Source organism: Arachis stenosperma, chromosome 5 (assembly GCF_014773155.1).
Source record: "Arachis stenosperma cultivar V10309 chromosome 5, arast.V10309.gnm1.PFL2, whole genome shotgun sequence".
In the NCBI taxonomy this organism is placed as follows: Eukaryota; Viridiplantae; Streptophyta; class Magnoliopsida; order Fabales; family Fabaceae; genus Arachis; species Arachis stenosperma.
The window spans coordinates 22,604,827-22,676,915 of record NC_080381.1 but is presented as its reverse complement, the minus strand read 5'-3'; the positions used below and the strand labels follow the sequence as shown (position 1 = coordinate 22,676,915).

Below are 72,089 nucleotides of genomic sequence, written 5' to 3'. Positions count from 1 at the left end.
TTGGGTATAAATTGAAACTATGCCAGTTCAACTAGCCGTTGGCACCATCCAGCGTGGCAAAATGAGGCCACTTCAGCGTCTTGATAATGACTCATCACTGAAAAACTATCCAGGGACTATTATGGTGTCCGGAGCTGGAGGATTACAATGGTGCAATTGGGATCTCAGGGACCACATTGAGTAATGACCTGAATCTCAGGGACCATTATGGGTATTTACTCTAAATCCTCATGCTCGGAAGATAGAAACCACTCGAAATCGTTCTCACTCCTTACACTGTGAAACCACCTATCTCGCACCTCTCCTCGGTAAGCATTTTCTCAACTTCTCAATTCACAATTCAAATTCCTGATTCAAATTCAAATTCAAATTCAAATTCAAATTCTCGATTTCAAATTCTCAATTCAAATTTTCGATTTTACTCTCCACTTTGGTAAGCATTTTCTCTCTTCTTTAATTTTTTTATTCACAAAATTCTTCAATTTCTCAACCCTTGCTGATTTCGATCCAGATCTGAATTATCGCTGCTCATTGTTGCTACCTCTGCTTGCCGCGTTAGTTATCGTCATCATCACCGTCGTTGTGCAGGTAGACCATCCGTTGATCCTCAATGTGCTAATTTAAGTTATGAATTCATGACAGATTGCTGACTATTTTTCGTAATTCTTTGAGTTGTTAGGAACGAAAAAGCAATATATCTTCATCACATAAATGATAGTAGTGTATGTGTAATTTAATTTGATTCCTGCAGTTGTCTTTTTTTGCTCACTGAATGAATTTATATATATATATATTTTGATGATTTGGTTCTTAAACATATAGTGATTGTTGCTAGCATCATGCATTGCATTTTCTAAAATAATTTGGAGTAGCTACTTATAATTTAGATAACTATAGTCTTGTGGAAAGATGCATCCTCCTTTAACGTTACACAAGCACCCAATGTGCACTAAAGTGAGTTTATTTGCTAATCAATTGTTATTTTTGTTCATGTGTTTAAGATATTGTATTGTATGTATTACTGGTATGACTATTGCTATGATTTGATTTGTGTTAATTTTCTTATGACATGGATAATAGTTAATTAGTTGTAGGACTTTTGTTCCTAAACACAAGACTTCGGTTGCTTAATATGTAGTGTAAGTAAATTCTTACTTGCTAGGAGAGCAAGAGAAAGTTTATGTTTTGTGTGTTGACAGGAATCATATCTTAGGCTGTATTTTGATAATTAACTATTGCTAGAAATCACATTTTTGGGCAGATTATTGAGCTGTTCCAGAAGTGTCATGTGGAACACCTAGTTGTAAAATTCTTTGGTGAATGTACAGACTTGAAAATAAAGTTGGATCGCTGTTTTAGACAAGAAGTGAGCATTTCATATATATAAAGAAATTGACCCCCTTTTTTAATCTTGTTTTTCCATGGTTTCTGATGATTATGGATGTGTTCTAACAGAGCTCTAAAGTGAAAGGCCAACTTTGAAGAGAGCAAAAAGTTTAAGGAACAACTTCGAGCTTTTAGAAAAGAAAATGCTGTTAAGTGGCAGTCATCAGAGCACATAACTTGGCACCAAGTTGGTATGGTACATATTTTGTCCCTTTCAAAAGAAGAATATATGGTCATATGGTGTATCAAATATTGTTTACTTGCTGTATTGATGAATTAATTTGTATGTAGCTCAATTATTTTACCTTTGACCATGAGCATAACATCTTGTTTAGATTCTACTTGAGAGTTCATAAGTTCTATTAAGATCATGAATTGAGAATTTATAGTGCCTATTGTTGGCATGATATATTTGTTTCTTATGACGATTGAGGTTGATGATGTATTAGTTGCCTTAAGAGAATATCTAATAAAAAGAGACATTTATCAATTTTAAAATCTTGATGTATAGTCATATACTTTTGATTTGTATATATTTTTTATATAAGTGAAGACTTTTTGGCATCCAATACCATGACATAATCAAACATAGGATTTGTATAAATTTCTTAATGATTTAAAGTTTGAGTGAACAGAGTGTGAAGTTTTTCTAAGGCTTGCTAATTCAGAGGTACCTTGGTGCTTTCAGTACTTGTCATTACTTTTGTAGAATTATCATTTATATATTGTCTTAAACATAGTTGCTATAGTGTGCTGGAGTTTCGAGATGATTGCTACCCTATTAAACAGTGATGATTTCCTGATTTTGTTACAATTTGCATTAAGAATTTTTATTCTTAAGAACTGTGATATTTGGTTTTGTTACAAACTGCATTTAGAATTTCTAATCTTAAGAACTGTGATATTTGTGTGTGTGTGTGTGAGAGAGAGAGAGAGAGAGAGAGAGAGAGTATTTGTATTTTTACTTTTATCTATATATCTTAATAAGTGAATGTATGTGTTAGATTATATGTTGTACCTGATTTTTTGCATTATTATCAAGAATTCTTTGATCTCTTCTTCTAATTATTTGGTAAAAAGTTTGGGGAGGTATCTCTTGTGCATTCTCAAGTGTCTTTGAACATTGAAGGAAGCAAATACACGGTATGCATTGTTATAGTTGTCCATTTGATGAACATCCTCTGTAGTTTCCTTTTATTCCACCAGAGATTGTGGTCAATTTTGTAATTCCCATATTGTAAATAATTACTAAATTGACATGGTACGAGGAGGGTCTGGAAGTTATAGATTGCGAATGAATCAATCCAAAGTAGAAGCTGAGATACATACTTTACGTGATGGAGGTTTGCTAATGCAGGCAAGTATTGTTCTCTGACCTAAAGTGTATCTTTTTATTCATTCTACACACCATAAAATTCAATTTATTTTGATTGTCTTTTTTTAAAATTGGCAATTTTATATTCAGGAATTGTGAGGCTTTGATTATATTCATGTTATTTCTCTTACTTGCTTATAACTACAAACTTAGGGAGGTTGTGGCTGATCTTAAGGCAGCTGGTGCTTCATGGATTCAATTTAATGAACCTGCCCTCGTCTTAGATCTTGAGTCAAAAGAATTGCAAACATCTACTATAGCATACTCAGAATTTGCGTGTTTTTTATCTGGATTAAATGTGCTTATTGAGACTTACTTTTCTGATGTGCCCGCTGAGGCTGACAAGACCCTCACATCTCTAAGTGGTGTCACAGCATTTGGATTCGATTTAATCCGAGGAACTAAGACTCTTGATTTGATTAAGGATGGATTTCCTAGTGAAAAGCACCTCTTTAGTGGAGTGGTTGATGGAAGAAACATTTGAGCTAATGATATATTTGTTTCTTTGAATACATTAGAGTCTTGAAGGTATTGTAGATAGAGATATATCACAATTACACATTCTATGTAAAATTTTGGGAGGCCTCTGCAGTTAATATAGTCATATAAAATCTTTTTTTGGGAGATCTCTGTAATTATATGAAAAATTGATTTATTGGACTAATTTTAATATTTAAATATCTTGGGTTTAATTTATAAAGTGGGTGTAGAATATGTAATTGAAAGAAAAAAAATTAATTTAATATTTTGTGCAATTAAATGTTACTAAAGATTTATTGTAATATTTTTATTGTTAATAAAAAAGATCTTTTTCAATTTTTTTAATATTAATGAAAAAGATAAATTGTAACATTTGTTAGAGTATTGCTATAGAAGATCTATTGTAACATTTTTTAAGTGTTATAAAATATATCTATTGTAATATTTTTCTAAGTCTTACAAAAAATATCTATGGTAACATTTTTTTAAGTGTTACAAAATATATCTATTGTAACATTTCTTTAAGTGTTATCATGAATGGTCTATTGTAACATTTCTTATAATATTACTATAGAATATCTTTTGTAATATTTTTACTAAATGTTATTAAATCTTTAGAAAAATGTTAGTAAAATTCTTTAGTAACATAGGGTATATTTAACATTTGTTAAAATGTTACTAATATACATAAGTAACATTTTAATATGATTTGATAATATTTTTGAAATGTTAATAAAAGTCAAGTATGTAGTAGTGTAAGTCTATTGCACAAATAAAAATAATTAGTTTTTATGATTGTTATTTAAAAATAATATTTTTTCTCTCTATATATAAAAATATAATTAGATATTAGTATAAAAAAATTTATATTAATAGTTATAAAATTAACTCAAATTTATTTTTCTAAAATAATTAAATCTTGGTTCTAACTTTTAATCACAATATTAATATTTTCTCTAAATTATATATAATACATATTTGAAGAAGAAGTAAAAATATAACTTAGAAAAATAAACAATAAAAATTTAAAAGTAAATAAAAAATATGCTTATAATAATATTTTTTATTTAAATTATATTATGTTGTTAATTTTATTTTTTATAGTGTAGAAAGGTAGAGAAAAATAGTGAATGAAAGAAAAAAGAGAGATAAAGATAAATAAGAAGAATGAGAGAGGAGAGTTTGTTAATTTTGGAAGTTAAGAAAAAATTTTATTTTAATTATAATAAAAAAATATCTGGTGACACATTTTGATTTATCAAATTACTAATATAAAATATAAACTATAAATTATGTATAGAGTGGGAAGAATAGAGAGAAATAGAAAAAAAGAGAGAGGTAGATAAGAGAATGTAAGGAGGTTTACTAATTTTTGAAAAAAAAAATATTTTTTCTAAATTTTAATAAGAGAGTGTCATGTGATACATTTTAGTTATTAAATTAGTTAGTAATATATAAATATAATATATAATATATAGCTATATTTAAATTTTTAATATTTTAATTTAATTTAAATGTAATTAGAGAATATCGTGTTATATATTTTGATTATCAAATTTGTAATTAGTCATTGATAATGATATATAAGAGAGATAGAATAAGTGAAAGAATGAGAAAGATAGAAAAAGAGAGAAAGAGAGAGAAAAGAAGGGATAACTCTTTAATTTTAGAGAGAAAAATTTGATTTTAATTGCAACAAAAAAATGATATGTACCATATTTTTATTATAAAATTAGTAATATATAATAAATAATAGATCTAATATAATATAATGACCTAATTAAAAAAAATAAAGACTTAATTAAAAATTCAATAAAATTATAGAATCGAAAAAATAATTAAACCTATTTTATTCATATGTTACAAAAAAACATAAGAATAATTAATTTGTCTTTTGACTATGTTAGGTAACTAATAAAAATTCAGCCAATATCGGTCAATAATAATAAAAAAATGTACAATACCAATTCACAATTTTTTTTTTCTGAAATTATTCTTTTACCAATTTTCTTTTTTCTCCCTTCTAAAATGTTACACCACAAGCCACCTGCTTTTACCATCAGCCATTATCGTGGTTGCCAGCCATTACTTTCGGCGGCCACTGTTGCTATCGGACACTAATCACACCTTAAATTTTAAATCTCAAATTCTAAATTTTAAATTCTAACCCCTAAATATTAAATTATAATTTTTAAACGTTAAATTTAAATTATAAATATTAAATTCTAATTTTTTAATTAAATTTTAAATATTTTAAATTTTGGAACTTTTTAATTATAAATTGTTGATGATTTTATTGGCTAAAAATCGTTAATTATCAATACTTTTCAATTATAAATTTTGAATTTTAAATATAAATTGTTAATTATTTTTGTCTTCCCTTTAATTACATTAGCTAACAATTTGACTTCACTTAACTTGATTGAGGACAATATAAAATTTTAAAAATTAAATGAAACATAGAAATAGAAAATAAAAAATACAAATTAGTGATTTTAATTAAAATAAAGACTAAGTAGTGGTTTTAATGTTTAATAAATCAAATAAGTTTGGTTAAAAATGTAATGATTACTCTTTTGTCAAAGTTTTTATGCCAGTTAAAGTCATGTTGAAAAAAAGATACCATTATACCCTAAGCAAGGTATATATATACTAAGAGTAGGCACGGACTTAGTAACAACAATAGGGGCAATTTTCTTTTTTTAAATTATAGTTATATATAATGTGTTATGTATCTTACTTTAAATTTTAAATAATTTTACAGAAATAAACTAAAATTAATTGGCTAAAGTCTCAAGTTTACTTTTTTATCGTTTTATTATTTTGACTATTAGTTAATCTAATCAAATTTAGTTTTTGTACCGTTAATTATTTATTCTTGTAAATTCTCTTCTTAGCTTCATATTTTTAACTTTTTCTTTCTATTTCTTATCTAGTGGTTATCGTCTCTTTATCAAAAAATAAATTTTAAATTCTCCACGTTTTCTTTATATAGCTTTCTATGTATTTTCTAATTTTATTATTATTTTTTTAATATTTTTAATTATAAATTTTAATTCAAACCATTATAGTTTAGGTATTAATTTAATTTTTCATTCTCTTCATGGTTTTATATATTTTATTTTATTCTTAATTTATTCATATGTATCACTTGTTTTTTTATCTTTTATTCTATTATATGTGCTTGCATATTAATTTTTTTATAAATTGATTAATTTACAAATTTAGAATATATTCTTTTATTTTCAGAAATAATAATCGAAAAATATTTTAATTATAATATATAATTAAATAAATGCATAAAATCTGATACGTGCTCAAGAGGGCATTCTCGTCATTTTGAAGTTAAGGGGCAGAATGGTAATCTTGTCATATTCGAGGAACTGAGAAGAATTGTACCATGCCAATCTTGGACATCAAGAAGACCAAGAGTCCGTCTCAAAAACAGTGGTGCTGAAAGGGCGACAAGTCATAAGGCCCATTGGGTTAAGTCAGGACAGCAAGAAGCCTAATAATGCTTTTCAAATTCAATGGGAGGCATAATTTATTATTAATTTTCGATTTTTTAGGCATTTATGTTAGTTTGTTTTGTTGTTAGAGTTTGTTGGAAGATTTGAATTATTTCTGATTTGTTTAGTAGTATTTTTAGGGATTTTAAATTTAAATCAAATCTGATCTAATCTAATAAGATCAAATCTGATTTAAATTAGTTATCATATTTTTAGGATTTTAAAATTTAAATCAAATCTGATCTAATCCAATAAGATCAAATCTGATTTAAATTAGTTATTTTATCTTTTAGTTGGTTGTTAGGAGCCTATTTAAACACCTCTGGTGAAATCATTTGGAACAACTTTTGATGAATAAAATTTCTTAGTGCTTTATGCACGTTTTTTTTATTGTGTGATTAAGTGAGGTGAGTGATTTGCTTCGCTTGTTGTATAGAGAAGATTGAGTGATTCAATTTTCATCCCTCTGATCTAGGTTGTCAAGGACAGGTTCTTTGAAGGTCTAGTAGGGAATCCTTTTCGGTGACCTAGGTTGCTAAGAACAGGTTTCTTAGAGGTCTAGCAGGAAACCCCCCCATTTATCTATCATTTAATTTATTTTTTTTATTCCTTATCATCTGGTATCAGAGCAGGTCGTAGGTAAATTATTATTTATCTACACGTTCCATGGGTCTTGTTTAGTCTCTTTTTTATTTTTCTCTTTAATTTCTGTAAATTCACGTTATAGTAAAAAAAACGAAAAAAAATCTTTTTTTATTTTGTTTTTGCAATTATTCTATCTTTAAGTCAGTGTCTGGAAAAAAAATAAAAAAAATGTTTGAGTATTACGATAGTGATGATGAAGGAATCTCATATGCAAAAAAAGTTCTCAATTGCAAATCCCTACATTCAAAGGGAGGAATGATCCTAAAGCGTTTTTCAAATGGGAAAGAAAGGTAGAATCGATTTTTACAAATTGCATCCTTTCAGAGGAAAAGAAAGTTCAACTGGTACAAGCCAATTTTTTCGATGCTGCCCGTATATGGTGGACTGAATTAGGAAGATCTAGAAGACGGTACGGAAAGTTCCCAATTAGCAGCTGGGAGAAGATGAAGAAAATCATGAGGAGACAGTTTGTGCCATCATCATACCACAATACATTTTTTGGAAAATTTTTTACGTTACAACAAGGCTCACAATCAGTGATGGAGTACCACAAGGAGTTTCTATATTTGATGGACATGGCTAATATTAAAAGGAGTTCTGAGGTTCTCAAGGACCGATTTTTGTTTGGATTACGTGAAGAACTTGCAGATGAAGTCCAACGTTACCGTTTCACAACCATTGACAATTTGGTCAAATTCGCCATTGACTGGGAGCAGGTACAACAAATGATAGCTCGCCATAACAAGAGGAATTCTTCTATGCCTATCTTTCATTCTTCTTCAAAGACAGAGATGGAAGAATTTGTTGAGTATGCTGTAGAGGGTGATGTGTCCTTGGAAGATTCAACAGTGCAGAATTTCTCAACTGGGCCATTGGGATGTGAGCAATTTGAAGAATATGAAAGAAAAGAAATTGAGAAAGAGATTGAGTGTTTGAGTGAAAAGAATCCATGTTTGATTGCAAAGGAGAGTTTTGAGAGAAAAGATGAGAATAGTGAGCGAGAGGAGTCAATGAGCGAAAAAGAAACTGAGTTCAATAAACACACTTGTGAGAGAGATCTAGAAAGTTCTAGCTTAGACAAGAGTGCATTAGTCTCATTGAAATCCACAGAATCCTTAGTTTCTCATACATCTAACCATGAAATTCCTAGTGTTTTTATATCCACTTTTTCAGGCGTTGAAGATTCACTGGTCAATTATGGAGGCATTAATATGGATGAAAAGAAAGACAGACAACTTGCACACATGAAAGACATAGCCACCATTCAGTGGATAGAGAAAAGTCATCAAACCATGGTCTTTGAACCCGGAGATTTGATTTGGATTCCTTGGAGGAAAAAAGAGCTTCTCAATCAAGATTCGAGGACGAATCTTTTTGAAGAGGGGGAGAATGATACGTGCTCAAGAGGGCATTCTCGTCATTTTGAAGTTAAGGGGCAGAATGGTAATCTTGTCATATTCGAGGAACTGAGAAGAATTGTACCATGCCAGTCTTGGACATCAAGAAGACCAAGAGTCCGTCTCAAAAACAGTGGTGCTGAAAGGGCGACAAGTCATAAGGCCCATTGGGTTAAGTCAGGACAGCAAGAAGCCCAATAATGCTTTTCAAATTCAATGGGAGGCATAATTTATTATTAATTTTCGATTTTTTAGGCATTTATGTTAGTTTGTTTTGTTGTTAGAGTTTGTTGGAAGATTTGAATTATTTCTGATTTGTTTAGTAGTATTTTTAGGGATTTTAAATTTAAATCAAATCTGATCTAATCTAATAAGATCAAATCTGATTTAAATTAGTTATCATATTTTTAGGATTTTAAAATTTAAATCAAATCTGATCTAATCCAATAAGATCAAATCTGATTTAAATTAGTTATTTTATCTTTTAGTTGGTTGTTAGGAGCCTATTTAAACACCTCTGGTGAAATTATTTGGAACAACTTTTGATGAATAAAATTTCTTAGTGCTTTATGCACGTTTTTTTATTGTGTGATTAAGTGAGGTGAGTGATTTGCTTCGCTTGTTGCATGGAGAAGATTGAGTGATTCAATTTTCATCCCTCTGATCTAGGTTGTCAAGGACAGGTTCTTTGAAGGTCTAGTAGGGAATCTTTTCCGGTGACCTAGGTTGCTAAGAACAGGTTTCTTAGAGATCTAGCAGGAAATCCCCCCCCCCCCCCATTTATCTATCATTTAATTTATTTTTTTTTATTCCTTATCAAAATCTTTCATCCAACATTATATCAAAATTAAATTAAAAAATATATAACAAATTTAATTATTTTAAAAATAAAAAAAATTATAAATTAAGTTTCTATTATTTTACATAAACATACTTTTCATATACAGATTTAAATTTTTTAGTATTTATATATAATTCTAGTTTCAAATTATAAACACTAGTATATCATTAAGCGTTAACGTGTCAATTGATTTAATATTTATTATTAAGTATGTATAAAAATAAATAAAAATAAATTAGTTAGGATAACAAATTATCTATAATTTAATTAAAATATTTTAAGTCCAAATTTTAGAAATATTTTTTTTATAAATTATATATAATGAATAATATTTTAGGAATGAAAGTGTTCACTAAATCTTTTTAATTTTTATCTCTCTATATAATTAATAATATTCAACAAAATTTATTTTAGTATACATATTTTTATCTTTATTTTTAAAATTTTTTGAGTTCGTCACTAACTAAGAGAATATATAATTATCTGTATTATTATTTGAAAGAAGAAAAAAATTAAAATACCAATAAATATTCAATTATCATTTAAATGGAGAGCATGTTGATGCTAAAATTTAAATATAAATAAGACATAATTATATTGAGTTAGAAAAGAATTATTAGCACAGATTTACAATAACACAAGCTAATTTAGAGTAATATTTTAAATTAATTTCTAAAAAATTATAGTGAAACAGTTTAATAATTAACAAATTTTGGTTATTGAATTAGTCTCTAGTCTTTAATTTTGTTAGACATATTAATCATTATGTCAAATTTTGATAATAAAAAAATAGACAAATCACTCAACATAATCATTCTTAAAAAATTTTAAAATTCTCATGTCAGCTCCTCCATACATATATATATATACACACACGAACTCTTTAATATAGAGACTAATTTATTTAAGAAAATAAAATTTTGGGGATTAATTTAGTTTTTAAAATTTATCGAAAACTAAAACATTAGACTAAAATTTTCTTAGGAACTAATTTGAGAATTACTCGTTAATTTAACTACAATAAGACTATGTATTATGTGAGAAATTAAATTAACTATACTATAGAGTAAATGCCTTTTTTGCTCCCTAACTATTTATTCGATAAATTTTGCATCTCTAACAATTATAAAAATTCAAATCAGTCCCTATCTACCTTTATATTTATACAATCCTGTCCTTACAACTAATTGTCAGCAGGTCACTTGCTGATGTGTCAATAACGTGTCCACGTGGATTTCTCTCTTTTCTAATAGGGACAAATTATCCCCTGAACTTTTGACAAAACGTTGTTGTTCCATAAATAGGCTTATTCCATAAAACCCCTTCCTCTTCTTTGTCATTTATGTTTGGCCCTAACTCTGAAAACGTTTCTCCTTTCCTCCAAATGAGGGTTACATTGAAGACGTGAAAGCGTGTTGCATCATTCTATGAGAAGATATTGACAATATTTTAAAAATTTTTTTGAAAAGATAAAGAATGCTCTGTCCTCTTTTACTTGTTTTATCTATGACTATAGTCTAGTTGAATATTGTGTGAGTGTTATGAATAGAAGTGGTAAAATATGATTTGTTGGTAACTTAAGCACTGTCTTTATTTGATGAGTTAGGATTTTTACAAAGCTAAAATAATGGTTTTAACTTTAAAAGTTTCTATATTTGTCTTTACTGATGATTTTTTAAGAATTCTTAACTGATTAACATGTAGTTTTCATATTAATAAGTATACTTGGCATTATAGTTATTTGCTTTTGATTAGCTTTGAGTTTTACTTTAGTTATTGAATTGTCGTTAGGAATTTTGCAGATGTTTGTGTTTATTGTCCCTATTTTTCATCATGGTGAAAGATTCAAGAAAGATTCAAATGGAATATTACGATACGTAGATAAAAAAGTTGAGAAGTTTTCACCCACGAATGTTGATTTTATTAACAAGAAAGACTTGGAAGAACTCTTTAAGAGATTAGGATATCTAAAATGCAAAAAAAAATTATTGGCTTGATCCAGGGACAAGAAACATGGAGTTTGGACTTCATGCTCTTAATGGTGACTAGGATATTAATGACATGTGTGAAGTTACTCTGAGTTGTCTAGACAAAAATGAATTTTACGTCTACTTTGAGAATCCTGTAAGTCAACAAATGGAGGCTGAACCAGAACCACAAATAGAGCCAGAAGTAGAGGAAGAGCATGTGGTGGTCACAGATGATTCTTCTTCGGATGAAGGATATGAAAGTGCCAAGGATGAAGCCTACAAACTTCTTCCTCCCGATTATGAGACTGATAGTAGTGAGATAGAGTCTCCAAAAAAGCATGACAAGAAAGTAAATAGAAAAGGATTTGTGTTTCTATCAAGCAAGAAGAGAGTGTCACTTAAGAAAAATGGTAAAAAAATCTTCAAAGAGGTATGTCGAGAAGAGGAGGAAGAGTGTCATATCCCAATTTCTTCTAAAGATAAGAAGACAATCCAAGGCCTTGATTTTAATGAAAAAAATGAACATGAAAAGGTCTAGTTTAACCTTGGAATACAATTCTTGACTATGGAGAGCGAGATTTAAGATGGCATTAAAGGATATCTTTGTTTGGGATGGAAGAGATTGCATGTATATTAAGAATAAAAAAGAGAAGGTAAGGGTTAAATGTGCAAAGGAGAATTGTCCATAGTTGATATACGTGACAAGGAATTAAAAAATAATGGCATCTGAAATAAAGATGTTCTACAATGAGCATACATATGAAAGAAATTATGGAAATAACTCGATTGATAGAACATAGGTCACAGACAAACTGAAAAAATAATTGACAACATAGTTTAAGCTGACACCTAGAAAAGTAATAGAGTATATGAAGTAGGACTACAATGTCCAGCTCCATTCAAAAAAGATCTAGAGGGCTTTAAAAGCAGCTAAAAAAGTTGTTGTTAAAAATGAGAAGGCACAATATGAAAAATTGTGAGATTATTTACAAGAATTGCATAGTTAAAGACTATATCTACTGTTCTGGTTAATGTTGATGTTATGATTAAGTTCTAGTTTAAAGTCTACAAAATACTCATGATTTTTTTAGAGACACTGTCTATTTTTTTATATTTGTTTTACTTTGAAGTTGCAAAAACACCCATGATCTGGTTTGTGCAACACTAGATCTATTTATATTTTGGATTCAACGTTTAGAAAACATTTATGGCTTGGTTTGTGAATCACTAGATATGTTGGTATATTGGATTCAATTTTTGTGAAACACTCATAATTTGGAATGTAATTCCAAATGTATGCCAAATTTGAGTATTCAAATAGCTAACTTCATATCAATGTTTGACAATTATATAATACAACATGGTAATATCTCAATAGAGTATTCCAAATTCTAATAACACTATAGAAAATAAATGAAGTATTGATGAGAAGACTCTTGCATGGTCTAGAAATTTGCGGATAAATCCTCGTTGCAAGTATAGTTTCTAAACCATCAAAAGTCCTTTTATACAAACATTTTGGTTGTCACAAGTAACAAACCCCTTTGAAATTGATAACCGAGTATTTAAACTTCGGGTCGTCTTCTCAAGGAATTGTAGGGAGGTATGTTCTTATTATTGGTTATGAGTTTGTAAATTGGGGGTTTTGGAATCTGGGCAATGGGCACAGGTATATTTAAATAACAAGTAAAATAAATTAACAATAATAAAATCTCTTGGCAAGGTATGAAGAACTGGAAGTCCTATCCTAGTTATCTTTATCAATTGTGATGAGAATTGGATTTTTCTCCCACTTTGTTAACCTCTAACTATGAAGGTAAGTTAAGTGGACGAATTAATTCGAATCCTCAAGTCCCAGTCTTTCCTTGAGAAAAGTTAGAGTTATTGGATCTCGAATTAATTCTTGAAGAATTCCAATTTTCAATCAACAATGAGTTTGATAACTCAAGAGTCACCAATTAATCAACCAAAGCCAAAAGGGAAGAAAATCTACTCGAATGAAAATAATTTGGATAAGCACCAATAACATAAATTAAAGAAAGCAATCATAAATCTGAAATACCTTAAATTGTAATAAATAGAAAATCAATCCAAACATGGAATATTGAAAATAAATAAATACAAAGAACATTGAAAATAAATAGATACAAAGAACATTGAACCTGGGATTGAGAGTCACTCCTAAAACTAAGAGAAGTCCTAAATCCTAATCCTAAGAGAGAGGAGAGAACCTCTCTCTCCAAAAACTACATCTAAAACTGTGAAAAGTGAAATATGAGAGCTTGATGAGTCTCTACACGTTTCCTGACTTTAATCTATGTTCCTGGGCCAAATATTGGGTTGAAATGCGGCCCAGAATCTCTGCCAGCGACTTTTGTAATTCTGCAGATCGCGCATGTCACGCGTCCGCGTCGTCCACGCGATCGCGTCACTCAGCATTTTTCGTATCACGCGTGCGCGTCGTCCACGCATTCGCGTCGTTCGTGCAGCCTCCAATCCGCGCGGTCGCGTCAGGTACGCGATCACGTCACTCTGATTTCTTCCATTTCACGCGGTCGCGTGAGCCATGCGACCGCGTGACTTTTCGCTGGTCATCTCTTCAATTTCTTGTGTTTCTTCCATTTTTTCACGCTTTCTCTTTATTCTCTAAGCCATTCCTGCCCTATGAAGCCTGAAACACTTAACACATAGATCAAGGCATCGAATGGTAATAGGAGAGGATTAAGATTATCTAAATTAAGACCAAAGAAGCATGTTTTCAATCATAGAACTAAACTAGGAAGGAATTGTAAAATCATGCAAATCTTATGAATAAGTGGGTGAAAAGCTTGATAAAACCACTCAATTAAATACAATATAAACCATGAAATACTGGTTTATTAAGTATCACTACATTTAGTACCATAACATGAATTGTTGTCTTCATATAAGTTAAGAATCTCAACCATAATGCATTAAGCAGTTATCTTCTATTTACATAACTTTACATCCTGAACCAAATTCACCGAAAATTGATGAAATTAGAATTGTAAGTGCAACTTCAACTAAGAAGGTAGTCAGGGTTCTGCATTTAGTGTTGCCCACAAATATTTTTTGAATTCTCTGCTTGGCCATCATCGCTTCCAGTGACTCCAACCTTTCCTCCATCTTCTTTAAAGGATTAACCATTCCAGTCTGATTGACATCAGTTTTATGTGTATATGAACCAATATATTCATCAAACCAAGCAAGTATTTACAATGTGAAATTGTAGTCTACAACAAATAACACTTCACGGTAACGGCAACGAATTTTGAAAAACAACAAAAGTGAAGAACGTTTACCTTAAAATAAGAGTAACAAAAGAAAGCCTATTCGAATCTCCTATGGTGGTAGATTCAAACAATATTGCATATGTGCCATAATGACATGTGAGTGCTACGAATCTTTTTTTTTGTCTTGGTTTGTCCTTTTTTCTATGCTCCCAGTAGAACCCAATGTCAAACTCCAGCACAAATTGTTCCTAGGTCCACTACTTTTCTCAACGGTTCGTGACGAAGAATCCAACTTCTGTAGTCATAGCCTTCTTCAGGAGAAAATCGCATTTTCACTCTACACACGATAAAGACAATGAAAAATATAATGAAAAACAAAACGCTAAAGAACTTTCAACCACCACATGATAACCCTATTTATAGAACAACAACATTTTGCCAAAAGTTTAGAAGGGAATTTATCCCTATTAAAAAGGAGAGAAACCCATCTAGACATGTTTTTGACACATTAGCAAGTGACTTGCTGGCAACTAGTTGCAGGGACTAGATTGTACAAATACAAAAATAGATAAGGATCAATTTGAGTTTCTTTAATTGTTAGGGGGCATAAAGTTCATCGGACAAAAAGTTAAAGACCAAAAAGGACATTTATTCTATACTATATAATATAAATTTAAAATATGATATTTTTTAAAAATTAATTATACAACATGTAAATTAATATTAAACTTATAAAGCTCATATGTCAAAAATATTGTACAAAACATCGATTTGACAATTTGGATGCAATTTAATATAATTATTTAACAAAACAATGCACAAAAAAATTATACAACAACAATAACAAAATCATGTGAAATTAAAATCTTTTTTAAATATTGATTTGTGTATATTTTTTAGAGTCTTTATGTAATAATATAATCATCTAGTATACTCAATTTTAAGCAAATAAATTTATTTTTATTTGTTAATGTGAATGTTCTTTTAAGATGATATTCTATGATGTAATTTTAAATTTTAATTATAATTTTTTTAGTTTATGTTTGAAAATAATAAAAAAAAGAGTTAAAGGCAAAATGATTGAGAATAAAAATACAAAAAATATAATATAGAAGTATAAATGAATTTTATTAATCATAATATATATGTTGGAATGAATACCTAGTAATTATTCGTTGTTGTGTTAAAGTTAAACGTGTTTAGAGATATTTTAGACAATTTACTTAATTCAGAAGATATAAAATGGAGTAATAGTGATAAAAATGTTATTGAATATGTTTAAGTAAATTTAAGGTTAATTTGACCGAAAAATAGTGAATCAAATTTTGAATCTGTTAAAATTAATATTATTTTTTATAAAAAATGACTATAATATCTCTATTATATAAAATGACTAAAGTACTCTTATTATATATATTAATTTTGAGAATCTTAAATTCTAGTCCTTTTCTTTTCAATCGTTATAGGGTTAGAATTTAAAGTTTTCAAAATTAATATATATATATATGTAAAATAGAAATATTTTAGTTGTGTTTTATAGTAGAGATATTATAGTAATTTTTTATAAAAAAATATTAATTTATATCGATTCAAAAGTTAATTTATTTATTTTTTTGCTAAACTGATTTGTTCAGTCTAATTTTAATAAAAAAATACACTTTAATTGATTATATGTGTTAAATTTTAATTTTTAAAAAATATTTTTTAAAAAAAAGGTTTTTGACATCTTTATCTAAGTGACTCCCTTAATTTAAAGGATTTTGGAATGTTTCAAAAAGTTGGTAAAGGACAAAATTAATATGAGAATCTTTTGCTCATTGGAACAACCATGTTCCATGAAAGTACTTGGAACACCTCATAATTTTCCAAATAAGATAACTTTTGCTGTATATATGTCTGAATATGAAAGACCAACTTATGCAGGCGAAAATAAAGATGTTATTATCACATCATTTTTGTTTTGAAAATATCATTTCTCTCCACTTATAACTACTGCAACTAGTCTCCTAAAAAAGAAAAGAAGACAGCAATTCTAAATTAAAGAATCTCTTGGCTTCGCGTCCTCTAGCCATAAGAGTGGACATAATGAATGTTGGAACAATCTGGTGTTTCTTTACATTATTATCACAGTTTGAAGAAGTAAAGTAGTGAATGCCTCTGTAGTCTGTGGTAGTTCTATATAACTATATAAGTGGACTGCGAAGCAAGCAAAGATTAGTAATTTGTACCACACATATTATATATATATAATGGCTACACATCAACAACAACAACCTCTTCTTCTACATAACCATCATCAAAATAAAAAGTCACTGTTGTTGATCTTTGATGGTGTTGTCGCCTCAACAGCTTTCATTGCTTCATATCTCATCATCAGAACCACCTCCTTCTCCTCCTTCAGCCTCTCCTCCTCATCGTCATCACCTCATCACCATGATGATCTCTATCAACATGCCATTCACAGAGCAACATGCTTGGCCCATGTCTCAGAAATAGCACAACAAGACCCCATTTTGGCCACCACAAAAGACCACAACTTCAATCTTCTCCAATCCTTCCTTACGAAGTCCAACTTAGGATCCGCTTCAACGGTAGTCCAAAGGAGGAAGCAGCTTTACAAGTCTGTGCAGACCTCATGGACTTGTCCATTGATAGAGTTCTTCAATCAGTGGTGGCTCTCACTAAAAGGAACACTACTCATTCTCTGCAAGATGCACACACATGGCTGAGCAGTGTTCTCTCCAACCATGCCACTTGCTTGAATGGCTTAGAAGGCTTCTCTGCTCGTGCCGTTATGGAGCCTCAACTCCGGGACTTAATATCTAGGTCGAGGACCTCTCTGGCCGTGCTTGCTGCACTTCTGCCACTGTCAGAAAGCGATCATTAGCAACTCCTTGAGGAGCCACTAAACGAGATTTTCCGTCATCGGTGACACACAACGATATGAGGCTTTTGGAGTCTGTGGCTGCTGATATAAAGGCTAATGTTGTGGTGGCCAAGGATGGAAGCGACAAGTTCAAGATGGTGGCAGAGGCTGTGGCTTCTGCACCTGACAGCGGTAAAACAAGGTAGGTAATCTATGTGAAAAAGGGAACGTACAAAGAGAATGTTGAGATTATAACATCCTACCACACAGAGTATTACACTTAAATCATAAAATTGAGGTGGTGAGTTGTTACTATCTATATATATATATATATATATATATATATATAATAGTAATTGAAAAGAATTTATTCCGATGAGTCCTTGAAGAAAAGTTTAAAACAAAAGTTGTAATACGTAAATAGAAAACTTGCGTGCGAAGAAAATTAAGATTAGCAAAAATAAGATAATAGAAACTAGGAATAGAGAACCAAAAGGTACATAATAACAAGCTCCTAACTCAGCCTACAAAATTAAGGCTGGCCGGAGAATATTTACATACATAATATACAACTTTAAGCCCAAAGGAACATATTTAAAAGCCCTAGTTCTCCATAAAACCTCTAGGAGGTACAATAGCAAAATAGTAATATACACATGAGGAGAGTCTAATATATATATATATATATATATATATATATATATATATATATATATATATATATATATTCACGAGGTGTCTCTCGACCTGCATCTGAAAACAACAACACAGTATGCGATGAGAACCGAAGGTTCTCAACATGGTAAAGGTGCCACGCATAAAAGATATAAGGTCTTGAGAATTTCAGAGGTAATCCTAGAACACCGACACTCAGATTATAAAACTTAAAGGATTTAAAGACGAAAGCCACAATTAGGGTGGTCTAGTAAGTTTTTTCATTCTAACTCAACTCTAACTAAAATTCTCAACTATTTCACTTCCTTTACCATCTTCCAAAACACTAGAAGATCCACACAGACAAACAAAGCAAACAAACAAAACACAAGTAGAATACAAATACAGCAACCAGAACATATAGCAGTTAAGCATGAAATAATAAGTAGACAATCCCAAGAAACCAAACCAAAGCAAACAGATAAATGCATATGATGCATATTTTTCTACTGACCGTGAGCTCACGTGTCGGTTACTTTGCCAGAACTCAACACATTTGGTAACCAACCCAGACATTGGTCTCTTGGTTGTGCATCTCTAGGAGGATCATAAATAAAGGAGAGTGCTTTTCACATCGAAGGAGTGTGCCTTTCCACCTTCTCCTAGAGGATATACGAAAGAGAGTGCCTTTCCACATTGAAGAGTGTGCCTTTTCACCTTGCAACCAGAGAAGAATGTGGGAGAAATAATATGAAGGAGAGTGTCTTTCCACGTTCCCCACATCCATGTCACGACAAGAGAGGGGGGGTCCTCTGTTCTCAACTTGCCACACAAATAAGTTTTTCAATTAGCTCACAAGCGGGATCACACCCAGACCCTGCATTCTCGGCCATTCTGGCCATACCCAGTCATTGTCATTCTCAACATTCACCCCTCAATTCTAATTCAGTTACGTCTTCGCACTTTTCATTCTTAATTCGTCATTTTCTAGGCTTACTTCACCCCCAAGTTATCATCCCTCCCTAGCTTCACTTTATCACTAGGCATACCACTAAGTTCTAGGGCCTAAAGGAGCAAAAATAGAGGTTTATAAGTTTGAAATCAGGTTTTAAACACATAAAATCAAGTTTGCTAAAAACAGGGATCACGTGTACGCGTGGCCATGCGTACCGTGGGAGTGCATTACGGAATGGTCACGCGTACGCGTGGGCCATGCGTACGCATGGGTGTACTTTTCCCTTCCTCGCATACGCAAGCACCGTGATCATGTACGCGAGATTTTCAACCCGAAAAGGTTGGTCGCGTCGCGTGTAGATGGTCGTGTACGCAAGCTTATGCAGAAAAGCAAAAATGGTGAATGCTGCAGAATCTTCAGTTTGCACTCCAAACTTTCAACGCGCATAACTTTTTCGTTTTAAATTATTTTTCTTCTGTTCTTTGAACGGCGTAAACTTCACGAATCCAATTTTTATTTGAAAGAAATTTGAAACAGTTTGGGGGTCTGAAAACCAAGTTATGACTCGCCGAAGTTTAACCAAAAATCATATTTTCACAAAAATTTATAAACTTCTATTTTCATCAAAACAAACTAAATTCCTACATTCCACTTATATAAATAGCACCACAACATACCATTTATAGCATTATAATTCCCAGATCCTACTAGAATCAACCATACCTCAACTTTACATAATCTCATACACAATTCCTCAGTTAACCAACAAAATCATCATCAGTCATCATATAGCATTCTAGCTTTATTACTCACATCAATCATCATCAAACCATCATACTCATATCAAATTACACACACTACACATACAAGCTCCCATCTCAACCTCCACTAATCACTAATCACATACATAATAATCATTCTCAACCAACACAACATCACAATTCATTTCCTATCTTAGGGTCACTAGCCTAAATTTTTACAAAATATTATATATTAAATACGCGAAACCTAAACCATACCTTGGCCGATTTCTCCCCAAGCTCAAACTCCTCAATTCAAACCTCCAAGGTTCCAAATCAAGTGCTACAAGGTCCAGCCACCAAAGCTTGATTTCAAGCATTCCAATTCACTGATTAATAACTAGGGTTCACATAATTGGATAACCACAAGGGTTTAGAGTTTTCTTACCTTACCCATGGATTATTTAGACAAAACCCATCACTTTCCTCAAGTTAATTCAATCCTAATATATCAAAACATCAAAATCCTCAATGCCCATTAACCCAAAAATGAAATATGAATAGAAGGAAAGGCTGGGCACGAAAAAAAGTTTCTTACCAAATTATTCGGTGAGTTTTGTAGAGAATTTCGATATAAACGCATGATCGCTGACAGCTTGTCAATCGGAGTTCCGGATTGAAAATTACGAGAGATTGAAGGTTGAGGGTGAAAAGGGTTAGGGTTCCATGTTTTTCCCCTTCCCCTGCAGCATGTGTGTGTTTAATGTGGAGGAGAGAAGCTGAGTTTGGTTTTATATAATGGGCCTTGGGCCCAGTTTAGACTCGGTCCAATTGGTTTGGTCTGTTTGGCTTAATCTTGAGCCAAATCCATTAAAATTGGTGTCAAAATTCTTATTTTAATTAGTTCTATCTCACTAAAATATAAAATTCTATTTTTTAATTTATTTGATTAATAAGTAATTTATTAACTAATTATTCACTAATTACTCAAGATTTACATATCGGTAAAAAAAGAACATCATGCTTGTTGGTGACAGTATGGATAAAACAATAATCACAGGGGCTTGAATTATGTGGATAGAACTCCCACCTTCCAAATTGCCACCATTGGTAAAAGTTCCTTTTCTAGTCTCATTTGTTTGATCAATTCTCACCACTAAGTGTTCATATAATGTTATGTCTTGGATTAACTAAATTTAAATTGATTTCTCCTTAGTGTAATAATAAAATTGACTAAAATATATTTTGAAAGTAATAATATATGAAGTGGATCCTAACAAAATTTTATGATAGATTTATAGTTCAATATTAAATTTACAGATTTTGATAGAAATTTTGTAAGATTACGGTTATAAATTTTTAGAAATTTACGTGGTATCATTTTTTCGTCAAATATCTATAAATTAGTACCAAACTTTTTTTAAAAAAATTATTTAGTAAGTTATTTTTTGTAAGAAACTTTAAGTCCATCACTAAAATTCAGGAAGACTACTTGTTTTATTACTCTTAATTTTTTTCTAAGAAACAGGAGCACAACCGCACAATTGCACAAAACACATTTTACTAAAGTCACAGTTGTTTTTTAGCAGCGGCTGTTGGTGATGGATTTATAGGGCAGGACATTTGGCTCCAAATTAAAACACGGCAGGCCCAGAGAAATACCAGACCGTGGTACTTCGTGTGGGCGCCGACACCTCCGTGATTAATCGGTGCTGCATCAATGTGTACCAGGACACTCTCTACGCTCACAGGAACAGACAGTTTTACCGTGACTCTTTCATCACCGGCACCATCGACTTCATCTTTGAAAATGCGGCTATTGTGTTACAAAAGTGCAAGCTAGTGACCCGAAAGCCCCTTATCAAGCAGAAGAACATCGTTACGGCCCAAGGAAGAATGGACCCTAACCAGAATACAGACACTTCAATTCAGCAATGTAAGGTGACACCAAGCTCCGATCTGAAGCCTGTGGTCAAGACTTATCTGGGTCGTCCATGGAAGAAGTATTCAAGAACAGTGGTGATGGAATCTTTTCTAGACACTCACATCGATCCAGCTGGATGGGTTGAACGGAACGCAAAGAGTAAGGACTTTCTAGAAACACTGTATTACGGAGAGTATATAAACAATGTGCCGGGTGCTGGTACCATCAAGAGGGTCCATTGGGCCGGTTACCATGTGTTCTAGCAAGGATACTCTTCTCCGATGTATAGCTCGGTTATGCTCTTTCCATCACTACAACATCTCGGCTCGGAAGCATGGCACCCTTGCAAACTTGAACCCAAGCATGGTACCTGCAAAAAGGACTCTGACATGTCAGTGAAGAATTACTTAAAAATGAGTATATAGTGAGTGAGTTGATGTTGTATGATCTGCCCTATATCGTCGGCCCTCAACTTGATCTATAGTTCGTGTGAGATTGAATTATTCTTCAGTTGGTACCGAGATCTTTGTGGTCGATGCCAATGTGAGATATTTGGGGGAGAGGTTTAGTGGGATAGAGTTTTGTTACGTTGAATAATTTGATTTTGATACGACCGAGGTATAAGCCAGTTTTTTCCATTGTATAAGAGATACGATATAGAGCCCCAAGCTTGACTTGCCGATCTTACGTTTTATCAAGTTGAGCTTCAAAATGTGTTTTATACCTTGGTCATGGGTAGGTATGTCAGCCCCCATGCTCAACGTGCGTTGGCGTTCCTCAAGCTTGGGCTGTAATTTAAAAAGGCAGTAGTAAAATTAAAAAATTAAAATTTTAAAAGTTTTCATTGTGAACTGTGTTTGCAATAAATGAATTATGTAACTTCTTTGATTGATTTTGGGCTTTGAAGTCCCTCGGGGAGTTGAACATTTAAGCTTCTAATTACCCACTAAGTTAGTGGGTTGTGACTTACCTTTATTACCATTTTTCTATTGGAAAAAGACATGAAGATTGACCCAAAGTTTTTCTTACTTAAGTGAAAAAGACGTGACTGCCAGAGATTAATATCTTTGTCTTTGTCTCTCTCGGTTTACCGTCACCATGGTTAAGAAAAGAGGAAAAGAGAGAGAAAAAGAAAAAAAAGTGGTTGAAGTGAAAAGTGAGAACCCTTATCATTGGTGCATATTGACGTGAAAACTCGCTCCTCTTCCTACTGTGACGAGGAATCGCTTCGTGAGGTTAGGGCCTTGAAACTAGTAAGGGATGGTGCGAATGCAGGGGTTGAATTGCTTCCTTGTGACAGTGATCAGAGAGTTTGTGAGAAGAGGGGGGGATTGGGGTTACTTCTATATGTATACCCCGCATTTTACTGAGCTTTACTTGAAGTTTCCTTTTACTGACTTTGTTGATCGGGTGTCCTAGTACCCCGGAGATATGAGCTTGACCCGTCGTATTGGTGTGGAAGTGATGGGGAAATTGTTCAGGTTGAAATGTTTTTGTATTGTTTTCTTTTCTTTGTTATTGTTTGTCTTCATGTCTGCATTTTTGTGACCGTCATTTGGTTTCTATTTGTAGATCGTTGCATCTCATTTACTGTGTGTTCGTCGGGCCACCGAGCTCTTGGGTGCAAAACAGCAAGTAGCTGCTGATAAGGTCGCCAGCCTTGAGCGTTCTGTTAAAGAGCAACAAAATGTGATTATAGATGCTACTTCTAAGATGAAGGAAAGAAAGGAGGAGATTTCTCAGCTCCAAAATCAAATCCATTTGTTGCAGAGTCAAATGAAAGATAGTGATAAGGTCAAGGGTGAGTTGACCGCTCGCATTCATGAACTCGAAGATGAGGGGTTGGAGATGTTTGCCGCTGGCTTTGATCGTGCTGTCAGTCAGGTGCTTGTGTTTTCTCCCAATTTTAACGTTAGGAGCGTTAAAGTGACGAAGATCGTGATTGATGGACAACTTGTGGAGGATGAGGCGGGCAAGGGTCATGCTAAGAGTGTTCCTCCCCTCTTTTGAAAAAGTTTAATATTTGTAATTTAAAATACATGACTTTCTTTGTTTTGGTACGGTAGTTTGGACACCGATCTTTGAATCGGTTTTGTTTTTTGGAATAGTTTATCCGACGTATTGTGTCAGCTTTGCCTGCTATGAATATTTTGGGATCTCTATTGCATATATGCGAATGTTGTTTCCAACTTTTGTTTTGTTGGTTCGCCATTAATGATTGACAAAGTATAGTTTGTTGTAATAATAGGAGAGAGAAAAAGAATTAGATTTATTTATATGTGAAAAGGACCTCTCAGCTTTTGAAAGGTGTGGGGTGGTCGGCTTCGTTAAAACCTGTCTGAGTAAAACCCTCCTTAGAGATAAAACCTCGCAATCAGGAAAAAGAGTACCTGTCCACTCCACTTTTACAAGCAGAGATTAACTATAATAGATCTTCAGAGAGGATATGTTCCAAGTGTTGGGGAAGATTGTTCCTTCCAATGTTTCGAGACAATACACTCCTTTTCCAATGAATTTAGAAATTCGGAAGGGGCCTTCCCAATTAGCAACTAATTTTCCATGTCCTGGGGGTTTCCAAACTTCTTCTATTTGTCTTAGCCCCAGGTGTCCTTCTTTTAGAGTTCTCGGTCATACTTTCTTGTTATATTGCTTTTGCATAGCTAATTGTATGGACCTTTGTCTGAGCTCAGTCAGGCATCGGTCTTTGCTTCTTATATCAAGCTCGGCTGATCTGGCTTCCCTGCTGACGTTTTCATCAAAGTACTCGGTCCGAGTTGACCCCTGACCGACTTTAATAGGAATCATGCAGTCCGAGCCACATATTAATTGGAATGGGCTTTCTTTCATTGTGGATTGCGGTGTCGTGTTATAGCTGCACAATATTTTTGGTATGAGTTTGACGCAGTTCCCCTTAGCATATGTTAGCTTTTTCTTTAAGGCCTGCAAAATGACTTTGTAAGCGGCCTCTGCGAGCCCGTTACTTTGTGGGTGCTCGACAGAGAAAAAATGATGTTTGACATGAAGGTTAGTTAAAAATGAAGCTATTTTCTTATCAGTAAATTGCTGACCATTATCAGAAACAATTTCCATAGGCAAACCATATCTACATATAACAAATTTCCAAATGAACGTTTGTACATTGTTTGCGGTTATTTTCGCAAGTGGTTGTGCTTCTATCCACTTTGTGAAGTAATTAATTGCTACTAATAGAAATTTTGCTTGTCCTAGTGCTATTGGGAATGGGCCGAGTATATCCGTCCCCCATTTATGAAAAGGCCAACTGACATCCGAAGTGTGTAACAGTTCGGCCGAGCTATGAATGAGTGGTGCGCATTTTTGGCAGGCATCACACTTTTATACTTTGTTTCTGTAGTCTTCTCAAAACGTCGGCTAGTAGTATCATGCTCTTAAATTTTTGTGGCTAAGCTTCTGCTTCCAGTGTGGTGTCCACATATACCATCATGGACTTCGGCAACTACATTCACTACATCTTCTTGGCCGAGGCATTTTAGTAATGGCCTAGAGATACCCCGTTTGTATATATCGATTCTCATCATGGTGTAATGTTTCGCTTTGTGTCTTAAATGACCTCGGGTTTTCTTTCTCTGGTATTGCTCCAGTTCTTAAATTGCAAATGAATAGGCTCCTCCAATCTTCTTCATGTGATATACTTAAAACAAATTTGATATCTAAACTTGGTTCTGTTAGTGTGAGATAATATAATTTATCTAATGAATCGGTTACCCTGTATGTAGCTAATTTGGATAAAATGTTGGCTCTACTGTTTTGTTCTCTGGGTACATGGGATATTTCAAAATTTTGAAAATGCTGTATCATATTTTTGCCGAAGTTAAATACTTTTATAAGAGTTGATCTCGTACCTGAAAATGACCAGTTACCTATTGTACTACAAGGAGGGAATCACAACATACCTTTAGATTTTTTACTTCTATTTCTTTTGCTAACCGGAGGCCTGCCAAGAGTTCTCTATATTCGGCTTGGTTATTGGTTGCTTACTTACTTGAAATAGGAATTTGATTGACTGTTTGGCTTGGACTCTAGTGTCATCCTTTAGAGGATCCCCACTCACATCCGCTTTCATTTGATACACCATCTACATATAACTCCCATGACTTGGCTGGTTCATAAAGGTCGGTAAACTCTGATATGAAGTTGGCAAGTACTTTTATGTTAGGAGATCCTCATTTTTTGTAGGAGATGTCGAATTTCGAGAGCTTTATTGCCCATTTTGTAAGCCGCTCCCGCTCGGTCTGGTTTTGATAGTATTTGACGTAGGGGTTGGCCAGTCCGAACTATTATTTGATGTGTCTAAAAGTAGTGTCGTAGATGCCGAGCTGTGGTAACTAAGCCAAATGCTATTTTTTCTATTGTCGAGTACCTTATTTCGACATTTTGTAATACTTTGCTCACAAAGTATACTGTGTTTTGCTCTTTCCATATTTTTGTTACAAGCACGGAGTTGACCGTGTTACTTGAAATTAAAAGAAATACGGAAAGGATTTACCTTGTTGTGGCTTCTTGAGGATAGGTGGTAAGCCGAGGAGGTTTTTGAATTCGACGAAGGCTTTTTTACATTCGTCTGTCCAAAGAAACCTTTTGGCCTTTCTCAAAGTGTTAAAGAAATGGTATGACTTGGCAGCTGCTGCTGCAAGAATTGGGACAGGGCTGCTAGACAACCTATGAGTTGCTACACTTCTTTAGTTGATCGAGGTGATTGCATGTTTATCACGGACTGACACTTATTGTAATTGGCTTCTATCCCCCTGTTTGTTAGTAGGAATCCAACGAATTTACCTCCATGTACTCCAAATGCGCATTTCTCTGGGTTTAGTCTCATATTGTACTTTCGGAGTTGCTGAAAAATCTCATTAAGATCAACCTCATGTTGTTGCTCGGAGCTTGACTTGATCACTATGTCATCGACGTATATTTCAATGTTCCGGCCAATTTGATTCTTGAAGACCTTGTCCATTAGTCTCTGGTAGGTTGTTCCTGCATTTTTTAGTCCGAACGAAATGACTTTATAGCAAAAATTACCTTGGTCGGTTACAAATGTTGTTTTGTCTTTATTATTGGTGCATGAAATCACAATCACACTTTTGCAATTCTGCACGACTAACCAGCAAGTGCACTGGGTCGTCCAAGTAATACCTTACGTGAGTAAGGGTCGATCCCACAGAGATTGTCGGCTTGAAGCAAGCTATGGTTATCTTGTAACTCTTAGTCAGGATATCAATAATGATTCTTAGTTTTAATTGCAGAAAGTAAAAGAACATGAAATGAATAATACTTGTTTTGCAGTAATGGAGAACATGTTGAGGTTTTGGAGATGCTCTGTCTTCTGAATCTCTGCTTTCCTTCAGTTGTCTTCTTCACGCACGCAAGGCTGCTTCCATGGCAAGCTGTATGTTGGTGGATCACCGTTGTCAATGGCTACTGGTGCACGAAATTGTGATCATCAATGGCGCCATCAACATGGTACGCTCAATTGCAATCTCAACTCCTTATCACAACTTCGCACAACTAACCAGCAAGTGCACTGGGTCGTCCAAGTAATAAACCTTACGCGAGTAAGGGTCGATCCCACGGAGATTGTTGGTATGAAGCAAGCTATGGTCATCTTGTAAATCTCAGTCAGACGGATTCAAATGGTTATGGAGGATTAATGATTAAAAGATGAATAAAACATAAAATAAAGATAGAGATACTTATGTAATTCATTGGTGAGAATTTCAGATAAGCGTATGGAGATGCTTTGTCCCTTCCGTCTCTCTGCTTTCCTACTGTCTTCATCCAATCCTTCTTACTCCTTTCCATGGCAAGCTGTATGTTGGGCATCACCGTTGTCAATGGCTACAGTCCCGTCCTCTCAGTGAAAATGTTCAATGCGCTCTGTCACAACACAGCTATTCATCTGTCGGTTCTCGATCATGTCGGAATAGAATCCAGTGATTCTTTTGCGTCTGTCACTAACGCCCCACAATCGCGAGTTTGAAGCTCGTCACAGTCATTCAATCCCTGAATCCTACTCAGAATACCACAGACAAGGTTTAGACCTTCCGGATTCTCAAGAATGGCCACCAATGGATTCTAGCTTATACCACGAAGATTCTGATTAAGGAATCCAAGAGATATACATTCAAGCCTTGTTTGCATGTAGAACGGACGTGGTTGTCAGGCACGCGTTCATAAGTGAGAATGATGATGAGCATCACATAATCATCACATTCATCATGTTCTTGGGTGCGAATGAATATCTTAGAACAAGAATAAGCTAAATTGAATAGAAGAACAATAGTAATTGCATTAATACTCGAGGTACAGCAGAGCTCCACACCTTAATCTATGGTGTGTAGAAACTCTACCGTTGAAAATACATAAGAACAAGGTCTAGGCATGGCCGAGAGGCCAGCCCCCAAACGTGATCTAAGATAGCATAAGACTGATCAAAGATATGAAAATACAATAGCAAAAGGTCCTATTTATAGAGAACTAGAAGCCTAGGGTTTACAGAAATGAGTAAATGACATAAAAATCCACTTCTGGGCCCACTTGGTGTGTGCTTGGGCTGAGCATTGAAGTTTTCATGTATAGAGACTTTTCTTGGAGTTAAACGCTAGCTTTTGTGCCAGCTCGGGCATTTAACTCTAGCTTTTGTGCCAGTTCCGGCGTTAAACGCCAAAATTCTTGACCTGACTTGGAATGCCTGTTTGGGCCATCAAATCTCGGGCAAGGTATAGACTATTATATATTGTTGGAAATCCCTAGATGTCTACTTTCCAATACAATTGAGAGCGCGCCAATTGGGCTTTTGTAGCTCCAGAAAATTCACTTCGAGTGCAGGGAGGTCAAAATCCAACAGCATCTACAGTCCTTTTTCAGCCTCTGAATCAGATTTTTGCTCAGGTCCCTCAATTTCAGCCAGAAAATACCTGAAATCATAGAAAAACACACAAACTCATAGTAAAGTCCAGAAAAGTGAATTTTAAATAAAAACTAACTAGAATATACTAAAAACATACTAAAAATAATGCCAAAAAGCGTATAAATTATCCGCTCATCACAATTCCAAACTTAAATTGTTGCTTGTCCCCAAGCAACTGAAATCAAATAGGATAAAAAGAAGAGAATATACAATGAATTCCAAAAACATCTATGAAGATCAGTATTAATTAGATGAGCGGAGCTTTTAGCTTTTTGCCTCTGAACAGTTTTGGCATCTCACTTTATCCTTTGAAGTTCAGAATGATTGGCTTCTATAGGAACTCAGAATCCGGATAGTGTTATTGATTCTCTTAGTTAAGTATGATGATTCTTGAACACAGCTACTTTATGAGTCTTGGCCGTGGCCTAAAGCACTCTATTTTCCAGTATTACCACCGGATACATACATGCCACAGACACATAACTGGGTGAACCTTTTCAGATTGTGACTCAGCTTTGCTAGAGTCCCTAATTAGAGGTGTCCAGGGTTCTTAAGCACACTCTTTTTGCTTCAGATCACGACTTTAACCGCTCAGTCTCAAGTTTTCACTTGACACCTTCACGCCACAAGCACATGGTTAGGGACAGCTTGGTTCAGCCGCGTAGGCCAGGATGTTATTCCAGTAGGCCCTCCTATCCACTGATGCTCAAGGCCTTGGATCCTTTTTATTTTTACCCTTGCCTTTTGGTTTAAAGGGCTATTGGCTTTTTCTGCTTGCTTTTTTTTTTTCTCTTCTTTTTTTTTTGAATTCACTGCTTTTTCTTGCTTCAAGAATCATTTTTATGATTTTTCAGATCCTCAGTAACATGTCTCCTTTTTCATCATTCTTTCAAGAGCCAACAATTTTAACATTCATGAACAACAAATTCAAAAGACATATGCACTATTCAAGCATACATTCAGAAATCAAAAGTATTGCCACCACATCAAAATAATTAATCTGTTATAAAATTTGAAATTCATGCAATTCTTCTCTTTTTCAATTAAGAACATTTTTCATTTAAGAAAGGTGATGGATTCATAGGACATTCATAACTTTAAGGCATAGACACTAAGACACTAATGATCATAAGACACAAACATAAATAAAACATAAAGCATAATTTTTGAAAAACATAAAAATAAAGAACAAGGAGATTAAAGAACGGGTCCACCTTAGTGATGGCGGCTTGTTCTTCCTCTTGAAGATCTTATGGAGTGCTTGAGCTCCTCAATGTCTCTTCCTTGCCTTTGTTGCTCCTCTCTCATGATTCTTTGATCTTCTCTAATTTCATGGAGGAGGATGGAATGTTCTTGGTGCTCCATCCTTAGTTGTCCCATGTTGGAACTCAATTCTCCTAGGGAGGTGTTGATTTGCTCCCAATAGTTTTGTGGAGGAAAGTGCAACCCTTGAGGCATCTCAGGGATTTCATGATGAGGAATTTTCTCATGTCCATGAGTGGGATCTCTTGTTTGCTCCATCCTCTTTTTAGTGATGGGCTTGTCCTCATCAATGAGGATGTCTCCCTCTATGTTAATTCTAACTGAATTACAGAGGTGACAAATGAGATGAGGGAAGGCTAACCTTGCCAAGGTAGAGGACTTATCCTCCACCTTATAGAGTTCTTGGGATATAACCTCATGAACTTCTACTTCCTCTCCAATCATGATGCTATGAATCATGATAGCCCGGTCTATAGTAGCTTCGGACCAGTTGCTAGTGGGAATGATTGAGCGTTGGATAAACTCCAACCATCCCCTAACCACGAGCTTGAGGTCATGCCTTCTCAGTTGAACCGGCTTCCCTCTTGAATCTCTCTTCCATTGAGCGCCCTCTTCACAAATGTTTATGAGGACTTGGTCCAACCTTTGATCAAAGTTGACCCTTCTAGTGTAGGGGTGTTCATCTCCTTGCATCATGGGCAAGTTGAATGCCAACCTTACATTTTCCGGACTAAAATCTAAACATTTTCCCCGAACCATTGTAAGCCAATTCTTTGGGTCCGGATTCACACTTTGATCATGGTTCTTGGTGATCCATGCATTGGCATAGAACTCTTGAACCATTAAGATTCCGACTAGTTGAATGGGGTTGGTAAGAACTTCCCAACCTCTTCTTCGGATCTCATGTTGGATCTCCGGATATTCACTCTTTTTTAGTTTGAAAGGGACCTCGGGGATCACCTTCTTCATGGCCACAACTTCATAGAAGTGGTCATGATGCACCCTTGAGATGAATTTCTCCATCTCCCATGACTCGGAGGTGGAAGCTTTTGCCTTCCCTTTCCTCTTTCTAGAGGTTTCTCCGGCCTTAGGTGCCATAAATGGTTATGGAAAAACAAAAAGCAACACTTTTACCACACCAAACTTAGAAGGTTTGCTCATCCTCGAGCAAAAAAAGAAAGAAAAGAGTAGAAGAAGAAGAAAATGGAGGAGATGGAGGGGGCTTTGTGGTTCGGCCAAGGGGGAGAAGTAGTGTTTAGGTTGTGTGAAAATGAAGGAGTGAAGAAGGGTTTATATAGGGGTGGGGAGAGAGGTAGGGTTCGGCCATTATGGGTGGATTTGGGAGGGAAAGCGGTTTGAATTTAGATGGTAAGGTAGGTGGGGTTTTATGAAGGATGGATGTGAGTGGTGAAGAGAATGGTGGGATTTGATAGGTGAGGGGTTTTTTTTTTGGGAAGAGGTATTGAGGTGATTGGTGAATGGGTGAAGAAGAGAGAGAGTGGTGGGGATCCTGTGGGGTCCACAGATCCTGAGGTGTCAAGAATAGCTCATCCCTGCACCAAGTGGCGTGCAAAACGCCCTTTCTGCCAATCTAAACGCCAGGCTGCTGCCCATTTCTGGAATTTAACGCCAGCTTCTTACCCCCTTTCTGGCATTAAACGCCAGTCTGGTGCCCCTTTCTGGCGTTAAACGCCCAGAATGGTGCCAGACTGGGCGTTAAACGCCCATTTGCTACCCTTACTCGCGTTTAAACGCTAGCAAGTTTTTCTTCCAAGGTGTGCTATTTTTCTTTCTGTTTTTCATTCTGTTTTTGCTTTTTCAATTATTTTTGTGACTTCTCATGATCATCAACCTATAGAAAACATATAATAACAATGGAAAATAGATAGATATAGTAAAATTAGGTTGCCTCCCAACAAGCGCTTCTTTAATGTCAATAGCTTGACAGTGGGCTCTCATGGAGCCTCACAAATACTCAGAGCAATGTTGGAACCTCCCAACACCAAACTTAGAGTTTGACTGTGGGGGTTCAACACCAAACTTAAAGTTTGGTTGTGGCCTCCCAACATCAAACTGAGAGTTTGACTGTGGGGGCTCTGTTTGACTCTGTTTTGAGAGAAGCTCTTCATGCTTCCTCTCCATGGTTACAGAGGGATATCCTTGAGCCTTAAACACAAAAGATTCTTCATTCACTTGAATGATCAATTCTCCTCTGTCAATATCAATCACAGTCTTTGCTGTGGCTAGGAAGGGTCTGCCAAGGATGATGGATTCATACATCCACTTCCCAGTCTCTAGGACTATGAAATCAGCAGGGATGTAATGGTCTTCAATCTTTACCAGAACATCCTCTACAAGTCCATAAGCTTGTTTTCTTGAATTGTCTGCCATCTCTAGTGAGATTCTTGCAGCTTGTACCTCAAAGATTCCTAGCTTCTCCATTACAGAGAGAGGCATAAGGTTTATGCTTGACCCTAGGTCACACAGAGCCTTCTCGAAGGTCATGGTGCCTAATGTACAAGGTATTGAGAACTTCCCAGGGACCTGTCTCTTTTGAGGTAATCTCTGCATAGTCAAGTCATCCAGTTCTTTGGTGAGCAAACGGGGTTCATCCTCCCAAGTCTCATTACTAAATAACTTGTCATTTAGCTTCATGATTGCTCCAAGGTACTTAGCAACTTGCTCTTCAGTGACATTTTCGTCCTCTTCAGAGGAAGAATACTCATCAGAGCTCATGAATGGCAGAAGTAAATCCAATGGAATCTCTATGGTCTTAGTGTGAGCCTCAGATTCCCATGGTTCCTCATTAGGGAACTCATTGGAGGCCAGTGGACGTCCATTGAGGTCTTCCTCAGTGGCGATCACTGCCTCTTCTTCCTCTCTAAATTCGGCCATGTTGATGGCCTTACACTCTCCTTTTGGATTCTCTTCTGTATTGCTTGGAAGAGTACTAGGAGGGAGTTCAGTAACTTTCTTACTCAGCTGACCTACTTGTGCCTCCAAGTTTCTAATGGAGGACCTTGTTTCAGTCATGAAACTTTGAGTGGTTTTGATTAGATCAGAGACCATGGTTGCTAAGTCAGAGTTGCTCTGCTTAGAATTCTCTGTCTGTTGCTGAGAAGATGATGGAAAAGGCTTCCCATTGCTAAACCTGTTTCTTCCACCATTATTGTTGTTGAAACCTTGTTGAGGTCTCTGTTGATCCTTCTATGAGAGATTTGAATGATTTCTCCATGAAGGATTATAGGTGTTTCCATAGGGTTCTCCCATGTAATTCACCTCTTCCATTGATGGGTTCTCAGGATCATAAGCTTCTTCTTTAGATGAAGCGTCCTTAGTACTGCCTGGTGCAGCTTGCATTCCAGACAGACTTTGAGAAATCATATTGACTTGCTGAGTCAATATTTTGTTCTGAGCCAATATGGCATTCAGAGTATCAATCTCAAAAACTCCTTTCTTCTGATTCGTCCCATTGTTCACATGATTCCTTTCAGAAGTGTACATGAATTGGTTATTTGCAACCATTTCAATGAGTTCTTGAGCTTTTGCAGGCGTCTTCTTCAGATGAAAAGATCCTCCAGCAGAGCTGTCCAATGACATCTTGGACAGTTCAGACAGACCATCATAGAAGATACCTATGATGCTCCATTCAGAAAGCATGTCAGAAGGACACTTTCTGATCAATTGTTTGTATCTTTCCCAAGCTTCATAGAGGGATTCACCTTCCTTCTGTCTGAAGGTTTGGACCTCCACTCTAAGCTTACTCTATTTTTGAGGTGGAAAGAACTTTGCCAAGAAGGCATTGACTAGCTTTTCCCAAGAGTTCATGCTTTCTTTAGGTTGAGTCCAATCATATCCTAGCTCTGTCTCTTACAACAAAAGGGAATAGCATAAGTCTGTAGACCTCAGGGTCAACCCCATTGGTCTTGACAGTGTCACAGATTTGTAAGAATTCAGCTAAAAACTGATGAGGATCTTCCAATGGAAGTCCATGGAGCTTGCAATTCTGTTGCATTAGAGAAACTAATTGAGGCTTAAGCTCAAAATTATTTGCTCCAATGGCAAGGATAGAGATGCTTCTCCCATAGAAGTCGGGAGTAGGTGCAGTAAAGTCACCCAGCACCTTCCTTGCATTGTTGGCATTGTTATTATTTTCGGCTGCCATGTCTTCTTCTAGTTTGAAGACTTCTGTTAGGTCCTCTCCAGAGAGTTGTGCTTTTGCTTCTCTTAGCTTTCGCTTCAAGGTCCTTTCAAGTTCAGGATCATATGAAAGAGAAGAATGTCAGAGGAAAATATGAAAGAGAAGAGAACAAGAAAATATGGAATCCTCTATGTCACAGTATAGAGATTCCTTGAAATGTCAGAGGAAAAGAAGAATGGAAGGAGGAGGTAGAAGAAGAAGAATTCGAACTTATCAAGAGAGATAGAGTTCGAATTGTTGATAGTGGAGGAGTGTTAGTTCTTAAATAGAAGGATGTGAGAAGAGGGGAAGAATTTTCGAAAATAAATTAAGAGTTTTTGAAGAAATTTTGAAAAATTGAAGAATGATTTTCGAAAATTAAAGTTGGGAAAGAAATAAAGTGATTTTTGAAAAAAATTTTGAAATTAGAAATCAAAAAGATATGATTGAAAATTATTTTGAAAAAGATGTGATTAAGAAGATATGATTGAAGAGCTATGGTTTTAAAAAGATATGATTGAGAAATAATTTAAAAAGATTTGATTTTGAAAAATTATGAAAACTTGAAAAAAAAATTTGAATTAAAAATAAAATCTTCCCTCTTGTGTCATCCTGGCATTAAACGCCCAGAATGGTATCCATTCTGGCGTTTAACGCCCAAAACTCTACCTTTTTGGGCGTTAAACGCCCAGACAGGTACCCTGGCTGGCGTTTAAACGCCAATTTTCCTTCTTCACTGGGCGTTTTGAACGCCCAGCTTTTTCTGTGTAATTCCTCTGCTACATGTTCTGAATCTTCAATTCTCTGTATTATTGACTTGAAAAGACACAAATTAAATTTTTTTTTTTGAATTTTTAAGGATGAGGAATAATCAAAATGCAACTAAGATCAAATAAACAATGCATGTAAGATACCAAACTTAGAAGTTTGTATACTATTGACACTAACAAATTGAGAATGCATATGAGAAACAACAAAACACTCAAGACAAGAGAATTTAAAGATCAGAGCAAGGAAATCATCAAGAACAACTTGAAGATCAATGAAGAACATAATGCATGTAATTTTCGAAAATTAGAAGAAAAAAGACATGCAATTGACACCAAACTTAAATTTAGACACTAGACTCAAACAAGAAACATAGAATATTTTTGATTTTATGATTTTATAAATTTTTTTGGATTTTTCGAAAATTATATGGAAAAGAAAAATAAGGATTTCAAAATTCTTAATGAGAATTTCCAGGAATCATGCAATGTTAGTCTAAAGCTGCAGTCTAAAAAGATTAGACATGGCTAGCTGGTGGACGAAATTGTGATCACTTGTTCTTTTATACTTTAAGGATGTTTACTCTTAGGGCACTGTTTATTTTCTTAACTTGAATTCACAACTCCGTTCAACTAACCAGCAAGTGTACTGGGTCGTCCAAGTAATAACCTTACGTGAGTAAGGGTCGAATCCACAGAGATTGTTGGCATGAAGCAAGCTATGGTCACCTTGCAAATCTCAGTTAGGCAGATTAAAAAGGTAATTATGATTATTGGATTGTAAATAAAAAGGAATAATAAAAGGGATAGAAATACTTATGCAGATTCATTGGTAGGAATCTCAGATAAGCGGAATGGAGATGCTGTAGAGCTCTCGGACGCCTGCTCTCCCACTGCTTCTACTCAATCCTTCTTACTCCTTTCCATGGCAAGCTTTGTTTAGGGGTTCACCATCAGCTGTGGCTACTTTCATCCTCACGGGAAAATATCCTATGCGGCTGTCACTCGCACAGCTAACCAGTCTGGAGGCATCACCCATGGTTGATAGCTACATCCCATCCTCGCAGTGAAAGCTAATGCTCACGCACTCTGTCACAGTACGGCCAATCACCGGTTGGTTCCCTCCCCTACTGGAATAGAATCCCTCTTTTGCGTCTGTCACTAACGCCCAGCAGGTTACAGGTTTGAAGCACGTCACAGTCATTCATTACCGGAATCCTACTCGGAATACCACAGACAAGGTGAGACTTTCCGGATTCCCAGGATCCTACTTGGAACACCATAGACAAGGTTGGACTTTCCGGATCCTCATAAATGCCGCCATCTATCTAGCTTATACCACGAAGATTCTGTTGGGGAATCTAAGAGATACACATTCAAGCCTTGTTGCATGTAGAACGGAAGTGGTTGTCAATCACGCACGTTCATCAGTGAGAATAGTGATGAGGGTTATCTAACTCATCACATTCATCATGTTCTTGGGTACGAATGAATATCTTGGAATAAGAATAAGATAGAGATTTGAATAAAAGAAAATAGAACTTCATTAATCTTTGAGGTACAGCAGAGCTCCACACCCTTAATCTATGGTGTGCAGAAACTCCACCGTTGAAAATACATAAGTAAGAGGTCCAGGCATGGCCGAATGGCCAGCCCCCTCCATGATCAAGTGACCGAATGATAAAAGACTTGAAGTGGTCAAAAGATGGTCAAAAGATGTCTAATACAATAGATAAATGTCCTATATATACTAGACTAGCTACTAGGGTTTACATGAGTAAGTAATTGATGCATAAATCCACTTCCGGGGCCCACTTGGTGTGTGCTTGGGCTGAGCTTGATCAATACACGAGCAGAGGCTTCTCTTGGAGTTGAACTCTGAGTTATGACGTGTTTTGGGCGTTCAACTCCGGATAATGACGTTTTTCTGGCGTTTAACTCCAGACAGCAGCGTGTACTTGGCGTTCAACGCCAAGTTACGTCGTCATTCTTCGAATAAAGTATGGACTATTATATATTGCTGGAAAGCCCTGGATGTCTACTTTCCAACGCCGTTGAGAGCGCGCCAATTGGAGTTCTGTAGCTCCAGAAAATCCATTTCGAGTGCAGGGAGGTCAGAATCCAACAGCATCAGCAGTCCTTTTGTCAGCCTTTTTCAGAGTTTTGCTCAAATCCCTCAATTTCAGTCAGAATTTACCTGAAATCACAGAAAAACACACAAACTCATAGTAAAGTCCAGAAATGTGAATTTAGCATAAAAACTAAGGAAAACATCCCTAAAAGTAGCTCAAACTTACTAAAAACTATATAAAAACAATGCCAAAAAGCGTATAAATTATCCGCTCATCACAACACCAAACTTAAATTGTTGCTTGTCCCCAAGCAACTGAAAATCAAATAGGATAAAAAGAAGAGAATATACTATAAGGTCCAAAATATCAATGAATATTAATTTAATTACATGAGCGGGACTTGTAGCTTTTTGCTTCTGAACAGTTTTGGCATCTCACTTTTTCCTTTGTAGTTTAGAGGTATTGGCGTCTCTGGGGGAACTTTAGAATTTGGGATAGTGTTATTGACTTTCTTAGTTAAGCATGTTGATTCTTGAACACAGCTACTTATGAGTCTTGGTTGTGGCCCTAAGCACTTTGTCTTCCAGTATTACCACCGGATACACAAATGCCACAGACACATAACTGGGTGAACCTTTTCAGATTGTGACTTAGCTTTGCTAAAGTCCCCAGTTAGTGGTGTCCAGAGCTCTTAAGCACACTCTTTAGCTTTAGATCACAACTTTAACCATTCAGTCTCAAGCTTTTCACTTGGACCTTCATGACACAAGCACATGGTTAGGGACAGCTTGATTTAGCCGCTTAGGCCTGGATTTATTTTCCTTGGGCCCTCCTATCCAGTGATGCTCAAAGCCTTGGATCCTTGCTTTAAAATTTTCGCCATTTTTTTTTTTGCTGCTTTTTCTTGCTTCAAGAATCAATTTCATAATGTTTTTCAGATCATCAATAACATTTCTCTTTGTTCATCATTCTTTCAAGAACCAACAATTTTAAACACTCATAAACAACAAGATCAAAAGATATATGCACTGTTCATTCATTCATTCAGAAAACAAAAGCATTGTCACCACATCAATATAATTAAACTAAATTCAATAATAATTTCGAAAGTTATGTACTTCTTGTTCTTTTGAATTAAAACATTTTTTCTTTTAAGAGAGGTGAAGGACTAATGGATTTTATTCATAGCTTTAAGGCATGGTTACATACTAATGATCATGAAATGAAGACACAAAACATAGATAAACACAATAATTAAAAACCGAAACAGAAAGAAATAAAGAACAAGGAATGAATCCACCTTTAGTGGCGTCTTCTTCTTGAAGGACCAATGATGTTCTTCAACTCTTCTATGTCCCTTCCTTGCCTTTGTTGCTCCTCTCTCATTGCTCTTTGATCTTCTCTTATTTCTTGGAGAGTGAGGGCGTGTTCATGGTGTTCCACCCTTAGTTGTTCCACATTATGGCTCAAATCCTCTAAAGAGGTACTGAGTTGCTCCCAATAGTTGTTGGGAGGAAAGTGCATTCCATGAGGCATTTGTTGATGATGAACTTCCTCATGTTCTCCTTGGGGGCCGTGAGGGACTTCCCTTGTTTGCTCCATCCTTTTCTTGGTGATGGGCTTGTCTTCTTCAATGGAGAAATCTCCATCTATGATAACTCTGGCTGAATAACATAGATGGCATATGAGGTGGGGGAAGGCTAGCCGTGCCATGTATGAAGGCTTGTCAGCAATTTTGTAGAGTTCATTGGATATGACTTCATGAACCTCTACTTCCTCTCCAATCATGATGCTATGAATCATGATGGCCCGATCCACAGTAACTTCAGATCGGTTGCTTGTAGGGATGATGGATCTTTGGATGAACTCCAACCATCCTCTAGCTACAGGCTTGAGGTCCAGTCTTCTTAGTTGGACTGGTTTGCCTTTGGAGTCTACTCTCCATTGGGCGCCTTCCACACAAATGTCCATTAGGACTTGGTCCAACCTTTGATCAAAGTTGACCCTTCTAGTGTAGGGGTGTTCATCACCTTGCATCATAGGCAAATGAAACGCCAACCTCACATTTTCCGGACTAAAATCCAAGTATTTCCCCCTAACCATTGTGAGATAATTCTTTGGACTTGGGTTCATACTTTGATCATGGTTTCTAGTGATCCATGCATTGGCATAGAACTCTTGAACCATTAAAATTCCAACTTGTTGTATGGGGTTGGCTATGACTTCCCAACCTCTTCTTTGAATTTCATGTCGGATTTCCGGATACTCATTCTTCTTGAGTTTGAAAGGGACCTCATGGATCACTTTCTTCTTTGCCACAACATCATAGAAGTGGTCTTGGTGGCTCTTGGAGATGAATCTCTCCTTATCCCATGACTCGGAAGTGGAAGCTTTTGCCTTCCCTTTTCCTTTTCTTGAGGAAACTCCGGTCTTGGGTGCCATTGATGGTGAATGAAAAATAAAAAGCTTAGGCTTTTTACCACACCAAACTTAAAATTTGCTCGTCCTCGAGCAAAAAGAAAAGAAGAGTAGAAGAAGAAGAAGAGAATATTGAAAGAGAGGGAGAAGAGTGGGTTCGGCTATATGAGAGAAGAAGGGGTTTGTGTTGTGTGAAAATGAAGAAGAAAGGAAAGGTATTTATAGGGAGAGGGTGGGTTGGGTTTCGGCCATTTTGGGTGGGAAAGGGTGGGAAATTGAATTTGAATGTAATGGAGGTAGGTGGGGTTTATGGGGAAGAGGGGTTGATGTGAATGGTGAATGGGGTAATTGGGAAGAGGAATTGAGGTGATAGGTGAAGGTTTTTGGGAAGTGTGACATTGAGAATGAGATTTGGATTAGGAGAGTGTGATTAGGATTAAAAGAAAAGGTAGGTGGGGATCCTGTGGGGTCCACAGATCCTGAGGTGAAAACAAATACCATTCCTTCACCATATAGGCATGTAACATGCCTTCATGCATCATCCTGGCGTTCAAACGCCCATTGGTGCATGTTCTGGGCGTTAAACGCCCATGTAATGCATGTTTCTGGCGTTGAACACCAGTTTCATGCTTGTTTCTGGCGTTCAGCGCCAGATTGTCCTCTGTGTGCGCATCCTGGCGTTTAACGCCAGGTTGTTGCTTGTTTTGGGCGTTCAGCGCCAGAATGGTGCTCTGTTCTGTCGTTGAACGCCAGATAGATGCACCTTACTGGCGTTGAACGCCAGCCTGTGCTGCCTCCAGGGTAAAAAAATTTTTTCTTCTGTTTTTGACTCTGTTTTTAATTTTTTTGATTTTTTTCGTGACTCCTCATGATCATGTACCTAATAAAACACAAAAATAACAAAGAAACAAAATAAAATAAAATTAGATAAATAAAATTGGGTTGCCTCCCAACAAGCGCTTCTTTAATGTCAATAGCTTGACAGTGGCTCTCATGGAGCCACAAGGTGATCAGGTCAATTTAAGTGTGGTATTCCCAACACCAAACTTAGAGTTTGGATATGGGGTTTGAATACCAAACTTAGAGTTTGGTTGTGGCCTCACAACACCAAACTTAGAGTTTGACTGTGTGGGCTCTTCTTGACCTTGAACTGAGAGAAGCTCTTCATGCTTACTCTCTTCTGTCACAGAGGGTTGGCCATGTGTCTTAAACACAAGGTAGTCCCCATTCAATTGAAGGACTAACTCACCTCTGTTGACATCTATCACAGCTCCTGCTGTGGCTAGGAAAGGTCTTCCTAGGATGATGCATTCATCATCTTCCTTCCTAGTGTCTAGGATTATGAAATCAGTAGGGATGTAAAGGCCTTCAACCTTTACTAGCACGTCCTCTACTATTCCATAAGCTTGTCTCACTGACTTGTCTGCCAGTTGTAATGAGAACAAGGCAGGTTGTACCTCAATGATTCCCAGCTTCTCCATTACAGAGAGTGGCATAAGATTTATCCCTGACCCAAGATCACATAGAGCTTTTTCAAAGCTCATGGTGCCTATGGTACAAGGTATTAGGAATTTTCCAGGATCTTGTTTCTTTTGAGGTAAAGTTTTCTGAATCCAAGTATCTAGTTCACTAATGAGCAAGGGAGGTTCACTTTCCCAAGTCTCATTACCAAACAGCTTGGCATTCAGCTTCATGATAGCTCCTAAATATAGAGCAGCTTGCTCTCCAGTCACATCTTCATCCTCTTCAGAGGAAGAATAGTCCTCAGAGCTCATGAATGGCAGAAGGAGATTTAATGGAATCTCTATGGTCTCTAGGTGAGACTCAGATTCCTCAGGATCCTTAATAGGAAACTCCTTCTTGCTTGAGGGACGTCCCAGGAAGTCTTCCTCACTAGGATTTTCGTCCTCCTCCTCCCTAGTGCATTCGGCCACTTTGATTAAATCAATGGCCTTGCACTCTCCTTTTGGATTCTCTTCTGTATTGCTTGGGAGAGTACTGGGAGGAGTTTCAATAACTTTCTTACTCAGCTGGCCCACTTGCGCCTCCAGATTTCTAATGGAGGATCTTGTTTCATTCATGAAACTGAAAGTGGCCTTTGACAGATCAGAGACTATATTGGCTAAATTAGAATTGTTTTGTTCAGAGTTCTCTGTCTGTTGCTGAGAAGATGATGGATATGGCTTACTATTGTTCAGCCTTGTACGTCCACCATTATTAAAACCTTGTTGAGGTTTTTGTTGATCCTTCCATGAGAAATTTGGATGATTTCTCCATGATGAGTTATAGGTGTTTCTATAAGGTTCACCTAAGTAATTAACCTCCGCCATGGCAGGGTTTTCAGGATCATAAGCTTCTTCAGAAGCTGCCTCTCTATTACTGTTGGATGCATGTTGCAATCCATTCAGATTTTGAGAGATCATGTTGACCTGTTGTGTCAACACTTTGTTCTGAGCCAGTATGGCATTCAGAGCATCAATTTCAAGAACTCCTTTCTTTTGAGGTACCCCATTGTTCATGGAATTCCTCTCAGAAGTATACATGAACTGGTTGTTTGCAACCATGTCAATGAGTTCTTGAGCCTCTTCAGGCGTTTTCTTCAGGTGGATAGATCCACCTGCAGAATGGTCCAATGACATTTTCGAAAATTCAGAGAGACCATAATAGAATATATCTAATATGGTCCATTCTGAAAACATGTCAGATGGACATCTTTTGGTCAGCTGCTTATATCTTTCCCAAGCTTCATAGAGGGATTCACCATCTTTTTGTTTGAAGGTTTGAACATCCACTCTCAGCTTGCTCAGCTTTTGAGGAGGAAAGAACTTATCTAAGAATGCAGTGACAAGCTTATCCCATGAGTCTAGGCTATCCTTGGGTTGTGAATCCAACCACACTCTAGCTCTGTCTCTTACAGCAAAAGGGAAAAGCATGAGTCTGTAGACTTCAGGATCAACCCCATTCGTCTTTACAGTCTCACAGATCTGCAAGAATTCAGTTAAAAACTGATAAGGATCTTCAGATGGAAGTCCATAAAACTTGCAGTTTTGTTGCATTAGAGCAACTAGTTGAGGCTTAAGCTCAAAGTTATTGGCTCCAATGGCAGGAATGGAGATGCTTCTTCCATCAAACTTGGACGTTGGCTTTGTGAAGTCACCAAGCATTCTCCTTGCATTATTATTATTTTCGGCCATCACCTCTTGTTCTAATGTTTCTGAAAGGTTACCTTTAGAATAATTTAATTTAGCTTCTCTTAATTTTCTCTTCAGAGTCCTTTCAGGTTCTGGATCAATTTCAACAAGAGTGCCTTTATCCCTGTTCCTGCTCATATGAAAGAGAAGAGAACAAGAAAAGAAGAGGAATCCTCTATGTCACAGTATAGAGATTCCTTTATGTTAGTAGAAAAAGAAAGGGGTAGAAGAATGAATAATGAAATCGGTTTTATGGATGAAGAGAGGTGAAGAGAAGTGTTAGTAATTAAATAATTAAATAAAAGGAGAAAAGAGGAGGGAGAATTCGAAAATAATTTTTGAAAAAGGGGTTAGTAATTTTCGAAAATTAGAGATAAAATGTAATTAAAATTAAAACATGAAACAATTAATTAATTAAAAAGAATTTTTGAAAAAGAGAGAGACATTTTCGAAAATAGAAGAGGAAAAAGTAGTTAGGTGGTTTTGGAAAAGATAAGAAACAAACAAAAAGTTAGTTAGTTGATTGGAAAAGATTTGAAATTAAAATTGAAAAAGATAAGAAGATAGTAAGTTAGATAAGATATTTTGAAATCAAACTTTGAAAAAGATAAAATTTTTGGAAAAGATAAAATAAAAGATAAAAAGATTTAATTTAAAAATTTTGAAATTATTTACTTCACTAACAAGAAATTACAAGATAAGATTCTAGAACTTAAAGATTGAACCTTTCTTAACAAGAAAGTAACAAACTTCAAATTTTTTTGAACCAATCACATTAATTATTAGTGAATTTTCGAAAATTACATATAAAGATAAGAAAAAGATTTTGAAAATAATTTGAAAAAGATTTTTGAAATTTTTCGAAAAATAAAAAATGAAAAAGATATGATTTTTGAAAAAGATTTTGAAAAGATAAGATTTTTAAAATTGAAATTTTGACTTGACTTGTAAGAAACAACTAATTTTGAAAATTTTTGACTAAGTCAATCCCAAAATTTCGAAATTTTGGAGGGAAATAAGGAAAAGATATTTTTTTGATTTTTGAATTTTTAATTATGAGAGAGAAAAACACCAAAAATACTTTATGCATGAAATTTTTAGATCAAAACCATGAATGCATGCAAGAATGCTATGAATGTCAAGATGAACACCAAGAACACTTTGAAGATCATGATGAACATCAAGAACATAATTTTGAAAAATTTTTGATGCAAAGAAAACATGCATGACACCAAACTTAAAAATTTTTAATGCATGGAAAATATGAATGCAAAAATGCACATGAAAAACAACAAACAACACAAAACAAGAAATCATCAAGATCAAACAAGAGGACTTATCAAGAACAACTTGAAGATCATGAAGAATACTATGAATGCATGGGATTTTCGAAAAATGCAAGAAAAAATTTTAAAAGCATGCAATTGACACCAAACTTAAAAATTGACTCAAGACTCAAACAAGAAACACAAAATATTTTTGATTTTTATGATTTTCTAATTTTTTTGGATTTTTATTAATTATTTTCGAAAATAAAGTTTTGAAAAACGAAAAATAAAAGAAAATTTTTGAAAAAGATTTTTGAAAAGAAAATTACCTAATCTGAGGAACAAGATGAACCGTCAGTTGTCCATACTCGAACAATCCCCGGCAACGGCGCCAAAAACTTGGTGGACGAAATTGTGATCACTTGTTCTTTTATACTTTAAGGATGTTTACTCTTAGGGCACTGTTTATTTTCTTAACTTGAATTCACAACTCCGTTCAACTAACCAGCAAGTGTACTGGGTCGTCCAAGTAATAACCTTACGTGAGTAAGGGTCGAATCCACAGAGATTGTTGGCATGAAGCAAGCTATGGTCACCTTGCAAATCTCAGTTAGGCAGATTAAAAAGGTAATTGTGATTATTGGATTGTAAATAAAAAGGAATAATAAAAGGGATAGAAATACTTATGCAGATTCATTGGTAGGAATCTCAGATAAGCGGAATGGAGATGCTGTAGAGCTCTCGGACGCCTGCTCTCCCACTGCTTCTACTCAATCCTTCTTACTCCTTTCCATGGCAAGCTTTGTTTAGGGGTTCACCATCAGCTGTGGCTACTTTCATCCTCACGGGGAAATATCCTATGCGGCTGTCACTCGCACAGCTAACCAGTCTGGAGGCATCACCCATGGTTGATAGCTACATCCCATCCTCGCAGTGAAAGCTAATGCTCACGCACTCTATCACAGTACGGCCAATCACCGGTTGGTTCCCTCCCCTACTGGAATAGAATCCCTCTTTTGCGTCTGTCACTAACGCCCAGCAGGTTACAGGTTTGAAGCACGTCACAGTCATTCATTACCGGAATCCTACTCGGAATACCACAGACAAGGTGAGACTTTCCGGATTCCCAGGATCCTACTTGGAACACCACAGACAAGGTTGGAGTTTCCGGATCCTCATAAATGCCGCCATCTATCTAGCTTATACCACGAAGATTCTGTTGGGGAATCTAAGAGATACACATTCAAGCCTTGTTGCATGTAGAACGGAAGTGGTTGTCAATCACGCGCGTTCATCAGTGAGAATAGTGATGAGGGTTATCTAACTCATCACATTCATCATGTTCTTGGGTACGAATGAATATCTTGGAATAAGAATAAGATAGAGATTTGAATAAAAGAAAATAGAACTTCATTAATCTTTGAGGTACAGCAGAGCTCCACACCCTTAATCTATGGTGTGCAGAAACTCCACCGTTGAAAATACATAAGTAAGAGGTCCAGGCATGGCCGAATGGCCAGCCCCCTCCATGATCAAGTGACCGAATGATAAAAGACTTGAAGTGGTCAAAAGATGGTCAAAAGATGTCTAATACAATAGATAAATGTCCTATATATACTAGACTAGCTACTAGGGTTTACATGAGTAAGTAATTGATGCATAAATCCACTTCCGGGGCCCACTTGGTGTGTGCTTGGGCTGAGCTTGATCAATACACGAGCAGAGGCTTCTCTTGGAGTTGAACTCTGAGTTATGACGTGTTTTGGGCGTTCAACTCCGGATAATGACGTTTTTCTGGCGTTTAACTCCAGACAGCAGCGTGTACTTGGCGTTCAACGCCAAGTTACGTCGTCATTCTTCGAATAAAGTATGGACTATTATATATTGCTGGAAAGCCCTGGATGTCTACTTTCCAACGCCGTTGAGAGCGCGCCAATTGGAGTTCTGTAGCTCCAGAAAATCCATTTCGAGTGCAGGGAGGTCAGAATCCAACAGCATCAGCAGTCCTTTTGTCAGCCTTTTTCAGAGTTTTGCTCAAATCCCTCAATTTCAGTCAGAATTTACCTGAAATCACAGAAAAACACACAAACTCATAGTAAAGTCCAGAAATGTGAATTTAGCATAAAAACTAAGGAAAACATCCCTAAAAGTAGCTCAAACTTACTAAAAACTATATAAAAACAATGCCAAAAAGCGTATAAATTATCCGCTCATCACTAGCCAAGCTTCAGCAGGAGATTACATTCAAGAGCTAAATTGATGAGAATCAATCAGCTTTTGTGATGATAAGAACATCACATTGAAACTCTAGAATTCATTCTTAAGAACTCTGAAGAACAAAATAAAATAAAATTACCTAATCTAAGCAACAAGATGAACCGTTAGTTGTCCAAACTCGAATAATCCCCGGCAACGGCGCCAAAAACTTGGTGTTGTTGCCGGACCAAACTTGGCATTGTTGTTGCTGGAAACAAATGCAAAATTATTGTTCATTTATTCCCCGGCAACGGCGCCAAAAACTTGGTGCACGAAATTGTGATCATCAATGGCACCATCAACATGGTACGCTCAATTGTAATCTCAACTCCTTATCACAACTTCGCACAACTAACCAGCAAGTGCACTGGGTCGTCCAAGTAATAAACCTTACGCGAGTAAGGGTCGATCTCACAGAGATTGTTGGTATGAAGCAAGCTATGGTCATCTTGTAAATCTCAGTCAGTCAGATTCAAATGGTTATGGAGGATTAATGATTAAAAGATGAATAAAACATAAAATAAAGATAGAGATACTTATGTAATTCATTGGTGAGAATTTCAGATAAGCGTATGGAGATGCTTTGTCCCTTCCGTCTCTCTGCTTTCCTACTGTCTTCATCCAATCCTTCTTACTCCTTTCCATGGCAAGCTGTATGTTGGGCATCACCGTTGTCAATGGCTACAGTCCCGTCCTCTCAGTGAAAATGTTCAACATGCTCTGTCACAGCACGGCTATTCATCTGTCGGTTCTCGATCATGTCGGAATAGAATCCAGTGATTCTTTTGCGTCTGTCACTAACGCCCCACAATCGCGAGTTTGAAGTTCGTCACAGTCATTCAATCCCTGAATCCTACTCAGAATACCACAGACAAGGTTTAGATCTTCCGGATTCTCAAGAATGGCCGCCAATGGATTCTAGCTTATACCACGAAGATTCTGATTAAGGAATCCAAGAGATATACATTCAAGCCTTGTTTGCATGTAGAACGGACGTGGTTGTCAGGCACGCGTTCATAAGTGACAATGATGATGAGCGTCACATAATCATCACATTCATCATGTTCTTGGGTGCGAATGAATATCGTAGAACAAGAATAAGCTGAATTGAATAGAAGAACAATAGTAATTGCATTAATACTCGAGGTACAGCAGAGCTCCACACCTTAATATATGGTGTGTAGAAACTCTACCGTTGAAAATACATAGGAACAAGGTCTAGGCATGGCCGAGAGGCCAGCCCCCAACGTGATCTAAGATAGCATAAGACTGATCAAAGATATGAAAATACAATAGCAAAAGGTCCTATTTATAGAGAACTAATAACCTAGGGTTTACAGAAATGAGTAAATGACGTAAAAATTCACTTCCGGGCCCACTTGGTGTGTGCTTGGGCTGAGCATTGAAGCTTTCATGTGTAGAGACTTTTCTTGGAGTTAAACGCCAGCTTTTGTTCCAGTTCGGGCGTTTAACTCCAGCTTTTGTGCCAGCTCCGGCGTTAAATGCCAGAATTCTTGAGCTGACTTAGAATGCCTGTTTGGGCCATCAAATCTCGGGCAAGGTATGGACTATTATATATTGCTGAAAAGCCCTGGATGTCTACTTTTTAACGCAATTAAGAGCGTGCCAATTGGGCTTCTTTAGCTCCAAAAAATTTACTTCGAGTGCAAGGAGGTCAAAATCCAACAGCATATGCAGTCATTTTTCAGCCTCTGAATCAGATTTTTGCTCAGGTCCCTCAATTTCAGCCAGAAAATACCTGAAATCACAAAAAAAACACACAAACTTATAGTAAAGTCCAGAAAAGTAAATTTTAAGTAAAAACTAATAAAAATATAATAAAAACTAACTAGAATACACTAAAAACATACTAAAAACAATGCCAAAAAGCGTATAAATTATCCGCTCATCAGCTACCATCTGTCCTCTCCATGAAAATGGTCCAACTACGGGTTTCGTAGGGCTAATCATCTATTGGTTCTCACTCGTGCTGGAATAGGATCCATTGATCCTTTTGCACACTGTCACTGCGCCCAACATTTGTGAGTTTGAAGCTCGTCACAGTCACCCCTTCCCAGATCCTACTCAGAATACCACAGACAAGGTTTAGACTTTCCGGATCTCAAGAGTGCTGCCAATTGATTCTAGCTTATACCACGAAGACTCTGGTTTCATGAATTTGAACATTCTGTTGTCAGGAGAGGCAATCAAACTCGTGAACCAGGAACCCAAGAGATACACACTCAATCTAAGGTAGAACGGAAGTGGTTGTCAGGCACGCGTTCATAAGTTGAGAATGGTGATGAGTGTCACGGATTATCACATTCATCATGTTGAAGTGCGAATGAATATCATAGAATAGAAACAAGCGTGGTTGAATAGAAAACAGAAATAATTGCATTAATCCATCGAGACACAGCAGAGCTCCTCACCCCCAACCATGGGGTTTAGAGACTCATGCCGTAAAAGATATAAATTCAGATGTAAAATGTCATGAGGTATAAAATGAATCTCTAAAAGTAGTTTTTATACTAAACTAGTAACCTAGGTTTACAGAAAATGGGTAAACTAAGATAGATAGTGCAGAAATCCACTTCCGGGGCCCACTTGGTATGTGTTTGGGCTGAGCATTGAAACTTTCACGTGCATAAGCTAATCCTGGCATTAAACGCTAGCTTTGGTGCCAGTTTGGGCATTTAACTCTAGCTTTTATACCAGTTCTGGCGTTTAACACCAGAAAAGGGTAGAAAGTTACCGTTAAAACGCCAGTTTGCGCTATCAAATCTCGAGCAAAGTATGGACTATTATATATTTCTGGAAAGCCCAAGATGTCTACTTTCCAACACAATTAATAGAGCGCCAATTGGGCTTCTGTAGCTCCAGAAAATCTATTTCGAGTGCAGGGAGGTCAGAATCCAACAGCATCTGCAGTACTTTTTCAGCATCTGAATTAGATTTTTGCTCAGGTCCCTCAATTTCATCCAGAAAATACCTAAAATCACAGAAAAACACATAAACTCATAGTAAAATCTAGAAATGTGGTTTTTGCATAAAAACTAATAAAAATATACTAAAAAGTGACTAAAGCATACTAAAAACTACATGAAAATACCACCAAAAAGCGTATAAAATATCTGCTCATCAGTCATCAGGATGCATTTGTATTTGATTGTAACTGGAATAGGCGTCCATGAAACTTAGTACTTAATATCCTGAGGTGTTGTCCACCAGTCTATCAATGTTCAGCAATGGATAAGAATCCTTCGAGCAAGCTTTGTTCAGATCTGTAAAGTCCACACACATGCACCATTTCCCCGAGCTCTTCTTAACCATTACCACGTTCGCTAACCATGATGAGAAGCAAATTTCTCGGATGAAACCTGCATCAAGTAATTTTTATGTTTTTGTAGTTGCTGCTTTTCTTCTTTCTGTGCCCAGATTTTGTTTCTTTTGTCTTATAAGTCGGGCATTATGGTTGACTGCTAGCTTGTGGCATATAAAGTTCGGATCAACCCTGGCATGTTGGCAAGTGTCCATACAAACAGGTCAAAGTTGGACTTTAATGTGTCAATCAGCTTTTGTTTTGTTCCGCCAGAGAAAACTGAGCCGATGTTAGTAAACTGGTCTGTTTTCCTAAGTTGTACCTTCTCTAGGTCATCCGTTGGGGCAGGACGACTGTTGCTGTTCCTTGGATCTAGCTCGACCAAGGTTGGAATGCTTTTCGAGTTGTAAACAGAATGGACCCTTGTGATAATCTCCTTTGGGTTGACTTTCAAACCCGCATTGTAGCATTGTTTAGCCTCCTTGTGGTCTACATGGACTATTGCTATTATGTTATCCTACACCGAAAACTTAACACAAAGATGAACTGTAAAGATAATGGCTCCAAAGGAGTTAAGGGACGGACGCCCCAAAATAACATTATAAGGACTTGCACAGTCGACTACTAAAAATTAAATATCTTGGGTTTTTGAGTTCGGAGACTCCCCTAGCGTCGTTCTCAGTCATGCATAACCTGATACAGGGACTTTTTCCCTGGAGAATCCTACCAATTCCCCAGGTGATGGTTGTAGTGCTTTGTCGCTGAGTTGCATCTTCTTAAAGGTGGAGTAGAATAAGACGTTGGCGCTACTCCCCGGGTCGAGTAGAACCTTTTTTACTATTAGTTCTCCCATGTGTATTGAGATCACCACCGGATCGTCCAAGTTTGGGCATTGCAACTTGAAGTCAGATGCGTCGAAAGTGATTTGGGTTGTTGGAGCCGAAGTTTGGGTCCTTTGCTGAGACCTCCTATTATAACTTCTCTTCCTAGTTGTACTGGTTGCTCCTCCTCTTGCAAAGCCACCTAAAATGTAGTTTATCACTCCTTTAGATGTAGGAGTTTCGACTAGTCCATACCAGGTTCCTTTTTCTTTGTGGTCGGAGCTATAGTTCGGTTTGTCAGTATCTCTTAATTCCTTCTGGCTCCTGGAAATGACATATTTATACAGTAGGCCTTGTCTTGCTAATCTTTTCAATAAGTCTTTGGCTACTACGCGTTCGTCAGTGGTATGGCCATACTTCTGGTGAAATGCGCAATGCTTGCTTCTGTCTACATACTTTTGGTCCTAATATATGTCTTCTTTGCTCTGTGGTCATATTAGTTTGTTGTGCAATATTTCCTTAATGATGTCTTCTCTTTTGGTATTGAATTTGGTGTATGAGTCAAACTTTGGTGTTAATTTGAAAGGTTTTTTGGGGTCCTTACTGTGAGATCTGGGAGGTTTCTCCTCTTCCTTTCGAGATAAGGGTCTTTCTTTTCTCCAAGCTTTGCGTAATTCTTCAATTTTAATTTGCCCGGTTGCCTTGTCTCTGAATTCCTCCAATATCTTTGACTTTGCAACTGCTATTGCTTCCTGAAATTCCTAGGTCAGAGGCTACTTTTTATCGCGTGCAATTGTACTTCCGAATTAAGGTATGGGATTTCCATGGCCGCTTTTGTGAAGCGCATCATGTAATCCTTCAAACTCTTATGTTGTTCTTGTTTGATTGTACTGAGATAGTCTGAATCTCGTACATAGATTTTGGATGCTGCAAAGTGGTTTATGAACAACTTTGTGAATTTGTCAAAACTTGATATTGAACTTTCAGATAAGTTAGAGAACCATAATAAAGCATCTCCATCTAGAAAGGTTGGAAAAGATTGGCATAAGATGGGATCAGAGTCACTATTAAGAAACATCATAGATTCGAATTTTGTGACATGAACTTTAGGGTCTCCGATCCCCTTTTACGGCGTTAAAGCCATTAGAAGTGTAAAATGTTTAGGCATTTTAAAAGTCATTATTTCTTCTGAGAATGGGCCAGTCCGTCGTCTTTCTATTTTGGGAGGTGTTTCCCATATCTTCACGTTTGATTCTAACTGTCGTTCCTCGTGGAGGTCGGCATTTGCCTTTTTGTCGTTCTTTTCTTCGCCATTGTTCTGCATTGTTGTTAATAATTCGGCCATTTTTTGGTTTTCTACCTGTAGAACGGCGTTAGCATCCAAGAGTTCGGCATTAGTTGGGTTGGCCTGAGGAGTCACTAAATGATCCGTCATGTTTCGGCTTTTGAAAAGAAAAGAAAGCACATGTCGATTATAGTAGTGTTAGATCAAAATTGGAAGCGAGGCGGTGGACCAACGGTAGGTGCCAAATGTTCTGGCAAGGATACTCTTCTCCGAGGTATAGCTCGGTTCCGCTCTTTCCGTCACTATAACGTCTCGGCTTGGAAGCGTAGCACCCTTGCGAACTTGAACCCGAGCGTGGTACCTGCAAAAAGGAGTCCGACGCTCAAGTCAGTGAAGAATTACTTAAAAAATGAGTATATAGTTAGTGGGTTGATGTTTTATGATCTGTCCTGTATTGTCATCCCTCAACATGATTTATAGTTCGTGTGAGGTTGAATTATTCTTCGGTTGGTACCGAGATCTTCATGGCCGACGCCAGTGTGAGATATTTAGGGGAGAGGTTTAGTGGGATAGAGTTTTGTTACGTTGAATAGTTTGATTTTGATATGATCGAGGTATATGCCGGTTTTTTCTGATGTATAAGGGATACGGTACACCATGTTATCACGAGTGTCGTAGAAGCTAGCAAGTTCACAGTTGCGCAGCTCATGCAAGGTGATCTTTGGTTGGCTGAAACCGGGGTTAACTTCATTTCAGGCCTCTAAACTCCATTGTATGTGTATTTTATGCTGCTGCTCGTGAAATAAAATAAAGCTCTTCCACTGTATGTAGTTTACACTTTACATAACCTTGTAGCAGCTATCAGCCTTGAAATGCATCATATATATATTACCAAAGATAGAGAGGCTCGAACCCGTGACCTTTTAGGTAAGTATGGGGAGACTATGCCATTTGAGCTATAGCTCGTTGGCATGCATCATATATATTTAGAGAATAAGGATTATTCAAATGATATTGGCTTAGTTAATGGATGGAACTATTTAATTAGTCTTCCATGGACATTGGACAAACTAGATAACAGATGGGAAGAAGAGATTAGAAAAATCAAAATTTACATATACTTTTATTGATATCATATACTATTGAACACACAATAATATTGCATTATACATATAGAAAAAGCAACAATTAGTAATAATAATATCAAAATTAAAAAATTGAACTTAATTATTGGTTTTTTATTTCTTTAAGTGATAAACTCATTTTTACTTATAAATATTCAGTACGTTGACAAGTCTACCTACAAAAAATCGTAACTGATTTTGTACCTATGAAGTAGGAATTTTGATAGACAAAATTACTCAAACCTTAAAAAATTATTCAAAATTCCTAAACTATCCCTTATAATTAACATACCTCACCTCTAATTCCAAACCCTAACCTCGTACCATCACTACTCAAATTTTTCCTTATCCAACTCTCATCCCTTAGCTTCTGTAACGGCTATTACTACTACTGCAACCACCATTATCACCTCTTCTTTACCATCACCTTCATGTGACCTTGTCGTTGTTATTGAAAATCATGTATTTGAAGGTTCTTTTGCCATAAAACTTAGATGCTCTCTTTGATTTCATGTCATTATGATATGCTAGTAATTCTTGACGGCGCTATTTGTTCTTTCTGAGAACAGTCTCGCTATGAGGACTCATTTATTATCGTAAATGTAGTGTGGTGCGCGAAATTGTGATCAATACAACTTCGCACAACTAACCAGCAAGTGCACTGGGTCGTCCAAGTAATAAACCTTACGTGAGTAAGGGTCGATCCCACGGAGATTGTTAGCATTGAAGCAAGCTATGGTCATCTTGTAAATCTTAGTCAGGCAAACTCAGATGTATATGGTGATGAACGAAAATAACATAAAAGATAAGGATAGAGATACTTATGTATATCATTGGTGTAAGAGCTTCAGACCAGTGTATGAAGATGCCTTCCCTTCCGTCTTTCTGCTTTCCTAATGCCTTCATCCAATCCTTTTCTTACTCCTTTCCATGGCAAGCTCGTGTAAGGTTTCACTGTTGTCAGCAGCTACCTCCCATCCGCGCAGTGAAAGCTAATGCACACACTCTGTCACAGTGCTGCCAACCACCGGTTTGGTTCCCTCCCCTACCGGAATAGAATAACTCTTTTGCGTCTGTCACTAACGCCCAGTAGGTTACAGGTTTGAAGCACGTCACAGTCATTCAATCATTGAATCCTACTCAGAATACCACAGACAAGGTTAGACCTTCCGGATTCTCTTGAATGCCGCCATCAGGTCCTGCCTATACCACGAAGATTCCGAAGAATCCAAGAGATATTCACTAAGCCTCGGATGCTTGTAGAACAAGAATGGTTGTCAGTCACCTTGTTCATGGGTGAGAATGGTGATGGGCGTCAATCATCACCTTCATCATGTTGAAGAACAAGTGATATCTTGGATAAAGAACAAGCGGAATTGAATGGAAGAACAATAGTAATTGCATTAATACTCGAGGTACAGCAGAGCTCCACACCTTAATCTATGGTGTAGAAACTCCACCGTTGAAAATACATAAGCATAAGGTCTAGGCATGGCCGAATGGCCAGCCTCCCAATGATCTAAGATAGCATAAAACTCAAAGATAGCTACCAAGATGTGTTTTTAAATACAATAGTAAAAGGTCCTACTTATAGAAAACTAGTACATAGATGGGTAAATGACATAAAAATCCACTTCCGGGCCCACTTGGTGTGTGCTTGGGCTGAACAATGAAGAAATTTCGTGTAGAGACTCTCCTTGGAGTTTAACGCCAGCTTTAGTGCCAGTTTGGGCGTTTAACTCCCAATTAGGTGCCAGTTCCAGCGTTTAACGCTGGGATTTCTTGAGGTGACTTTGAACGCCGGTTTGGGCCATCAAATCTTGGGCAAAGTATGGACTATCATATATTGCTGGAAAGCCCAGGATGTCTACTTTCCAACGCCGTTGAGAGCGCGCCAATTGGGCTTCTGTAGCTTCAGGAAATCCGCTTCGAGTGCAGGGAGGTCAGAATCCAACAGCATCTGCAGTCCTTTTGAGTCTCTGGATCAGATTTTTGCTCAGGTCCCTCAATTTCAGCCAGAAAATACCTGAAATCACAGAAAAACACACAAACTCATAGTAAAGTCCAGAAAAGTGAATTTTAACTAAAAACTAATAAAAATATACTAAAAACTAACTAGATCATATCAAAAACATACTAAAAACAATGCCAAAAAGTATACAAATCATCCGCTCATCACAACACCAAACTTAAATTGTTGCTTGTCCCCAAGCAACTGAAAATCAAATAAGATAAAAGGAAGAGAATATGCAATGAATTCCAAAAACATCTGTGAAGATCAGTATTAATTAGATGAGCGGGGCTTTTAACTTTTTGCCTCTGAACAGTTTTGGCATCTCAATCTATCCTTTGAAATTCAGAATGGTTGGCTTCTTTAGGAACTTAGAATCCAGATAGTGTTAATGATTCTCCTAGTAAAGTATGATGATTCTTGAACATAGCTATTTATTGAGTCTTGGCTGTGGCCCAAAGCACTCTGTCTTTCTAGTATTACCACCGGATACATACATGCCACAGACACATAATTGGGTGAACCTTTTCAGATTGTGACTTAGCTTTGCTAAAGTCCCCAATTAGAGGTGTCCAGGGTTCTTAAGCACACTCTTATTTGCCTTGGATCACAACTCTTATTTTTTTTTCGTTTTCTTTTTTTTTTCTCTTTTTTTTTCGGTTTTTTTTTTTTTTTTTTTTGAATAGCAATGCTTTTTCTTGCTTCAAGAATCATTTTATTGATTTTTCAGATCCTCAATAACATGTCTCCTTTTTCATCATTCTTTCAAGAGCCAACATTCATGAACCACAAATTCAAGATACATATGCACTGTTTAAGCATACATTCAGAGAACAAAAATATTGCCACCACATCAAAATAATTAAACTATTATAAAATTCAAAATTCATGCAATTCTTCCTTTTTCAATTAAGCACATTTTTATTCAAGAAAGGTGATGGATTCATAGGACATTCATAACTTTAAGGCATAGACACTAAGACACTAATGATCACAAGACACAAGCATGGATAACATAAAGCATAAAAATCGAAAAACAAAGGAATAAAGAACAAGGAAATCAAGGAACGGGTCCACCTTAGTGATGGCGGCTCTTCCTTGCTTTTGAAGGTCCTATGGAGTGCTTGAGCTCCTCAATGTCTCTTCCTTGCCTTTGTTGCTCCTCTCTCATGATTCTTTGTTCTTCTCTAATTTCATGGAGGAGAATGGAGTGTTCTTGGTGCTCCACCCTTAGTTGTCCCATATTGGAACTCAACTCTCCTAGGGAGGTGTTTAGTTGCCCCCAATAGTCTTGTGGAGGAAAATTCATCCCTTGAGGAATCTCAGGGATCTCATGATGAGTGGGATCTCTTGTGTACTCCATCCTTTTCTTAGTGATGGGCTTGTCCTCATCAATGGTGATGTCTCCCTCTATGTCAACTCCCACTGAATAACAGAGGTGACAAATGAGGTGAGGAAAGGCTAACCTTGCCAAGGTAGAGGTCTTGTCCGCCACCCTATAGAGTTCTTGGGCTATAACCTCATGAACCTCTATTTCTTCTCCAATCATGATGCTATGGATCATGATAGCCCGGTCTATGGTAACTTCGGACCGGTTGCTAGTGGGGATGATTGAGCGTTGTATGAACTCTAACCATCCTCTAGCCACGGGTTTGAGGTCATGCCTTCTCAATTGGACCGGCTTTCCTCTTGAATCTTGCTTCCATTGTGCGCCCTCTTCACATATGACTGTGAGGACTTGGTCCAACCTTTGATCAAAGTTGACCCTTCTAGTGTAAGGATGCTCATCTCCTTGCATCATAGGCAAGTTGAACGCCACCCTCACACTTTCCGGACTAAAATCCAAGTATTTCCCCCGAACCATAGTAAGATAATTCTTTGGATCCGGGTTCACACTTTGGTCATGGTTCTTGGTGATCCATGCATTGGCATAGAACTCTTGAACCATCAAGATTCCGACTTGTTGAATGGGGTTGGTAAGTACTTCCCAACCTCTTCTTCGGATCTCATGGCGGATCTCCGGATATTCACCCTTTTTGAGTGAAAAGGGGACTTCGGGGATCACCTTCTTCAAGGCCACAACTTCATAGAAGTGGTCTTGATGCACCCTTGAGAGGAATCTATCCATCTCCCATGACTCGGAGGTGGAAGCCTTTGCCTTCCCTTTCCTCTTTCTAGAGGTTTCTCCGGCCTTGGATGCCATAAATGGTTATGAAAAAGCAACACTTTTACCACACCAAACTTAAAATGTTTGCTCGTCCTCGAGCAAAAGAAGAAAGAAGAGAGTAGAAGAAGAAGAAATGAGGAAGAGGGAGATGGTAGTGTGTTCGGCCAAGAAGGGAAGAAAGGGTGTTTAGGTTGTGGAAAATGAAGGGGTAAAGAGGGGTTTATATAGGAAAGAGGGGGATGAGGGTTCGGCCATTTGAGGGTGGGTTTGGGAGGGAAAGTGGTTTGAATTTGAAGGGTGAGGTTGGTGGGGATTTTATGAAGGATGGATGTGAGTGGTGAAGAGAAAGATGGGATTTGATAGGTGAGGGGTTTTTGGGGAAGAGGTGTTGAGGTGATTGGTGAATGGGGGAAGAAGAGAGAGAGTGATGGTAGGGTCCTGTGGGGTCCACAGATCCTGTAGTGTCAAGGAAAAGGCATCCTTGCACCAAATGGCATCAAAATCCACGTTTTGAGCCTTTTCTGGCGTTAAACGCCGGGCTGGTGCCCATTCCTGGCGTTTAACGCCAGGTTTTTACCCTTTACTGGCGTTTAACGCCAGTCTGGTGCCCCTTTCTGGCGTTAAACGCCCAGAATGGTGCCAGACTGGGCGTTAAACGCCCAACAGCTAGCATTACTGGCGTTTGAACGCCAGCTTCTTCTTCTCCAGGGTGTGCTGTTTTTCTTCCTGTTTTTCATTTTGTTTTTGCTTTTTTCATTGTTTTTGTGACTTCTTATGATCATCAACCTACAAAAAAGATAAAATAACAAAAGAAAATAATTAATTATAAAACATTGGGTTGCCTCCCAACAAGCGCTTCTTTAATGTCATTAGCTTGACAGAGGACTCTCATGGAGCCTCACAAATGATCAGAGCAATGTTGAAACCTCCCAACACCAAACTTAGAGTTTGAATGTGGGGGTTCAACACCAAACTTAGAGTTTGGTTGTGGCCTCCCAACACCAAACTTAGAGTTTGACTGTGGGGGCTCTGCTTGGCTCTGTTTTGAGAGAAGCTCTTCATGCTTCTTCTCCATGATGACAGAGGGATATCCTTGGGCCTTAAACACCAAGGATTCTTCATTCACTTGAATGATCAACTCTCCTCTATCAACATCAATCACAGCCTTTGCTGTGGCTAGAAAGGGTCTGCCAAGGATGATGGATTCATCCATGCACTTCCCAGTCTCTAGGACTATGAAATCAGTAGGAATGTAATGGTCTTCAACCTTAACCAGAACATCCTCTATAAGTCCATAGGCTTGTTTTCTTGAATTGTCTGCCATCTCTAGTGAGATTTTTGCAGCTTGCACCTCAAAGATCCCTAATTTCTCCATTACAGAGAGGGGCATGAGGTTTACACTTGACCCCAAGTCACACAAGGCCTTCTTGAAGGTCATGGTGCCTATGGTACAAGGTATAGAAAACTTCCCAGGATCTTGCCTCTTTTGAGGCAGTTTCTGCCTAGACAAGTCATTCAGTTCTTTGGTGAGCAAGGGTGGTTCATCCTCCCAAGTCTCATTTCCAAATAACTTGTCATTCAGTTTCATGATTGCTCCAAGGTATTTAGCAACTTGCTCTTCAGTGACATACTCATCCTCTTCAGAGGAAGAATACTCATCAGAGCTCATGAATGGCAGAAGTAAGTCCAATGGAATCTCTATGGTCTCATTTTGAGCCTCAGATTCCCATTGTTCCTCATTGAGGAACTCAGAGGAGATTGGTACACGCCCACTGAGGTCTTCCTCAGTGGTGTCCTCCTCCTTTCTTTCCTCTCCATATTCGGCCATGTCTATGGCTTTGCACTCTCCTTTTGGATTTTCTTCTGTATTACTTGGGAGAGTGCTAGGAGGGAGTTCAGTAACTTTCTTGCTCAGCTGACCCACTTGTCCTTCCAAATTTCTGATGGAGGACCTTGTTTCATTCATGAAACTTTGAGTGGTCTTTATTAGATCAGAGACCATTGTTGCTAAGTCAGAAGTATTCTGCTTAGAACTCTCTGTCTGTTGCTGAGAAGATGATGGAAAAGGTTTACCATTGTTAAACCTGTTTCTTCCACCATTATTATTGAAACCTTGTTGAGGTCTCTCTTGATTCTTCCATGAGAGATTTGGGTGATTTCTCCATGAAGAATTATAGGTGTTTCCATAGGGTTCTCCTAGGTAATTCACCTCTTCCATGGAAGTGTTCTCAGGATCATAAGCTTCTTCTTCAGATGAAGCATCCTTAGTACTGTTTGGTGCATTTTGCATTCCAGACAGACTTTGAGAAATCAAATTGACTTGTTGAGTCAATATCTTGTTCTGAGCCAATATGGCATTCAGAGTGTCAATCTCAAGAACTCCTTTCTTCTGACTAGTCCCATTGTTCACAGGATTCCTTTCAGAAGTGTACATGAATTGGTTATTTGCAACCATTTCAATCAATTCTTGAGCTTCTGCAGGCGTCTTCTTCAGATGAAGAGATCCTCCAGCAGAGCTATCCAAAGACATCTTGGATAGTTCAGAGAGACCATCATAGAAGATACCTATGATGCTCCATTCAGAAAGCATGTCTGAGGGACATCTTCTGATTAATTGTTTGTATCTTTCCCAAGCTTCATAGAGGGATTCTCCATCCTTCTGTCTGAAGGTTTGGACTTCCACTCTAAGCTTACTCCATCTTTGTGGTGGAAAGAACTTTGCCAAGAAGGCATTGACTAGCTTTTCCCAAGAGTCCAGGCTTTCTTTAGGTTGAGAATCCAACCATATTCTAGCTCTGTCTCTTACAGCAAAAGGGAATAGCATCAGTCTGTAGACCTCAGGGTTAACCCCATTAGTCTTGACTGTGTCACAGATTTGCAAGAACTCAGCTAAAAACTGATGAGGATCTTCCATTGGAAGTCCATGAAACTTGCAATTCTGTTGCATTAGAGAAACTAATTGAGGCTTAAGCTCAAAGTGGTTTGCTCCAATGGCAGGGATAGAGATGCTTCTCCCATAGAAATCAGGAGTAGGTGTAGTAAAGTCACCAAGCACCTTCCTTGCATTGTTTGCATTGTTGTTGTTTTCGGCTGCCATGTGTTCTTCTTCCCTGAAGAATTCGGTCAGGTCCTCTAAAGAGAGTTGTGCCTTGGCTTCTCTTAGCTTTCGCTTCAAGGTCCTCTCAGGTTCAGGGTCAGCTTCAACAAGAATGCCTTTGTCTCTGCTCCTGCTCATATGAAAGAGAAGAGAACAAGAAAATGTGGAATCCTCTATGTCAAAGTATAGAGATTCCTTGAGGTGTCAGAGGAAAAGAGAAATAGAAAGAAGAAGGAGAAGGAGAATTCGAACTTTACTTAGATAATGTTCGAATTGTGCATTAAGTAGGAGTGGTACTCCATAAATAGAAGGATGTGGGAAGGAGGGAAGAGAATTTTCGAAAATTCATTAAAATATTTTGAAAACATTTTTGAAAAACATTAATTGATTTTCGAAAATCAAAGTGGAAAAGAAATCAAGTGATTTTTGAAAAAGATTTTGAAATTAGAAATTAAAAAGATTTGATTGAAAACTAATTTGAAAAAGATGTGGTTAAAAAGATTTAATTGAAAAGTTATGGTTTTAAAAAGATGTGATTGAGAAGATATGATTTGAAAACAATTTTAAAAGATATGATTTGAAAACACTTTGAAAAGATATGATTTTAAAAATTAATGACTTGCCTAACAAGAAAAGATATGATTCAAACATAAAACCTTCCTCAACAGAAAAGGCAACAATTTTTGAGATGTTCAATCAAATCATTAATTGTTAGTAAGTATCTTTTAAAAAGGAAAGAAATTGATTTTGAAAACATTTGATTGAAAAGATTTGATTTGAAAAAGATTTGATTTTGAAAAACTAAGAAAATTGATTTGAAAACAAAATCTTCCCCCTAGCACCATCCTGGCGTTAAACGCCCAGAATGGTATACATTTTGGCGTTTAACGCCCAAAATGCTACCTCTTTGGGCGTTAAACGCCCAACCAGGTGCCCTGGCTGGCGTTTAAACGCCAGTCTGCCTTCTTCACTGGGCATTTTTGAATGCTCAGCTTTTTCTGTGTAATTCCTCTGCAGTATGTTCTGAATCTTCAATTCTTTGTATCATTGACTTGAAAAGACACAAATTAAAAAATATTTTTTGGATTTTTAATAATCAAAATGCAAAATGAATCAAATAACAATGCATGCAAGACACCAAACTTAGTAGTTTGTATACTACTGACACTAACAATATGAGAATGCATATGAGACACACAAAATACTTCAAGTCAATAGAATTCAAAGATCAAAACAAAGAAATATATGCATGGATTCGAAAATTATAACAAAAACATGCATTTGACACCAAACTTAGGATGAGACACTAAACTTATGCAAGAAACATCAAATATTTTTGGTCTTTTTGGTTTTGTAAATTTTTTTGTGTTTTTCGAAAATTAAGTAGGAAAAGGTATCAAAATTGAGAATTCCAGGAATCAGTGCAATGCTAGTCTAAGACTCCGGTCCAGGAATTAGACATGGCTTCACAGCCAGCCAAGCTTTCAAAGAAAGCTTCGGTCCAAAACACTAGACATGACCAAAGGTCAGCCAAATCTTAGCAGATCACTGCTCCAAGAGCAAAATTGATGAGAATCAACAAGCTCTTGTGGTGATAAGTTGAAACCTCGGTCCAATCAGATTAGACATGGCTTCTCAGCCAGCCAGATTTCAACAAATCATCATGAAACTCTAGAATTCATCTTCAAGAATTTCGAAAAAAAAATTAATACCTAATCTAAGCAACAAGATGAACCGTCAGTTGTCCAGCCTAAACGATCCCGGGCAATAACACCAAGAACTTGATGTTGTTGCCGGATCTTGGCACTGATGTTACCAAAAGCTTGCTCAAAACTTGAACAATCCCCGGCAACGGCGCCAAAAACTTGGTGCGCGAAATTGTGATCAATACAACTTCGCACAACTAACCAGCAAGTGCACTGGGTCGTCCAAGTAATAAACCTTACGTGAGTAAGGGTCGATCCCACGGAGATTGTTAGCATTGAAGCAAGCTATGGTCATCTTGTAAATCTTAGTCAGGCAAACTCAGATGTATATGGTGATGAACGAAAATAACATAAAAGATAAGGATAGAGATACTTATGTATATCATTGGTGTAAGAGCTTCAGACCAGTGTATGAAGATGCCTTCCCTTTCGTCTTTCTGCTTTCCTAATGCCTTCATCCAATCCTTTTCTTACTCCTTTCCATGGCAAGCTCGTGTAAGGTTTCACTATTGTCAGCAGCTACCTCCCATCCGCGCAGTGAAAGCTAATGCACACACTCTGTCACAGTGCTGCCAATCACCGGTTTGGTTCCCTCCCCTACCGGAATAGAATAACTCTTTTGCGTCTGTCACTAACGCCCAGTAGGTTACAGGTTTGAAGCACGTCACAGTCATTCAATCATTGAATCCTACTCAGAATACCACAGACAAGGTTAGACCTTCCGGATTCTCTTGAATGCCGCCATCAGGTCCTGCCTATACCACGAAGATTCCGAAGAATCCAAGAGATATTCACTAAGCCTCGGATGCTTGTAGAACAAGAATGGTTGTCAGTCACCTTGTTCATGGGTGAGAATGGTGATGGGCGTCAATCATCACCTTCATCATGTTGAAGAACAAGTGATATCTTGGATAAAGAACAAGCGGAATTGAATGGAAGAACAATAGTAATTGCATTAATACTCGAGGTACATCAGAGCTCCACACCTTAATCTATGGTGTGTAGAAACTCCACCGTTGAAAATACATAAGCATAAGGTCTAGGCATGGCCGAATGGCCAGCCTCCCAATGATCTAAGATAGCATAAAACTTAAAGATAGCTACCAAGATGTGTTTTTAAATACAATAGTAAAAGGTCCTACTTATAGAAAACTAGTACATAGATGGGTAAATGACATAAAAATCCACTTCCGGGCCCACTTGGTGTGTGCTTGGGCTGAGCAATGAAGAAATTTCGTGTAGAGACTCTCCTTGGAGTTTAACGCCAGCTTTAGTGCCAGTTTGGGCGTTTAACTCCCAATTAGGTGCCAGTTCCAGCGTTTAACGCTGGGATTTCTTGAGGTGACTTTGAACGCCGGTTTGGGCCATCAAATCTTGGGCAAAGTATGGACTATCATATATTGCTGGAAAGCCCAGGATGTCTACTTTCCAACGCCGTTGAGAGCGCGCCAATTGGGCTTCTGTAGCTCCAGAAAATCCGCTTCGAGTGCAGGGAGGTCAGAATCCAACAGCATCTGCAGTCCTTTTGAGTCTCTGGATCAGATTTTTGCTCAGGTCCCTCAATTTCAGCCAGAAAATACCTGAAATCACAGAAAAACACACAAACTCATAGTAAAGTCCAGAAAAGTGAATTTTAACTAAAAACTAATAAAAATATACTAAAAACTAACTAGATCATATCAAAAACATACTAAAAACAATGCCAAAAAGTATACAAATCATCCGCTCATCATAGTGCGTCCGCTAGTAACCACTCTTCTTCCTTTTTTGTGAATAGACTTCTGTTGATTCTTGGATCTAGCTTATTGAACCATCTTAATTTACAACTTTTTCCTATAAAAACAATTAACCTCGTTAAGATTAAGGAGGCACATAAAACTCATCATTATAATTTACAATAGATTAATTAATTAGATGTTGCATGTTCCATCCAACTAGCTATTTTGATTTAATATTCTAATGTCTTTTGATTTATAAGAAGATAGAAATTAGATTTGTAATTATAATATATTCACAAATACATACATGATCCACCTTGAAGTTTTTCGAGTAAACTATCAACTCGCCCCTGTCCATTTTTACAAATGACAATGTGACTCCTAACAAAAAAAATTCTCCACTTCAGTCCTTGTCCATGTACTCTGTCTTTCAACGTGGACCTTCTGTCAATTTTCCGTGAGAGTCTAACACATTGGCATGTTAAGCTGATGAGTTGGAGCATTAAGATGGTGATGTGAATGTTAGTTGCCAACATGGTGCATTCAAAAGGAGAGGAGTTTATCTGTGCTAATCCATATAAACAAAAACGATGCCATTTTGCACCCTCAGAAGATCTTTTGTAGATTAGTTTTGTTGTCTCTATCTCTTTGTAATAATTCTAGAACCTTAAAACGCCATGAGCAGTAGTAGAGAGCTCCGGAGTGGAAGAGAAGGAGCGAATGATGACGGTAGAAATTTTTCTGTAGTTCTGTTGGCAGTGCTAGAGCAAAGAAGAAGAAGAATTTTGTTGCCCTTGAATACAATTGAGGGATTCACGCAACTTTATTTATGTCGTCAACAAAGCTGAACCATAATAGGCTTTTCTATGGATGCCCATACTTCAAGGTATTGCAAATTTTGTTATTTCATGCCTCATCTCCCTTAACATGTCGTCACATATGTTGTATATACTCTGCAAAATACAGCTCCTCATTGCAAATATTTTGCATGGTTGGAAGATTATATTGCATTGTTTGAAGAGGATCCCTCAAAGGCTATCAATTTTGTGGTTGTAGTGAAAAGCAAAATCAATTCCTTGGTCCACCTGATGTGGTTGATGAGAAACTCAATGAGCTATAGAACAAAGTTATTGGCTTAAAGTTGCAAATGAAGAAATTTAGAAATGTTAATTGTTTAAGGAGTTTTAGTTTTGTATTTATGGTTGTAGCTTTTGCTGCTGGAGTTGTATTTGCAAATTTTTTCAAATACTCTGGTTAGCTCTGGTTATGATGTGGTTGTTAGGATGGATTGTTGATAAAATTATAGAATGTTGTTCAATTTAGTTTATTCTAGAATGGTTTTTGGTTAGGGTATGAAATGTAATAGCTTTGGTTGGATTGTCTTAGTTCTGTTTATGTTGAAACGCTTGGCTTCATGAAATATAGTTGTTAATTAAAAAAGTATCCATGGTGAATGTTGTTGGAATAATGTAATACATAATAAAACAAATCATTCTAGCCATCAAAATCAAAACATATATGAGCATATAAGCCATCATAATATATCACATGAGTTTAGACACAAAGTAAGCACATTATGTGCATATGTTTCAACAAAAGTGGGCAATATATAGCTATTTACTAACAGAAAAGGACAAGATTATATAACTACCAATACCAAGCAATGTATCATAATGTGATAAGAAAATAAAACGACCTCCTAAACGCGTAGCATAATATGGTCAATTAAAGTCAAGTTCCTCAAAAAAGTCAACCTACAGTTAAAAAAAGATAGTCTACAGTAGTTGTTAGTACAACTAGAATGGAGCTTCTAAATCTTTCTTGAAGGCCTAAAGGCTGGAGCGGGGTTGAACTTGAAAAGCCTTGTTGTAGTCCCATAACTTGTTGCTGTGATTGTCTCAGCTGTAACTCCATTTTGTCTATTGGATATAGCCACTGCAGATGCAGTAGAAGCATTGAAAGCTGGGTTGGTAGGAATTTGTATGTTGGGTGAAGCAGGGCATCTAAAAGTTGACCCCGTGGTATGAGGAACTTGATGCATCATAGTAGTTTGAACAAATATAGGTTGAGTTAGAGGCCTAACAACAGGGTGCTTCATCTTTTGTGCTGCTGTTGTGATCTATGAAAGTGGGTAGTTCAAGTTGATGGTCTTTGATGCATGCTATAAGAAGACATTTAATTAGACTAATTATAATTATTTAGAGTTAGACCACATATAATTATTTAGACCTTGTAAAAATATATTCATTATTTACATTACCTCCTCAGCTTGGGGGAAGACTATGAAAGTGGGATTTCATCCTTTTGTATCATTGCAGTTTCTCCATTTGAAGCTGATTTAGGTAGTCTTTTCTTGTGTTTCTTTGTCTTTGTCTATTGGCAAAGAAAATACAAACAATGAGAATATAATCACAATAAGTTATATACAACTATTATATTAAAGTACTCATCAGTGGATCCATAATAGTTCCTGCATCATTCTCATTTTAGTTATTTCCATCTTCTCCTTGAACCAGTAAAATTATACAATGAGAAAAAATTAAAAAAAATCCATGACTTTTTTATTTATAGACAAATCAAACCCTAACCATTTAATGATATGACACTTAAATCCCTAACCATATTTTATTTAGGACAAATCGAACTCTATTTTGGATATACTTGTATGATAGCTTATGACACAGGTTTCCTCCCCTTGCTAGCTCTTTTTTTCTTCTTAGTCATGGGTTTTTAGTTAGGATCTTTAGGGGGATTGGAGCAGGTGGTTGTAGCCACACTTATTACAAATAACTTCAAAAGTCTTTCTTGCCTTGTTAGAATGCATCTCTCTCTCTCTCTCAACAAGATCAATTCTCCTCTTTATTTTTGGACGATGTGCAACCTTTTTAATCGAAGGAGATGGTAGCTTAGGACACTCTGTTGACATCCAGTACTCCTCATTGTTGACTGGTTTGAGGCTGTGCAAGTATGTAGATCTAATATATAGCATCCAGGATTAGCCATCTATGGATAAAGTCCTTTGACTTCAGCCCCAATTCAGCCATGGCTGCAATTGCATGCTTGCATGGCATCCCTGTACAATGACTGGTGCGCGAAATTATGATTCATTACACAACTTTGCACAACTAACCAGCAAGTGCACTGGGTCGTCCAAGTAATACCTTACGTGAGTAAGGGTCGATCCCACGGAGATTGTTGGTATGAAGCAAGCTATGGTCACCTTGTAGATCTCAGTCAGGCAGACTCAAATGGGTATAGATGATGAATAAAACATAAAGATAAAGATAGAGATACTTATGTATATCATTGGTGAGAGCTTCAGATAAGCGTATGAAGATGCCTTCCCTTCCGTCTCTCTGCTTTCCTACTGTCTTCATCCAATCCTTCTTACTCCTTTCCATGGCAAGCTTATGCAAGGGTTTCACCGTTGTCAGTGGCTACCTCCCATCCTCTCAGTGAAAATGTTCCTATGCTCTGTCACAGCATATGGCTAATCAGCTGTCGATTCTCGGTCAGGCCGGAATAGAATCCAGCGATTCTTTTGCGTCTGTCACTAACGCCCCGCCTGCTAGGAGTTTGAAGCACGTCACAGTCATTCAATCATTGAATCCTACTCAGAATACCACGGACAAGGTTAGACCTTCCGGATTCTCTTGAATGCCGCCATCAGTTCTCGCCTATACCACGAAGATTCCGGTTAAAGAATCCAAGAGATAAACACTAGAGCCTCGTATGCTTGTAGAACAAGAGTGGTTGTCAGTCACTTTGTTCATGAGTGAGAATGATGATGAGCGTCACATAATCATCACATTCATCATGTTCTTGGGTGCAAATGAATATCTTGGAATAAGAACAAGCGGATTTGAATAGAAGAACAATAGTAATTGCATTAATACTCGAGGTACAGCAGAGCTCCACACCTTAATCTATGGTGTGTAGAAACTCCACCGTTGAAAATACATAAGAACAAGAGTGATCATTGGTTTCGGCCCCAGAGAGGGAACCAGAAGAACCAAGATCTGATCTAAGAACTAGATGTCCAAAGATGAAAATACAATAGTAAAAGGTCCTACTTATAGAAAACTAGTAGCCTAGGGTGTACAGAGATGAGTAAATGACATAAAAATCCACTTCCGGGCCCACTTGGTGTGTGCTTGGGCTGAGCAATGAAGCATTTTTCGTGTAGAGACTCTTCTTGGAGTTAAACGCCAGCTTTTATGCCAGTTTGGGCGTTTAACTCCCATTTTGGTGCCAGTTCCGGCGTTTAACGCTGGGAATTCTGAAGGTGACTTTGAACGACGGTTTGGGCCATCAAATCTTGGGCAAAGTATGGACTATCATATATTGCTGGAAAGCCCAGGATGTCTACTTTCCAACGCCGTTGAGAGCGCGCCAATTGGGCTTCTGTAGCTCCAGAAAATCCACTTCGAGTGCAGAGAGGTCAGAATACAACAGCATCTGCAGTCCTTTTCAGTCTCTGGATCAGATTTTTGCTCAGGTCCCTCAATTTCAGCCAGAAAATACCTGAAATCACAGAAAAACACACAAACTCATAGTAAAGTCCAGAAAAGTGAATTTTAACTAAAAACTAATAAAAATATACTAAAAACTCAACTAAAACTACTAAAAACATACTAAAAACAATGCCAAAAAACGTATAAATTATCCGCTCATCACAACACCAAACTTAAATTGTTGCTTGTCCTCAAGCAACTGAAAATCAAATAAGATAAAAAGAAGAGAATATACTATAGACTCCAAATTATCAATGAAACTTAGCTCCAAATTAGATGAGCGGGACTAGTAGCTTTTTGCCTCCGAACAGTTTTGGCATCTCACTTTATCCCTTGAAATTCAGAATGATTGGCTTCTTTAGGAACTCAGAATCCAGATAGTGTTATTGATTCTCTTAGTTAAGTATGATGATTCTTGAACACAGCTACTTTATGAGTCTTGGCCGTGGCCCAAAGCACTCTGTCTTCCAGTATTACCACCGGATACATACATGCCACAGACACATAATTGGGTGAACCTTTTCAGATTGTGACTCAGCTTTGCTAGAGTCCCCAATTAGAGGTGTCCAGGGTTCTTAAGCACACTCTTTTTGCCTTGGATCACAACTTTATTTCTTTCTTTTTCTTTCTTTTTCTTTTTCTCCCCTTTTTCGTTTTTTTTTTTCGCTTGCTTCTCTCTTTTTTTTTTGTATTCACTGCTTTTTCTTGCTTCAAGAATCATTTTTATGATTTTTCAGATCCTCAGTAACATATCTCCTTTTTCATCATTCTTTCAAGAGCCAACAATTTTAACATTCATGAACAACAAATTCAAAAGACATATGCACTGTTCAAGCATACATTCAGAAAACAAAAAGTATTGTCACCACATCAAACTAATTAAGCTAGTTTTAAAGATGAATTCGAAATCCTGTACTTCTTGTTCTTTTGTAATAAAAACAGTTTTCATTTAAGAAAGGTGATGGATTCATATTCATAGCTTTAAGGCATAGACACTAAGACACTAATGATCATAAGACACAAACATGGATAAACATAAGAATGAAAATTTCGAAAAACAAGAAAATAAAGAACAAGGAGATTAAAGAGCGGGTCCACCTTAGTGATGGCGGCTTGTTCTTCCTCTTGAAGGTCCTCTGGAGTGCTTGAGCTCCTCAATGTCTCTTCCTTGTCTTTGTTGCTCCTCTCTCATGATTCTTTGATCTTCTCTAATTTCATGGAGGAGAATGGAGTGTTCTTGGTGCTCCACCCTTAGTTGTCTCATCTTGGAACTCAATTCTCCTAGGGAGGTGTTGATTTGCTCCCAATAGTCTTGTGGAGGAAAGTGCATCCCTTGAGATAAATCTCTCTATCTCTCATGACTCGGAGGTAGAAGCTTTTGCCTTCCCTTTCCTCTTTCTAGAGGTTTCTCCAGCCTTGGATGCCATAAATGGTTATGGAAAAACAAAAAGCAATGCTTTTACCACACCAAACTTAAAAGGTTTGCTCGTCCTCGAGCAAAAGAAGAAAGAAGAAAGTAGAAGAAGAAGGGACGAGGAAGTGGTTTGAATTTGAATGGTGAGGTTTTATGAAGGATGGAGGTGAGTGGTGAAGAGAAAGATGGGATTTGATAGGTGAGGGGTTTTTGGGAAAGAGGTGTTGAGGTGATTGGTGAATGGGTGAAGAAAAGAGAGAGTGGTGGGGTTGGTGGGGATCCTGTGGGGTCCACAGATCCTGTGGTGTCAAGGAAAAGTCATCCCTGCACCAAAATGGCATTCAAAATCACGTTTTGAGCCATTTCTGGCGTTAAACGCCGGGCTGGTGCCCATTCCTGGCGTTTAACGCCAGGTTCTTGCCCTTTTCTGGCGTTTAACGCCAGTCTGGTGCCCCTTTCTGGCGTTAAATGCCCAGAATGGTGCCAGACTGGGCGTTAAACGCCCAACTACTAGCCTCACTGGCGTTTAAACGCCAGTGGGTTCTTCCTCCAGGGTGTGCTGTTTTTCTTCCTGTTTTTCATTCTGTTTTACTTTTTCAATTGATTTTGTGACTTCTTATGATCATCAACCTACAAAAACATAAAATAACAAAGGAAAATAGTTAAAATATAACATTGGGTTGCCTCCCAACAAGCGCTTCTTTAATGTCAGTAGCTTGACAGTGGGCTCTCATGGAGCCTCACAAATGCTCAGAGCAATGTTAGAACCTCCCAACACCAAACTTAGAAGTTGAATGTGGGGGTTCAACACCAAACTTAGAGTTTGGTTGTGGCCTCCCAACACCAAACTTAGAGGTTGACTGTGGGGGCTCTGTTTGACTCTGATTTGAGAGAAGCTCTTCATGCTTCCTCTCCATGGTGACAAAGGGATATCCTTGGACCTTAAACACCAAGGATTCTTCATTCACTTGAATGATCAGTTCGCCTCCATCAACATCAATCACAGCCTTTGCTGTGGCTAGGAAGGGTCTGCCAAGGATGATGGATTCATCCATGCACTTCCCAGTCTCTAGGACTATGAAATCAGTAGGGATGTAATGGCCTTCAATCTTTACCAAGACATCCTCTACAAGTCCATGAGCTTGTTTTTTTTGAATTGTCTGCCATCTCTAATGAGATTCTTGCAGTTTGTACCTCAAAGATCCTTAGCTTCTCCATTACAGAGAGAGGCATGAGGTTTACACTTGACCCTAAGTCACACAGAGCCTTTTTGAAGGTCATGGTGCCTATGGTACAAGGTATTGAAAACTTCCCAGGATCTTGTCTCTTTTGAGGTAATTTCTGCCTAGACAAGTCATCCAGTTCTTTGGTGAGCAAAGGAGGTTCACCCTCCCAAGTCTCATTTCCAAACAACTTGTCATTTAGCTTCATGATTGCTCCAAGGTATTTAGCAACTTGCTCTTCAGTGACATACTCATCCTCTTCAGAGGAAGAATACTCATCAGAGCTCATGAAAGGCAGAAGTAAGTCCAATGGAATCTCTATGGTCTCATTTTGAGCCTCAGATTCCCATGATTCCTCATTGGGGAACTCAGTGGAGGTCAGTGCACGCCCATTGAGGTCTTCCTCAGTGGTGTTCACTTCCTCTCCTTCCTCTCCAAATTCGGCCATGTTGATGGCCTTGCACTCTCCTTTTGGATTTTCTTCTGTATTGCTTGGAAGAGTACTTGGAGGGAGTTCAGTAATTTTCTTGCTCAGCTGTCCCACTTGTGCCTCCAAATTCCTAATGGAGGACCTTGTTTCAGTCATGAAACTTTGAGTGGTTTTGATTAGATCAGAGACCATGGTTGCTAAGTCAGAGGGGTTCTGCTTAGAGTTCTCTGTCTGTTGCTGAGAAGATGATGGAAAAGGCTTGCCATTGCTAAACCTGTTTCTTCCACCATTATTGTTATTGAAACCTTGTTGAGGTCTCTCTTGATTCTTCCATGAGAAATTTGGGTGATTTCTCCATGAAGAATTATAGGTGTTTCCATAGGGTTCTCCTAGGTAATTCACCCCTTCCATTGAAGGGTTCTCAGGATCATAAGCTTCTTCTTCAGATGAAGCATCCTTAGTACTGTTTGGTGCATTTTGCATTCCAGACAGACTTTGAGAAATCAAATTGACTTGTTGAGTCAATATCTTGTTCTGAGCCAGAATGGCATTCAGAGTGTCAATCTCAAGAACTCCTTTCTTCTGACTTGTCCCATTGTTCACAGGATTCCTTTCAGAAGTGTACATGAATTGGTTATTTGCAACCATTTCAATGAGTTCTTGAGCCTCTGTAGGCGTCTTCTTCAGATGAAGAGATCCTCCAGCAGAGCTATCCAAAGACATCTTGGATAGTTCAGAGAGACCATCATAGAAAATACCTATAATGCTCCATTCAGAAAGCATGTCAAATGGACATTTTCTGATTAATTGTTTGTATCTTTCCCAAGCTTCATAGAGGGATTCTCCATCCTTCTGTCTGAAGGTTTGGACTTCCACTCTAAGCTTACTCAATTTTTGAGG

At 37.0% G+C, this 72,089-nt stretch overlaps 3 non-coding genes and 1 pseudogene across 3 annotated transcripts; all 4 read left to right on the top strand.

Moving 5' to 3' along the window:
- Positions 1-17,106: 17,106 nt before the first annotated feature.
- LOC130980569 (pectinesterase-like) lies at positions 17,107-52,549 on the top strand (annotated as a pseudogene).
- LOC130983481 (small nucleolar RNA R71) lies at positions 33,860-33,967 on the top strand. Its single transcript, XR_009087468.1, has one exon. It is a non-coding gene; the product is annotated as a small nucleolar RNA R71 (small nucleolar RNA).
- Positions 52,550-59,671: 7,122 nt separating the features above from the next.
- LOC130984213 (small nucleolar RNA R71) lies at positions 59,672-59,779 on the top strand. Its single transcript, XR_009088161.1, has one exon. It is a non-coding gene; the product is annotated as a small nucleolar RNA R71 (small nucleolar RNA).
- A 12,187-nt stretch (positions 59,780-71,966) lies between these two features.
- LOC130983320 (small nucleolar RNA R71) lies at positions 71,967-72,074 on the top strand. The gene has a single exon (XR_009087316.1). It is a non-coding gene; the product is annotated as a small nucleolar RNA R71 (small nucleolar RNA).
- Positions 72,075-72,089: the final 15 nt, after the last annotated feature.